This window comes from Nelumbo nucifera, chromosome 2 (genome assembly GCF_055504915.1).
Source record: "Nelumbo nucifera cultivar China Antique chromosome 2, China Antique-T2T, whole genome shotgun sequence".
In the NCBI taxonomy this organism is placed as follows: Eukaryota; Viridiplantae; Streptophyta; class Magnoliopsida; order Proteales; family Nelumbonaceae; genus Nelumbo; species Nelumbo nucifera.
Window position 1 is genome coordinate 113,388,995 of NC_142650.1, and position 65,706 is coordinate 113,454,700.

General features: G+C 39.9%; 2 protein-coding genes, 1 long non-coding RNA gene and 1 other non-coding gene across 10 annotated transcripts; 2 read left to right on the forward strand and 2 right to left on the reverse strand.

Annotated features, from left to right (window-relative positions):
* The first annotated feature begins 6,669 nt into the window (after positions 1-6,669).
* On the forward strand, positions 6,670-11,890 carry LOC104611149 (uncharacterized). 2 transcript variants are annotated; one of them, XR_016081917.1, is made up of 3 exons: positions 6,826-6,840; positions 7,113-9,057; positions 11,447-11,890. It is a non-coding gene; the product is annotated as an uncharacterized LOC104611149 (transcript). The 2 variants fall into 2 exon arrangements; XR_016081916.1 differs by having other exon boundaries at positions 6,670-9,057.
* A 6,337-nt stretch (positions 11,891-18,227) lies between these two features.
* Positions 18,228-30,785, forward strand: LOC104611150 (myosin-12-like). Of its 2 annotated transcripts, XM_010278083.3 has the most exons (40): positions 18,228-18,473; positions 18,627-18,755; positions 19,263-19,406; positions 19,500-19,645; positions 19,800-19,956; positions 20,040-20,098; positions 20,177-20,336; positions 20,464-20,613; positions 20,687-20,823; positions 20,928-21,074; positions 22,401-22,502; positions 22,618-22,675; positions 22,769-22,870; positions 22,974-23,011; positions 23,519-23,645; positions 23,739-23,909; positions 24,002-24,133; positions 24,239-24,345; positions 24,574-24,634; positions 24,763-24,940; positions 25,122-25,327; positions 25,472-25,591; positions 25,744-25,842; positions 26,448-26,663; positions 26,748-26,887; positions 26,975-27,076; positions 27,404-27,518; positions 27,591-27,635; positions 27,744-27,803; positions 27,908-28,078; positions 28,189-28,344; positions 28,443-28,649; positions 28,743-28,892; positions 28,988-29,058; positions 29,183-29,282; positions 29,385-29,441; positions 29,528-29,584; positions 29,715-29,795; positions 30,162-30,244; positions 30,340-30,785. In XM_010278083.3, the coding sequence occupies exons 1-40, from the start codon at positions 18,471-18,473 to the stop codon at positions 30,461-30,463; spliced, it is 4,668 nt and encodes a 1,555-aa protein (XP_010276385.1). In that variant the 5' UTR covers positions 18,228-18,470; the 3' UTR covers positions 30,464-30,785. The 2 variants fall into 2 exon arrangements, with proteins under 2 accessions (XP_010276385.1, XP_019055618.1); XM_019200073.2 differs by lacking the exons at positions 18,228-18,473; positions 18,627-18,755; positions 19,263-19,406; positions 19,500-19,645; positions 19,800-19,956 and having other exon boundaries at positions 20,046-20,098; positions 20,277-20,336.
* LOC148802829 (uncharacterized) lies at positions 23,784-30,485 on the reverse strand. 2 transcript variants are annotated; one of them, XR_016082639.1, is made up of 4 exons: positions 30,345-30,485; positions 28,868-29,078; positions 27,394-27,462; positions 23,784-23,920 (listed from the first exon to the last, which is right to left on the reverse strand). It is a non-coding gene; the product is annotated as an uncharacterized LOC148802829 (long non-coding RNA). The 2 variants fall into 2 exon arrangements; XR_016082640.1 differs by lacking the exon at positions 23,784-23,920 and adding an exon at positions 26,592-26,706.
* Positions 30,786-34,103: 3,318 nt separating the features above from the next.
* LOC104611151 (casein kinase 1-like protein HD16) lies at positions 34,104-45,060 on the reverse strand. Of its 4 annotated transcripts, none has more exons than XM_010278088.3 (18): positions 44,692-45,055; positions 44,463-44,557; positions 43,265-43,731; positions 40,377-40,502; positions 40,216-40,289; positions 40,042-40,111; positions 39,894-39,949; positions 39,704-39,775; positions 39,514-39,608; positions 39,220-39,286; positions 39,010-39,139; positions 38,696-38,914; positions 38,477-38,607; positions 37,092-37,266; positions 36,908-36,998; positions 34,614-34,771; positions 34,294-34,482; positions 34,104-34,216 (listed from the first exon to the last, which is right to left on the reverse strand). In XM_010278088.3, exons 3-18 carry the CDS (start codon positions 43,694-43,696, stop codon positions 34,157-34,159), a joined length of 2,145 nt encoding a protein of 714 aa, XP_010276390.1. In that variant the 5' UTR covers positions 43,697-43,731; positions 44,463-44,557; positions 44,692-45,055; the 3' UTR covers positions 34,104-34,156. The 4 variants fall into 4 exon arrangements, with proteins under 4 accessions (XP_010276390.1, XP_010276389.1, XP_010276391.1 ...); XM_010278087.3 differs by having other exon boundaries at positions 44,463-44,590; positions 44,692-44,961; XM_010278089.3 differs by lacking the exon at positions 44,463-44,557 and having other exon boundaries at positions 44,692-45,060.
* Between the last annotated feature and the right edge of the window lie 20,646 nt (positions 45,061-65,706).

A 65,706-nucleotide genomic window follows, 5' to 3' on the forward strand; every position in this document is an offset into this window, starting at 1 on the left:
GAGCCAAAAGTTAAACAAGTAGTAACAAGATTGTCGACCAGTGTCCGCATTTGTTGGCCTTGGGCCTTGACTGTCACTAAGAAGCAAGAATACCACCAAGACTAGTTTCTTCATGATCGTCAGTAACCGGTAATCTATCATTCCACAAGTCAGAAAATAAGATTGTTTGGAATTAAGGCAAAATGACAACATAGTTTACTAGAATCAAGGTTTAAACTGAAGAAATTTTGTTTAAATTGGTTTATGTGGATGTGGCAGATAAAGAAAAGTTGGTGAGATCTAATGGGTAGTTTTGACATTTCCAAAATTAACTGATGGACTGTCAATGGCAGGGACCTATTAGACACATTTTGACATCGGAGTTAGTCCAGCATCAAGCCTTAGGCCCAATTCTGACTTTCACTTGTTCCAAACTTCCAATCCATTGGCAACAAAACTTTAAAGTCTAAACCAAGGTTTTTAAAACCGACTTGGACAACAAACTGGTCAAGGGTTCGGTTCTCGGGTCGAACGGTCCCATCGTTCGAACCAAACGGATGGCCTGTTCTGACAAAAAATAAAAAAATTTAATAAAAATAAAAAAATAAAAGCTGACCAAACCGTTGAATGGTTCGAACGGTTCGACTGCCTGGGCCAGCGGTTTATTGACCAAATCAACGGTTTTGGGGGAAATAACGGTTCTGGGGTAAAACAGAACTGATCACCTGACCAGTTCCTGATTTTTCTGGTCCGGTCCGATTTTGAAAACCATGGTTTAAACCACACTAGGATTCTACTTTTTTTTTTATCTTTTTTCTCAATAAGAAATTTTGGAGCCAAAAGTTAAACAAGTAGTAACAAGATATTCGAGCAGCGTCCACATTTGTTGGCCTTGGGCCTCGACTGTCACTAAGAAGCAAGAATACCACCAAGACTGGTTTCTTCATGATCGTCTGTAACCGGTAATCTATCATTCCACAAGTCAGAAAATAAGATTGTTTGGAATTAAGGCAAAATGACAACATAGTTTACTAGAATCAAGATTTAAATGGAAGGAATTTTGTTTAAATTGGTTTATGTGGATGTGTCAGATAAAGAAAATTTGATGACATCTAATGGGTAGTTTTGACATTTCCAAAATTAACTGATGGACTGTCAATGACAGGGACCTATTAAACACATTTTGACATCGGAGTTAGTTCAACATCAAGCCTTAGGCCCAATTCTGACTTTCACTTGTTCCAAATTTCCAATCCATTGGCAACAAAACTTTAAAGTCTAAACCAATGTTTTTAAAACCGACCTGAACAAACAAACTGGTCAAGGGTTCGGTTCTCGAGTTGAACGGTCTTATCATTCGAACCAAATGGATGGCCTGTTCTGACAAAAAATAAAAAAAAAATTAATAAAAATAAAAAAATAAAAGCCGAACAAACCGTTGAATGGTTCGAACGGTTCGACTAATGGACTGTTAATGGCAGGGACCTATTAGACACATTTTGAAAGTTTAGGTACTGCATAGACACATTTTGAAGTTCGGAGACTGACTTGAGATAGCCCATAAAGTTCAAGTACTGGTGATCAAGAATTTTCCCTAATATTAAAGATGTGTCCAAATGTTTTTAAAAAAAGATATTTTTTATATTTTTATTATTTTATTACGACTTAATGGGTTAACCCATTTTTATCTTTTTTAAAATTTGTATTCTATTTCCATTATTAACAAATATAATTCTATTTATCACACTTATTTTTGTTTAACATAATGAATACATAATGCTAAAAATGTATCCAAATGTTTTCTATAATTTTTTGTATTTTTTAATAACTTTTTTGTTTTTATCTTTTTTTAAATTTTTTTATTGCATAACTATAAAATATTAGGTTCCATAAGCCATAGGGAAAAAACAACACCTTCTGCTCTCAGAAAATTAAAGAAGTAGAAATCATGTCAAATTAACATGACAATTTAAAAAACAAGTGAAATCCAATAAAGTGAGCTAAAAATATAAGAAAATAAAAAAAGTAATACTAAACATTAAGCATCGCAGCAACATTTTTTTTGGGGGACGTACCCAATATTAGAACTGTCAATTAAATTAACAAATCAAATAACCAATCAATTTTTTTTTGAATAAAATCAACTGCCTAATTTCTAAAATTAACCAAAGATAGTAAATCCTATATACATTTACCACTGCTTAGAAGCTCTTACATACATCTACTACTAGTTGAAGCAAATAAAGCAAATAAGAGGCACAACAAACACTGCTTGAGATGATGAAACTTCCAAAGCTGAAGTTATTGCCCGTACCATATGCAGGTTATCATCTCAAAAATTGGAGAAAAATGGGTTATTTTTGAGTAAATAATTTCTAAGCAACAAGAGAACAAAATAAAGATTATACCATTAAATAAAAATCTATGTAGGAGCCAAGTTGCATACCTAAACCATGGGACTCCATCAAGTAAATCCAATTCCAATTTCTGATCCATAGGCATGGATTTTATAGCCATGAATTCTTAGGGGCGTTCTTTTTTCGGATTTTGAGAGGAAGGAAAATTGGTCTATGAGATTTTAGTTCTTATTGACCAAGAATCATATGTTCTTTTTTCAAATTTATATGGGGACCAGGGAAAGTTTATTCCGGGTAAGTGATACCCATCTCCTAGGTGGGTAAATAACTTTCCCACCTAGGGGAAAAGTTGCAACACTTGAATGGGACAAAAATGTCCTTTTTAATAATGGATTTTTATGGCTAAAATAGTCATTGCCTTATTTACATGAGAAATAAAAGAACATGGGTAAATACACTTACCTGGGTAAGTATTTCCTAAGAAAAACTTACTCAAATAACTGCATTTACCCGAATAAGTAACTTACCGAAAAATGAACGAGGCCTTAAGAAAAAAACATTCAAAACCCTATGGATTAGGTTTTCAATGAAGTCATACCCAAAAATATTATAAGAACACAAAAGCCTACAACAATGAAAAACAAGCATTATAAATAAATCAAGAGAAAAAATATCATTTATGAATAAAAATACAAACGAAAATATTAAGCCTATATATCTAATGGTGAACTGGACAACTTTGCTAAGATAAAGGTTAATAAAACCAGACAAAGCACACCTAAAAAGAAGAAAATTATGCAATGCCTCCACTCAAATTCCCACTCTTCCTTTGGAGAATAAAATAAAAGCTTATTGGGGCCATTCATTTCTAGTAGGCATTTACTTCTACTTCAACCCAAAGGGATAAACATAATTTCTCTTTATGAAACTTCAAAAATAGGCTAACAAACTCATCATCATCATCATCACACACATAAAAAACAAATCTAATAGGGATAAACCATTTTCTGTTGATAATAATATGATCTTGACCATCTACTCTTATGAATTTAATGTCTTAATAACCATATATAATATTAAAGTGAAAATAATGGTAGAACAATTATCAAAAATTCTGGCCCATCACGATGCTGATCCAAACTTTTTACTAAGGCTAAATTCATTTATCAAAGAACCCTGGTCTATGGTTTTTAAAACCAGATCAGACCGGACGGTCAGACTGGAAAACCGGAAACCGGTCATCTGACCGGTTCTATTTTCCCCCAAAATCATTAATTTTGGTCAGCAAATTGCTGAATTGGCCAGTTAATCGGTTTTGACTGTTTTTTAATTTTTTTTTTTATCTTTTTATCAGAATAAGCCAACCATTTGAACCAGTAACCAAACGCCTGACCGGTTCAATTTTAAAAACCATGCCCTGGTCTGCCACACAGGAGAAGACACATGTAAGATGACTATAAACCCAACTCCAAAGCTACTTAAGGCACTAATATATCACGATGAGATTAGCACCAGCTAAGATTAATTAAGGAATGATATTACTTTTGAACCTTACAAGCTGGTCCTAACCTCAAATTGAGTTCACTTTTGCTACGACAGTGTCATAGTGCAGGGCTAAAACAAAAAATTAAGACCTTTGATTTATTGTTGTGGCCCCCACCAATATGTCAGTTTATTTAATTCCAGGTAGGGCCACATCTCTAAATCAATCGAAGGTTTTGATTTTGTTGTTTCAGCGCATCCTTACAACACTGCCGTAGTTAGGGGTGTCAATTGGATTAGTTTTGATCCAATCCAATTCAGTCCGATGTGAGTCCATTATAAATGGATCAGGTTCAATTCAATCCAATGAATGCTTTGTACTAATTTGATTTGATCTAATTCAATGTTTGGATCGTTCAATTTATTTAAATTCGTCTTGATTTAGATTGGTTTCAACACAAATTTGGTTCATTGGCACATATACTCTTATCTTATATCAATGAATCAGATATTGACTTAATCCAACCCAATCTAATATAAATTTGTTACGGATGGACCAGGTCCAATCCAATCTAATAAATATTTTGGATCAGATTGACCCAATCCAATAAGTCTTACTGTTCCATCCAATCCATTCAAATTGATTTTAGGCTGGGCGGGGTCCAATCCAAAACCAATCCATTGACACCATTAACCGTAGTAAATGTGGTTTGCGAACTTAATTGGTTTAGTTTGGCCTATCCTTTAGCGAAGTTGCATCTTTCCTCTGATTTTATTTACATAAGGTGGTCCTATCCTATCCAGTGAGTGAGAAAATTTTGGCTTAGAAAAGTTTGACAAATTTGGGCATGACTCAACCTCAGCTTAGGGCTGAAGTGGTTGAACTGAATCATTTACTACTTTCTCTTTTAGTTTTTAATAGTTAGTCAACTTCAGTTTTCAGCCATCAAGGAGCTCACAACCTCCTTAAACGATTCAGGCCATAGCCACTTCACCTATTACAAGAATATATGCGCATTGTGATCTTAACAGAGAGTGGGGAAACAAAGTCATTTCTTTACAAACCTATTATATTTAAGTCTTTCTCAAAATAAACATATTCATTTCTTTACAAAAATGTGGATATCCCTAATTTCACTGCCCAAATCAAATAGAAAACCGGGCTCAAAGATTTTTAGGGAGATGTCGGTACTTATTTTTTTATTTTTTTTCAAATCCGGTTTAGGGGCAGTTTAAGGTTCCTCCATCCCATGAACCGGTCAAACCCCGATACACCCTCTGTAGGGGTATATAAAAATGCTCCTGATACGGGCCAATACATATGAACCTTGAAAATGATTAGGAAATTGTTAGGAAGCTGAAGTTAGGTTGATTACTATACCCAAATATCTTATTATGTAATCGAAGGCAAAATACTTTGTATGTCCAACTGTCTATCCATGTGAGAGTTTTTGGAAGCTATGTCTGACCAAACAATCCACACAAATGGCCTAATTTTCATGTCAAATGTGTCATTACTTATTTAGCACTTGGGTGGAAAGAAATTCCATCCAAATTGTCAATGTCGTAGAGAATCTGATTTATTCACACATTAGAAGCTCCTGATCCACGTAAGTTTCATTTGAATCTGTTTTTGGCACATGGGATTCCATGCCCCCTATCTGGATTTAGGTTGCATTTGGCATTCCACACAAATGTCACTTTTTTGCTGTAAAAATGCCCTTTTAATTACAAAAAGGAGATAAATCTTAAAATATAGAATGCCAAATGCAGCCTTAGTCCCAGTTTGGAAGCACTTATTTTAAGGGTGGGATTGTACAAAAAAGCGCTTAATTCAAAAATAATTGTTTAAAATTCAAATAAAAAAAATGAACTTCTTTTAAGTGCTAATATTAGAATATGTGATTATTTTTTAAGTGGTGGGGTCACACAAAAAGCCCAAAATAAGTGCTTAATTGCGTGTGGGAATAAGTCAGAAAAAAGCAACAAAAAAAAAACAGAAAAAAGGGCAGTCAGGTCAAATGAAAAAATCACTTATTTCAAAAATAAGTGCTTAAAATTCAAGCCCAAAAATTGAATTCTTTTATTGGAGAAGTGCTCTTCCTTCGTTTTTCATTTCATCTCTGTCCCCCAACTTTTACCGTATTGCCCCCAATGAAACACAACTATGGGGGGAAACCTTTTTTTTTTCAACCGATCAAGTTCAATCTACCTAGATTTTCTCTTTTTGTTTTTGTTTTTTCTTCCTTTGATTTTCCATTTTCAATTTATTTGAAGTAAACATTCAGCATATGGTTTAATGTTACGGGAGTCATGAGGCCCTGTTTGATTGAATAAGCATTTATAAGATAAACAGCTCATTACACACTCAATATAAAAAAAGTGCTTATTTTGAAAATAAGAACATTAGGCCCTGTTTGATTTGTGGGAATAGGGGTCTGGAATCGGAATCGGAATTCATCTATTTGATTGGATGGAATTGGAATTCCATTTCTATTCCTGGTGGAATGGCATTCCCCATTTGAAGGAATGACCATTCTCTCCCCTTCCCTTGAGAATGAGATCCCATTCCTATTGATTCCAATTCTCATTCTCATTCCCATTTTTATCTGAACCAAACAGATTATGGAAATAGACCATTGGAAAACCAAATGGAAGTAATTGTCTAATAAGCACTACATAAGGTGTTCGGATCTTATCTCCTACCCACACCTACCCATGTTCTCAATGTATAGATGTAGTGTCCTGTAAGTATAAGTGGGTAGGATTCTTGTGGGTTTGTGGATAGGAAATCCCTATTGCTACATAAGCACTTATAAGCAAATAATTCCCAAACATTCCCTTATACACACACAATTCTCTCTCTCTCTCTCTCTGGATAGAAGCAGAAGTGGAGAGGAAGATATATCTGATCACATATTCACATTAAGTTGGCATACGGCTTTGCTGAATTGGGTTGAGTTCTTGGTAGCAGACAGGCCATGTTATTCGCTTTCTATTGGCTTCTTCTTCAACAACATTGGTTTGGTTTCATATTTCATATTGTCTCTTAGTTTAGGTTTACAAGATTAGTCTCTAAATCTAGGATCCCTGACTTTTTCCCACATCCCATATGGCCATATGCCATGTGTCGGTACCTGTGACAAGGTTCGACATACCACACCAGGAGGAAGGTTACCCTTTCCAAACTCTTTCATGGGATGATGGGTCTTCTTCTTCCTTTCCTTTTTGTTGTTTATGCAAGTTATAATTCAATTACAGATATTCATATGTGTTCTACATTTTCCATGATAGGGAGGTAAATGCAATGGTACGTGGCTGAGAGATATCTGGTGATTGGGCACCAAATCAACTTCTATTGACCTGCTTCCATAATTCTCACCAGGGAGCAGGTCCAGAGTGCAGCCACAGAGACCAAATCTTACTCCTGGATTTACTCATTGTAAAAATTCTCCAGCATTCTCCAGTTTCAGTGGAAGATACACACTGTCCTCACTGCATTCCTAGTAACTCTAAAAACACAACCACAAATCTTCCTTGAGGATTACAGAAGTTCTTGTAACAGGAGATTTAGTACTTGAGAGTTGAGATATCACCCTTTTAAGAGGCTATTAGTAACACAAAGACATCAAAATTATCAAGGACTCAACATGAGATAAATATAGTAGACTAACAGATACAGATTATACAAGGTATTAGCCATTCCATTTTACATTTGAGTTGTATCAAATCTGTATAACAAATTCTGTTTTTATCTGTGCCATCATATGGTCTGGTCTGTTATGAACATGCAATGAACTTGCCACCTTTCAACTGTTTGTTATTTTCTCTTGTTCCTTTGCTTTTTATATTTTACTCAGCAAAGCAGCATCATCTCCCACTCCAACTTTCTTCAAAAAATAAAAGATTTTTGTTGCAAATTCTGATAATTTTAACAAGGTAACAAGTCTTTCAGTTCAGTCACTTCAGCATTTCAGCGTTTATCAATAAAAGTTTTTTACCCTACAAAGGCTACAACATTGATGTTACAGTTATTTAAATGCAGTGACCAAAAAATTCATGTCAGTCAAACATCCTCTAAGAACATTGGTTCTGATGATTCATCGCCCATGACCATGAGAAGTTGTTAAATGTTATTAGTCTTTTTATGGGTTACGTTCTCAGAGTGGAATGAGAAAGGAAAAAACAAGGAAAATGATATTAATCGATTGTTTTTTGTTTCTCCATTTCTTTTCTCAGTGGAATTTTGAAGTTCTTGTTTTGTCTTCCTCTGGTTTGATCTTCATCTTCACAGTAAGCATGGTTGAGAAAATAGGAGGGTAGGATGGTCATTTGAGAAAATATCATATGAGCTGTTAATCATTCTCTAGGAGCTAGAGATTGCCTTCCATAAAAGATAAATCTGGACCATGTTTAACAGGTTTTCATTTTGACAAATTTACATGGGAGTTAGAATTCAGTCACAAGAGATCTTGAAGACCCAGGTTTCTTTCTTTTCTCTTTTTGGGTTTTCTTCTGCAGGGCCTTCGCTCTCTCTTCTTAATTTATTTCCTCTGTCTTCACAATCGGAACCAGTAGAAAAAGTGGGTTTTGAATAATCCTTTTTTAAGATATACGATCTGTCTTCTTCTTCCATCTTGTGGTAAGATTGGATTTTTTTTCCTGTTTGCAGTAGGCTCTGACTTCTTTTAATGACTGTTAGCTGCAACTAACCTTAATCAGGTGTTTTAGTTTTGTAATTCTGTGGGGCTTTCCCTGGAGGAAATTTTGTTTTAAGAAATGGAATTTGTCGCTTTTTATTGAATCAAGGAGTTGGTTTTTTACATTATTTTATTAATTGAGGTGTTCGGGGCATGAGATGGGTTGTTTGTGATAAATCCTTCTTGGAGAAAATTTTGATGAGGGTTTTGTTCTGCAAGTCCCACTGCCCTTCTTTCATTTGTTTCTGCAAGCCCCCTCCTCGTCTCCTCTGTCCTTCCCCATTAAAATTGGACGACTCCCCACATGTTCCTTCACCTGTATCTCCAGTTCCTGATGCTGTGGTTCAGCCATTTAATGGGTCGATTGAATTCAATGATGAGAGATTAGATGGAGAACAACAAGCTGAGAATTTCCCAAAAAGTAACCTCAAGAAGCCTTCTTCGGGGCCAGATGCACCAAAAGAGGTTGAAAAGGCGAGGGTGCAGTGGATGGATTTCTTAGGGAAGGAGCTGGTTGAGGTCAAGGAATTCGAACCTAGGTGGGTTTTTTCTCTGTATTGTTTTATTGATTGAATGCTCGTTTCAACTTGGACATTCTTTCACATGATTGATGCTTGAAGGGCAGTGTTTTTTTAGTGATGATTATAAGTTTATAGAGGAGTAAGACTGAGCATAATTGGATTCTTCATGTTTGAATCTTGCAAAATGTATCCTCTTATCCAGAAGTCTATTTAATGACATAGTATATCTGATCATTATGTGTTTACTGGTTAATAAATGTTTATGATTTTTTTTGTTTTTTTTATAAATGACCAGAAGCAGTTATATTTGAGCAAGAAAAATGAATTGACAAATTTATATTAGAGGAAAGACGTTAAGATCATGACGGACAAAGGGTTTAGGTAATGGTATCCTTGAGATAAAAATGCAGATTGTATTCTTCCATAGCTGCAGAAATTATAATGAGATTTGCACTTGGTTCTTCTTGGCATGTGGCTTGAATGTTACACTGTTCCTTGTGCCGATTTGAGCTGATATTCTTTTATTTGAACAGAAGTTCCACTGGTTAACTTGGAAGATCTGAGCTGAGTGCTCTGATAGGTCCAACCTCATCTGATGTTGCAAAAAGTAAAAAGATAAAAATGTGGAATGTACCAAATCGCAGCACAACTAAGTTGGGTTCGTTTTCTGCTTTTGGGTTCATAATGGAAATGTTGGTTTTACTGGGGGTTAGTTTGATTGCCAGAACTGGAATTAAGCAAATGTTTATTCATTAAGATAGGTTAAGGTCATTAGTGAAGTCATGATTCTATAAATCAACAATTAAATAGCATGAATTCCAGGTTTCTCTTTTAGTGTTATTTCATTTTCCTTTTTTTCTATCTTGAGGGTTCAAGGTTTATCAACAGGAATGACACAGTGATCTTAGGGCCCGTTTGGTTTGTGGGAATAGGGGTCTGGAATCAGAATCGGCCAACTGTTTAGTTGGGCAGAATCGGAATCCCATTCCCAGTCCTGGTGGAATGGCATTCCCCCATTTGAGGGAATGGCCATTCCCTCCTCCTCCCTTGGGAATGAAATTCCATTCCATCTGATTTCAATTCCCATTCCGGTTCTTCTGAACCAAACAGACTATGGGAATAGACCATTCGCTTCCGATTCCGGTTCCGACTGTGAACCAAATGGACCCTTATTCTTTTTGTTTCACAGTCTTATTAGTTATTATCCTGTAAGACGTTAAGTCAAACAGTTTTGATTGTCCTTAGGCTCAGTTTGGAAAGAGTACAAGTGTAAATATGTACAGTGCAAATACATACAAAATATATGGTTTTGCGCTCTACATATTTGTATTTGTACTCCTTCCAAATTGAGCCTTAGGAATAATGCCTAGCAACCTGGAAATGTTGAAGATCTTCCAACACTTCTGATAGGAAGAAAAACACTACCATAGAGCCATTCTCCATCCACAAATAAATTCTCCTGTTTGCAACTTTAAGGGCTATAGAAGTTGGAAAATGCTTTGCAGGAATAAGAAATTCTGCTAACTAATGCTGGTCATTGTCTTTTTCTGTCAACAGGCAACCACCTAACCACATACTTATAAAAAGGTCATTCATTACCCAATGTTGCTCCCTGTTATCTGGGGCCTTGGGAGGGGTGGATATTTTGCAGACACTATAATGTGTTTCTGGTTTCTGTTATCCCTGTCAAACCATTCTGCCCTCATGTAGCTGTGTTTTTTCCATTTTGTATCTTGTTTTCTGTTATGGATTTCTTCTCCTGCCATTCAACTCTTCTGTTGTGTTTTTGTCGCCCTTTTCCAAAGTAAATTATTTGATGTTCATTTGTGCAATCAAGTGACAAAAGAATATGTTGTTATGGATCCTAAATGAGATCTATGGCTGGTTATTGATTTTTTTTTCATTGATTGATAAAGGAGATTGTTATTTTCTATTTCTATTTCTTTCCTTTCATTTTTTTTAAGTTTGGAATTCTAAGCAAATGCAATTCATGATATTGATATTTTAGTTAAATACTAGCACATATATATGTTTTCATAATTGATTGAAAGGAAAGAGGAAAAAAAGATTCTGCTCCTTATTGTTCTATCAAGTGGTTCCTTGTTGCCTATTGTGAAAAATACAGTATTAGTATTATATATTTATAAAAAAAAAACTATTATGACCAGTTGAAGGATGAAATTTTGATCTTCATACATATATTGAATGTGTATTTTTAAATTGGTCAGCTCGTATATGGATTATTAATAAAGTTTTTTTTTTCTGTAGTTAGACCATATAAGGAATTTATTATTATGGGCACCGCCTGTTCTTCCACCAAAATTAGCAATTCAATCAATTTATCATTATCATGCTGGCAAGTACTAGCATCTGATTTCTTTTTATTGTTCCCTCTATTTTTGCACAGTGAATCAGGAAATTCAGATGACGAAGGTGAAGCTAGTCAAGGCTGTGTTTGTGTTATTCAGTGAACCCTGTCCTCCCATCTCCCCTTGTTTTTATGTCCTGCACCAGCTACAGCATCAACAGGGAATTGGGACCTACTAGCCCAAATGGTTGTTTTTCCTGGTCTTCTGTCTATTTTTTGATCTCAACTTGGTTTCTTTCATCTACAAGGATTGGATTTATAGTTCTGCACTGAGGTCATATGATTTCATGAGTTCTCTCTTTCTAACTGGTTTGCCATTATCTGCATTAGGAATCTTGAAGTTCTGGGGAAAATGCCTTTATAAGGAAAATATCATTTTTTTTTGTTTTAAATCTCTGTAATTGACTCCTGACTGACTGAAAAACTTGTGTAATTTCACACCAACTCAAATCAAAATCAATGAACAATTGTTTGTCTATTACCTGTTAGGCTGCCTTCTGTCCTGTGAAAGTAGCAGATTAAATTCTGGTTGAAGCTTTTGAGTCCATTCCTAACTGCACCTGAGCATACTGCACTCGCCAAAACACAATAAGATTTATCTTAAATTTTTGTTTTTCAGTGGATTAGGAAAAAAAGAGCAGAAGGATTCAAGTTGGAGTCAAATTGCAGGAGTGGTCTTCATGAAACAATGTGCAAAGTTCTCCATTAAGTTTCTTAATAGTGCACCATAAACCATGCTTCTAAGAGAATCTGATGCAGGTTTTAATGCTGCATCGCACCTCAAGACCTTCCCATGTGGCATTTATCCATGAGAAATCATGGATAAGTTTATCTATCAAGTTTCTTATTTTTAACATTGCTTATTATTATTATTACCATTGCCAAAAATCCAAATAAACTCCCATCAAATGTTTAACTATTTTGTGTTTTCTTTTTTAAATTGTTAAAAGATAAAAGAAAGGATATTTGCCAATTTTTCTCATAATTATGTATTTGTAAGTGATATGATGCTATAGATTAAACCAGTATATAATTTAAAGATATATAAAATAATAAAATGTGGGTTTATCTTATATCTATACAATTTTATTGCTTTTAATTACTATTATACTTATGAAATTACATGATATCATAAGTCGACCTTTTAAGAGATTGGAATCTTTCTCACTGTTTGGTTGGTGCATTACCCAATTCTTATGAGAACATTGGAATTGCAGAAGTACCCATTGGGTGGAAAAGTTGTAATTCCAGTAAAATGGATGAACTGAAATTCAATGTGTATTCGAATTCAGATGAATTGAACATATCCAAGCTCAACATTAGAATTCCAATTCACTTTCAATTTCCATGATCTGATGATCCAAATGTACCCTTGTAGAAAATGGAATGCTAACAGGCCGGGCCTCTTTGTTTTTCTAATAACTTTTCCTGTTTAAACTTTAATGGGTCGGGTTACAGACCCGGACCTCTTTCATTATTCCTCACATTCTTGAATGTTTCCATTAAGACCTCAAAAAGCAAACAAAGATCCACAAACTTCAAAGCTTAATTAAGAACAGAGTTGTTATTCTGTTACCAACCAATTGCAAACTTTGAAAGATGTCAATCGAGAATGATGGGGCAAGTCATCCAATTGTTATTAGTGGGCCACTAATTCCTCAATGGAGGGAGGAATGAGGAAATTCAGAGAGTACTAATTTGGCCATATGAGATGCGACATTTAGAGGATAAGTTAGATTCTCATAGGTGGTTGAATGTTAATATGATAATATCCCAAATGATGTTTCTCAGATGAAGGAAACAAACATACCAGATTTGCATTTGAAGCGTTTGATCAGGGATTCAATTCAAGTAGGAATTGTTTTAGATGAAAATCTTTTATTGGGGTTGGTGGATCATAAGAAGCAGATTTATCTTTTTGTGAAATTTGAGAAAATATTGTATCCAAATACTTTATATCAAGGTTGGATTGGACAGGGAAAACTGTTCTGGGTCTGGTTCTTGGGTCAAACGGTTCGACTGTCCGGTCCGAATGAATGGCCCACTCTGACAGAAAAAAAATTAAAAAACAGTCAAAATTATTATCTGGATCGACGGTTTGACCACCTGGATTAATGGTTCGTTAACCAAATCAATAGATTTTGACTAAAAAGCGGTGTGGGGTAAAATGGAACTGACCCAACCATTTGATGCGCAGTCCGATTTTGAAAACCAAACTTTATATTTGCAGAATGAGCAAGGATTCAAAAACTGAGGCCCACAGAATGAACCAAACTTGGCCTAAGATAGCTTCACTAGTATATTACTGTCTAGGAGAATACTTCCCCTTAAATGCGAGTTTGGCCTTTGAAAACATGGTGTTTCTGAAGATGAGAACCATTTGGTTCTTAACAAATATTAATGCTGACTCTCCAATTACTTCGAAGTGCTAAATGGGTCATTCATCATTACTTGCAATTGTGTCAAATGTTCTTGGTGCGGATTCATTGGAGAGGAAATCACTCAAAGAAAGTGGAAGTAACATACACATAAGAGAGAGAGAGATGCCGGAACGAAGTTGTCTGTAATTCAAAAATCAAATCCATGAATGATGAATCCACTCCTTCCGAGGCCCCAGATGGGGAGGCAGAGGACCGGCATTGGGGTTATTCACTCACCTTTTTGACAGGATCCGATGCTGTCTTCACCTGCCAAAACACCCCAAACAAAGGGTGTGTCGGTGGATCGGCTCAGAATGTCATTCCATATTATCAGTCTGTTTTAACTGACAAATGCTACAGAGAACCATGACATGGGTGCCTTCATGGACCATCCGACCAAAACAAATACAAAATTATTCCTCCAAATAAAATATGACTATGTATCATCTTTAACGTGATTGGTTATTTTTGAGATTTTTAATATATTTCAAAAATTCATTTTTATACTGAAAACTCATATTTTTAGTATATATCGATGACCCAATAATCGAGATGGTCAGTTGGTATCCCCTCCAATTTAGAACTACGGGATCAAACCCCATGAAACTGTAAACTTTCTATGGTTTGGCCAGTGGGCATTACATGCACCCTGCTCTGCCCCACCCTCAGATTTCCTTGTAATGTGTAGTATATAATATCAAAAAAAGAATAATGCATATCTTTATATTACCCAAAATACCCCTAAATGGTAATGGTTTCATAAATGACCAAAATGTCACCATCTTGTAGGCGAGGGGCCCACTTGAACTTATAATGTATGAACATGGGGGCAGATTAAAGTTAGGCTTTGGTGTATTAAATTCATGGTGTTGATCAACATTTAGAGCTTTGGAAACTACATAGACATTGGACAACCCAATTCAATATTTAGAATTTGGCATGACAACGAATAGCCAGATCGATCATCAATGCACTTTTAATTGAAGTGGGGATGAGAAATAGAGAGCTAATAGATTGATTAACATGTGTTAAGGGTATTCTGTCACATTAAAATTAAATAAGATGATCTCAAATTCAAATGTATTAGGGTCATTCTTATCATTTAGAAACTATTTCTAGGTCGAGTGCCCTACTCCTGTCATGAACAGATGGAGACTTGGAAAGAAGTGCAAGATTATTAAAGCCTTTTGACATAAGGTATTTAAAAGTTGGGGGGACTTCAGACACTGCCAATAAAAGTCAAGGGAGGTAAGGTTATGGATGGTTTCCTGTGAAGAAAAGATAGGTCAAAGAGGTTTTGAAAAACCAGCATGGATGAATTAACATTTCATGTCTAGTAAAGGGGGTAGTCATCATGTGTTGTAGTCCTCATCATCAGATGAACGATCTACAACCATTGATTAAGAGAGAGAGAGAATATGTGTAGGTCCCATTACACAATTCTTCTTGGTGGTTAAATTTGATTTCCATTAAATAAGGATTTGCGGGAATTTGGTATAACTAGTGAAGCCCTCCACATGCAAGTGAAGGGCCTCATAAACCTACTTTATTTATTGATTGATGTTTTCTCCCTTTATGATTTGGTAATAAAGGAACATTTTATTAATATCTATTGGATATATACCAAAAAAGGTGAAGCATAAAAATAACAAAATCTAAGAGTTTTTACTCACACTTACCCACATGAAATAGCAGCCACACACATGGAGAACATTTTATGTTCTTTCATCTTATTATGCATGGGGAGTAGATCTGTTCATGGGCCGAGTTTTTACTCTTCATAAACATGATTTTATTAGGCCTGAGCTTGAACCTGGCCCAACCAACGGGCCTATAACATGGGCCTGAGCCCGACCCTAATAAAAAGACTGAAGCTCGGGCCTGAGCCCAAAGCCCGACCTAACAGAATAAAGAACTCACTGCCAATGATTGTGTTCGTCAGTGTTGAGTTCGTGTCTGTGTGTGTGAGAGAAAGAGAGAGAGAGAGAGAGAGAGAGAGGATTCACCAGCCGGTGCTCAGTTTGCGGTGAGATGCAATTTTGATAGTGAAAAGAGGAGTCACTTTGCATCTGAGAGAGAGAGAGAGAGAGAGAGAGAGAGAGGACTTGCCGCTGCCGGTGCCTGTGTTCGCCGCATCGCCGGTGTCTGAGATTTGAAAGAGAAGAAGTGAAAAGAGGAACAAGAGAGAGAGAGAGAGAGAGAGAGAGAGAGAAGACTCACCGCCGATCTTCCGAAGTTGTTGCGCCGATGAATGTTTGCCGGTTCTACGGCTGCTTGAGAGTGTGAGGAGGATGTGAAGAGAAGAGAGGTTCGGCATTGGGCAATTTGGTTAACAGGAAATGTGGAAAGAGATGAATGAGAAGGGTTAGGATATTAGAGTTTTGGGGTTTAGTCTATAGGTCGGACCGGGCTATTTTGGCAAATCCCGAACCCAACTCGAATTTATTGTGGGCCAGGCTTTTTGGCCTGAGGTCAAGCCCACGGGCTCATTTGCATGTTCAAGCCTATCCGGGGGCCGGGCCGACCCCCCAGGCCACCCGACCCATGAACAGGTCTAATGGGGAGATGTCTTCCATGAACGGAGGTGGTGTTTTGTGGATAGGAGATCCGGAGTCCTTTTTGCCTAAGTATTATATTAATTACATAATACTATTAAATGGTACAATACTTATTTAAATAAACAAACACAGAGATCAAAGCGGATCAGCTACCAACACACGATGCCACTGCCAACAACATCCAAACCAGCCACTGCAGCCTGTTGGGACAGGGTTGGTGACGTTTTATTGATAATAGATCCCTATCCCAAACTGGATATATCAACCAACTGGTGACCTAACTGGTAGCAGATCTCGATTTCATTGTAGCGAAAACCTAAGATCAAATCCCGTTGCCACCAGGGTTACACAATGATACTAACCAAATTAGGTTAGACCAAGCACAAAGTTGCTGTGACCCATTTTACCCAAACAGAAAAATCAATAAAAAAGAGTTGTTGTGAGCAAGGGATCATGGAAATAGATGCCAAAATTAGGATGAAAAAGATCAAACATATGTATATAATCAAACTATAAGATGGCAAAATAATGAATAAATGAATCCTCTTAGAATCAGAAAACTTAAACTTTGGCATTAAGAAGGAGAAGGGAGATGGTCCCACTCCCATGAGAGCTATTATTAATTATTAATCAAGTAGAAGTAGTACTACTACTACCTACCAGCCGGCCTTTATTAAACAAAATTTGAAGATTGGTTTAATATCTATTAATCCCTAATAGTAATAGTAAAAGCTTGGTCGGCAGGCCTTCAGCCTTGTAAAGAAGGCTTTTTAAATTGTAGGACCCACCATACCAGAGACTTTTGGCATGCGATGGTGAGTGGCCGGAACAAGGCCGGCGGCCGTCGGGATCTCCAGGCCCAGAAGAAGGAAGAAAGATTGTCTGCGTCTGCGTGTGCCAACCAACTCCTCCACCGCCCAAAAAGATTCAATTCAAAGAACAGCTAAAAAGCAGCACTATGTGGGCCCCCACTACGGAGTGATGGTGCCCTGGTGTCCTTGTGGGCCCCCAGATATCACCATCCACGAGATGCGTCCGCTGTTGTCATCGACTCATCCCAGGCCCAGCCCCTTTTTTTTTTTTATTATTTTATTGGGGATTACCAAAATGGCCTCACGGATCAATCTGGCATCTGGGAGGTTCATGTATATGTAAGGAGTGTTCAATGGGGAATTTTGGCCCTTGATTAGAACCTAAGCAATTTATCAGTTGAAAGGTTTCCAGTCATTTTCCATGCTTGTAGCCAGTGATACCCTTTTTTTATCCCAACTGGCTGAAACACCCTTGCAAGAAAGAAACAAAAGTGGGATGCCTGAGATGGGTGTTGCAGTCCTACAGAGGGTGTTTTAGTAAATTCAGATGAAACAAGGCTATAATTGAGCATCGGCCATTGTCTTAGGAAAAGAAACAAAAGACCACAAATAAGAGCACAAGTGTTGAAGCTAAACAACTAGAAAAAGAAGCAACTTTTTCATTTTTTAAACTTCCCCATTTGCTGCTTTAACTATGTCCAGTTGCAAAACCATGATTGAGACCATACAAACTGACACACACACACACACACACTCCTCGAAGCATCACACCGTTAGGGAGCCATGGGCGACCCATTGATCAGATGGATGAAACAAGTATACAAACACAGGACTACTACTCTATGTACGACCAGACCACACACAGATCCTCCCCATGATTTAAAGAAACTATTGCACAACCAAGGAAAAATGGTCAGTTTTCTTGGGTTTTTTTATTCTTTTTTTACTTTTTTTGGGGGAATGCCAAGTCATCATCCTATGTGGAATTAACAAAAAGTTGGCGGGGAGGGGAGGGAGAGGTTGTGGGGGAGAGGGGGGTGGCTGCTCTGTCTTTTGCTTTTGAGTTACCACCACCTGCATTACTTCTCCTTTCCCATTCTTCTGAACATCCCTCTTTAGCATTCTTTTTTGTTTTCCTTCTCTACAATTCACTTCCCTTCATTCCTTCAAAACACATCTCGTCTCATCCCAACACCTATTCTCCATTTACAGTCCTCTGTCTTGTCTGAATTCTGAATCCAATGATCATAATATAGATCATAGAATTTCAATTATGGTAAGATTCCTACTGACCATAGAAGGATCCTACTTTCTGAATTCTTATTACTCAATTTTGATTCATCAACTTCTCTGTCTGAATTTTGAATTAAATGGTTATAATAGGTTTCTATTTCTTTTTCTGTTCCCCTTGATATTCGATTTATTCCAGGGAACTCCGGTAAACATCGTAGTTGGATCACATGTGTGGGCAGAAGATCCAGATATTGCATGGATTGATGGAGAAGTAACAGAGATCAAAGGGAATAATGCTACCATAGTTACTACAAATGGAAAAACAGTAAGCTGAACTGCTCATCAGTTAATCTCTATTGCTCCCACTGAATATGAATGTATAAGCAATCTGCAATAGACCTTTCATAGAAAAAACACAGAAACACACACTCACACAGACAGATGTGTCTGTTTGTATGTAAGCCCAGGATGAGCAATTTGAATCTGGAATAGTATAGAGCAATACAAGCTGTCAAAAGGGAATTCTACCATGCTAAACCAACGATGATCAAATGTCAGTTATATGCAAATTATGTTTCCATTAATGACAAAAGTCTATAGTTGTTAGATATCTGACCAGAGACAGAAATTATAAGAACAGAAGAATAGAAATATTTAACTAATGAACTAATGGTTAATGTGCAAATAACAATTAATCAAATAGTGAAGTTACTTTGCATATCCATTGTATCCTTGGGAAAGATGTCTCAGAAATGATAACCTCCAGAACTTTGGATCCTCCATTATCACATATATCTTGTATACACTAAATCTGAACTTTTACCAATTTCAGATTGTGGCCAATCTCTCCAGTATTTACCCAAAAGACATGGAAGCACCACCAGCTGGTGTTGATGACATGACCAAACTAGCCTATCTCCATGAGCCAGGAGTCCTACAGAATCTTGCTTCTCGGTTTGCTCTCAATGAGATATATGTAAGTCTACCAATTCTTACTTTAGTATTAAAAACTAATCAGTATATGCCATAGACAGAAATTTAGAAAACTAACAGTGAGTGCAACTAATAGACTTACACAGGGAACATCCTAATAGCAGTGAACCCTTTTCGAAGGATACCACATTTGTATGACGTCCATATGATGGAACAGTACAAGGGAGCTGCTTTTGGAGAGCTCAGTCCCCATCTTTTTGCTGTTGCAGATGCTTGTTACAGGTAGATTTGCAGATATTTGGGCAAGATCATACCAGGCCAATCCCAATTAGTTTGAATTAAGGCTTTTTAAGCTTAAGTTCATTTGTGGGTGGGACTGGACTAATATTTGTAGTTTGAATGATCTAATACATGGTATATTTATTCCATATATCAGGGCAATGATCAACGACCAAGGAAGTCAATCCATCCTAGTAAGCGGAGAGAGTGGGGCTGGTAAAACAGAGACAACAAAGATGCTTATGAGATATCTTGCTTTCATGGGGGGCAGATCAGGTACTGAGGGGAGGACAGTTGAACAACAAGTTTTGGAGGTGAGCATTAGTGTGCTTAATTTATACCATGAGAATTACATGAAGAAATATAGATTGAGTTATCTTTGAACAATGTATTACAGTCCAATCCTGTCTTGGAAGCATTTGGCAATGCCAAAACTGTGAAGAACAACAACTCCAGGTAAGAAATTCAGATGCTCTTCCACTTTATATTTCAATTTTCAAGAAATCTTCATGACAAAGGGATTATATGTATCAGTCGTTTTGGTAAATTTGTTGAGATCCAATTTAATAAATATGGAAAGATCTCTGGAGCTGCTGTCCGTACATATCTTCTTGAACGGTCACGTGTTTGCCAGGTCTCTGATCCTGAGAGGAACTATCATTGCTTTTACATGCTTTGTGCAGCACCACCAGAGGTATTCCTTGTCCTGAATTAATCCTTCTACCTGCTGAATAATGTATAACGTAGTCACACAATAAACATGACAATGCTATTACCTGATTTGAGCCAATTGACCAGCTAACAGTCATAGTTCCTCACAGGATGTAAAGAAATTCAAGCTGGGGGATCCAAGGGCATTCCACTATCTAAATCAAACAAACTGTTATGAAGTAGAAAATGTGAATGATGCCAGGGAATATCTAGAAACCAGAAATGCCATGGATATTGTCGGGATCAGCCAGGAAGAACAGGTGCTGTATTGGAAAAGGAAAAAAAAGGAAAAGATCAAAACCTATTTGAATTAACACAGTTTTCCTTGTGCAGGAAGCAATATTCCAGGTAGTAGCTGCAATCCTTCATCTTGGGAACATTGAGTTCATCAAAGGAAAGGAAGTAGATTCTTCCAAATTGAAGGATGAGAAATCACTCTTCCATCTTCAGACTGCTGCTGAGCTGCTCATGTGAACTCCTTCAGCCACCTAAATGAAATCTTGCTTTCCAGTTCACTAATGCGTGCTTCCCCCCCTAATCTGTTCCTCATATAGAACTTAATGTTTCTAACCAGGTGTGATGAGAAAGCCCTAGAAGATTCACTTTGCCAGCGTGTCATAGTTACACCTGATGGTAACATTACGAAACCTCTTGATCCGGCTTCAGCTGTATTAAATCGCGATGCCCTCGCAAAGACTGTGTACTCTAGGCTATTTGACTGGTAATTACGTTCATGGGAACCAATACTAAATTAATTTTTGCAAGTTATATATCATCCTCCAGGATAGCAGTTCATGGGAACCAATACATATGCGAAATTGAGCATGCACAAACATGCTAATTTTGTCAATAATACTTTGCTGGATCAACATGTCACAAAAGGCTAGACTGGACCAAAAGTTTAGGTGTGCTCAGAAGCATGTTCGCTCATGAAAATTGCTTGATTCAACTAGGTTCAATATAATTTTTTGGTCAATTTTTGAATCAATTCACTTCAATGAGTTCAACACTAGTGTCTTATTTTAGTAATTAACTTTTATAACAAATTCAAGGGATTTTTATGCTATCTACTTTTCTTTTTTGTTCATCTATTAGAATTTCGTTTTCTATGCTCCAAGTTTCTTCTGATCTTATCAGGAAATAATGTTCTAATTGAGGTTCTAAATTTTTCCCACTTTGAGTTCTTCAATGATTTTATCTATGAATCAACTAAAACAACTTCCTGTTTCCAAACTGAGTCAAGTTCTCTAATTTCTTCTTCTTTCTAATTTTTGTTAGAGGGAATCAGTAATGCTGATCATTAGTCATAATGCCACTATTAGACCTTCTATAGATATTTTTTGTAGGTTTTTTATTCTGTAGTTTTGGTCTCCCCCAAGTGAAGGCTGGATGAAACTTAACTTCAATAGAAGTAGTTTTGGTAATCTGGGTCCCTCTGGAATTGGAGAAGTAATTAGGAATGGGAGTGGGATCATTTGTCTTGTTTTCGGGCCTATTGGACAGGGTCATTCTGTGAGAGCTGAGCTCTTGGTGGCTATTGTTGGGGTGCAAAAAACCAAGGAAATGGGGATTACAAGATTAATAGTAGAAGGAGATTCTAAAATAGTCATTGGCTTGCTGAAAAAAAGAGAAGGGGTACTATGGAAATTCAGAGATGATCTCAGGCAGTTCAAGCTGCTGTCAAGACATATGCAAATCCAGTTAAGATGGGTGAGGAGGTCTGCTAATGGTTTGGCAGATGGCTTAGCTAAACAAGGGGTGAAGTTAATAAACATATTTGTTTTGGTCTCAATGTTAGTTGGGTAGTGGGGCTTTCTGCTGTATTGGGTGTTATCTCTAACAACTTCTTGTTGTACTATTCTCTTTTTAAGTTCTAATAAACCTCTTTAAGTTGCTGATTAAAAAAAAAAGATATGTTTTGAAGTTAGAACAATTTGGTGTTCATGATTTCCTTTTACTAACCCTAATCTATTATAGTAGAGTTGACTTGGTAAAAGAATGAATGCAACAAATACAGCATGATGCTCATTTTTATGATCCCTTGCAGGATTGTGGATAAAATCAACAGTTCTATTGGTCAGGATCCTAGTGCAGAGAACATAATTGGAGTTCTTGACATCTATGGATTTGAGAGCTTCAAAGTTAACAGGTAAAACATACTGTTTCTTGAGGCTTCTCAAAAGATTGGCATTTTAAGCTTTCACCCAAGTATCAGTCGGATTTCATAATATGCATGAAGTTTCATACTGTGCATGGTGTGGCAGTTTTGAGCAGCTCTGCATCAACCTCACAAATGAAAAGTTGCAACAACATTTTAATCAAGTAAGCATAGAAAAAATCTCAAGACTGGTACGCATATCCAAATAAAAGGTATTATGCAGTTATTGAGAACTGATGAACCTATGTGTCTCACAGCACGTATTTAAAATGGAGCAAGAAGAGTACACAAGGGAAGAGATCAACTGGAGTTACGTAGAGTTCGTAGATAACCAAGATGTGCTGGATCTTATAGAGAAGGTATCTGATCCAAGTCAATTTTGTATCATTGTGGTGATATTGCTACATATCTAGATTAGGAAAAAGGGAACAAAACATACTGATAATTTATGCATGTATGCAGAAACCAGGAGGGATAATCGCTCTTCTTGATGAAGCATGGTACACACCTCTAACTTTTGATGATATTAACATTTCCACATGTTTTCAAAAGATAACGACAATGGGACAAAAATCTACTTCAATTTTAGCGAATGTTTTAATTCAAATTTTACAATTAGGTAAACATTCCAATTTAGTAGTTGATGACTTGGTGTTTCATTCCATTATGTATCTACTTCAATACCCCTTCTTGCTGCACCCAGCAACCCTATCTATCTCTCTTCACTATCTCCTTTCTCCTGCTTTGAATTAAAAGTGTAAGCCACAAAGACAATTTAATTCTTGTTGACTATTAGATTTGCTTAAATTCTAGTGCAGTATGTAATTCAATACTTGATTTTATGTTTCACTCCATGAAGTATCTTACTCAATATATCTTGTTGCCACCTAGCAATCCATGAAGTATCTCCCTCCCTCCCTCCCTCTCTCTGGATTATAAAGTAGTCAAGGCTATAAAGGCATTATAAACTCTTATTGACTATTACATTGGTTTAATCTTTGGTGCAGTATGTTTCCCAAGTCCACCCATGAGACATTTGCACAAAAGATGTATCAGACATATAAAGGACATAAGCGCTTCAGCAAACCAAAGCTTGCTCGGACAGACTTCACCATCAACCATTATGCTGGTGATGTAAGCAAATTCTGAAATTGTGACTAAACCTTCAAATTATTTATCTTTATAATAATTAGTCGGTTACTTGTTCTAAGAGTTTACATTCAACAGGTTACCTACCAAGCAGATCAATTCCTAGACAAAAATAAGGATTATGTTGTAGCAGAACATCAAGCTCTATTGAATGCCTCCAAGTGCTCTTTTGTTGCAAATCTCTTCCCTCCATTGCCTGAGGAAACGTCAAAGCAATCCAAGTTTTCATCAATCGGCACCCGTTTCAAGGTAAGCTGGGACTTCACAAAGTAGAAACTTAAAAGTCAATACTTAAACATCTTGATTCTGACTCACTAGTACTATTCTCAAAATCACACCAGCAACAATTGCAATCTTTAATGGAAACTTTAAGCACAACGGAGCCGCACTACATCAGATGTGTAAAGCCAAACACTGTTTTAAAGCCTGGAATCTTCGAAAGTTTCAACGTATTAAACCAGTTAAGATGTGGGGTGAGTTCCATCCACTACTATAATCCAATTCAATGATTTTCACTTTGTTCTCTCTCTCTCTCTAATTTTATAACTAATATTTTTTTCTGGTGGGCACTGTGGCAGGGTGTCCTAGAGGCAATTAGAATAAGTTGTGCTGGGTATCCCACAAAGAGAACATTTGATGAATTCCTTGATCGTTTTGGAATGCTTGCTCCGGATGTTCTAGATGGGTACAAGTTTCTGGCTCCCCCCCCCCCCCCACCTCCAAAAAGGATAAGAATAGTAAAATAAACTTTAAGATTTGGTTTGTAAGATAGGATCCAAAAGATATAGCCTCTTAATTGGTACAATAATGCAACTTGACCTACCTACTCAATGTAAAATGAGCAACTATTTGCATCAGTAATCTCATCTTCAATAAAAAGTCATAACAGATTAAGTTCTTTATTCCATGGCAGCTCTGATGAAAAATCAGCCTGTATAGCCATCTGTGACAGAATGGGTTTGAAGGGCTACCAGGTATGTCCAAGAGAGGAAACTCAAGAGAAAAATAATAATAAATTTAATAAAAATTATTATCCATATCCATGACTTTTCAAAGGAAACTAATTAATTGAAATTTTTCATATATTAATTTGCTATTTCAGATTGGGAAAACAAAGGTGTTTCTCAGAGCTGGGCAGATGGCTGAATTAGATGCAAGACGAATTGAAGTCTTAGCTAATGCTGCAAGACGCATCCAGAGGCAAATCCGCACTTACCTCACTAGGAAGGAGTTCATTGCCCTACGGCAGGCCACCATTCATTTACAGAAACGATGGAGAGGTTTCTTATTTCTAAAGCAATTTTATATTACACATGAAAAATAAGAAGGAATCATTAAAATCATAAAAGCTGAGTTCATACAAAGCTAAGAGATCCAGCTCACAAAAAATTAAAATAAAGCTAAGGAATCCATTATCTGGACAGTGAACTGATCTTCTTTTCTTGCTTTTGCATTATACAGGGCGGCTTGCACGCAAGTTATATGAACATATGAGAAGAGAAGATGCCTCAATTCGAGTGCAAAAACATGCACGTGCTCATACAGCTAGAAAAGCATATAAAGAGTTGCGGGCATCGGCAATAGTTATTCAAACTGGTTTGCGTGCAATGGCAGCTTACAAGGAATACAGTTACAGAAAGAGAACCAAGGCTGCAATCATTGTTCAGGTAGTAACATGATTCCTCTACCTTGGACTTCTATAGTTTTATCCTTGGAAACCTCAAATCTGGATAGAAGAACAGAAATAATTGGAAAGAGATCAAACAATCTAAGTCATGAAAACCTAATCTATTAATTCTTCCTTTTTACAGACTCGGTGCCGTAGATTCCAAGCTCTTTCTGCTTACAAACAGAAGAAAAAGGCTGCTATTACACTTCAGTGTCTCTGGAGGGCTAGGGTAGCAAGGAAGGAACTTAGAAAGCTAAGAATGGTAATCTCTTTCTTCTTTCTACAGCCAAACTTTCTATTCTGTTTAAAGAAATCTTCTCAGCTATTTTTTAGATCCAGTTTTTCTGTGATGACTATGTGGAAAGAAAGACAGTTTGAAAAGATAAAGGTTGACTGGTGCAATTTCCAATGTAGGCTGCTAGAGAAACAGGAGCACTTAAAGAAGCGAAGGATAAACTGGAGAAGCGTGTTGAAGAGCTGACATGGCGACTAGAATTCGAAAAGCACATGAGGGTACCATTCTCTCCTTCCCTCTCTATTTCTTGCCCAACATGAGAATTGAAAGATTCATCAAGAACAATGCAACAGCTCTTCCTTCTATATTGATACATTTTTCAAACTGGTACCTGCCACCAACAAATTGTTTGGTTATGGTGGGCAGCCGGCAGCCAGGCAACCAAGTCAAACAGAACCTTATAGTATTGGTTAGTCAATTTGAGTTGTCCATAGCACTGTTGAAAGTACTAAATCAATGAGTTTTTAATTCATAATGATATTAAGGGCCATTACTCAATGTTGGTCCCAGATGTCGAGGGTCTTAGGAGGGGTGGACTGGATATAGACAAAACATCTAGCATTTTCTTGCATTGAAGTGGCTGCCCCAAGACTCAAACCCACATTCTCACACTTGTCACTTGTCAGCCTCAGATTTTACAACATCACCTAACTCAGAATGATGTGGATAGATAATATCAGAATCCCTTGAGTCATTACTAACAGTGTTGGATTGTGCAAGTATGCAAGAAAGTCTTTTACAATAAAGATCCTAAACATTGACACTAAGTGCAAGTGAACATGGTCCTCTTGTGCTTATTCTATTATTCATTTTCTTCTTGTAGGTTGACCTTGAAGAAGCAAAAGGTCAAGAGATTGCAAAATTACAATCTGCTTTGCATGAAATGCAAGAGCAATTGGATGAAGCTCAAGCTGCAATCATCAGGGAGAAAGAAGCAGCAAAAATAGCCATTGAACAAGCACCTCCAGTCATCATAGAAGTACCTGTTGTTGACAACACCAAGCTAGAGTTCCTGACAAACCGCAATGAGGAACTTGAGGTAAAATCTTAAGGCTCCCCATCTTCTACTTTTGGAAGAATATCTACATTATATAATGACCAAGTATGAATTATGACTGACCAGGATGAGTTAAGTGAGTTAAAGAAGAGGGTTGAAGAATTTGAAAGAAGATATTCTGAGGTCCAAAGAGAAAGTGAATCAAGGCTTAAAGAGGCAGAAGAATCACAATCAAGAGTATCTCAGTTGCAAGAGACTATTGAAAGGTAATAAAACTAAATGCTACTAAATTTCTAGTCAATTGACATTTTAACAATCACAAATGAATTTTGACTCCTTATCTTTGCCTTCAGACTAGAATTGAACTTGTCCAACTTGGAATCTGAGAACCAGGTTTTGCGTCAGCAAGCTTTGGTTGCATCAACAAATGATGAGCTCTCTGAAGCAGTGAAGATGTAAGAATCTAAAATATGAAACTTGTTTTTATCTGCATTCTTGAAAACAAGGCTGAAGAAAGGAAAACTTTTGAAACTGGAGTTGACAAGAAAGCTGAACAGTTTAACTAAATTCAAAATTAGGTTGACTGTAACTCCAACATAACTTTTTATTGACATGCTGGTTTAATTGAGTTGACTTGGTTAAGTGTAATCCTCTATCGGTTCATCTTTTTTTTGCACATATTAACTTATAGAATCATAGCACTATAATGTTCCCAATTTGGTTATCTTTGGTTTCAAAAGACAGAAGTTATTGCATTCTGAAAGAGACTCACTTCTATACAGCCTTGAGAGCAAAATTGCAAAGTTGGAGTCTGAGAATGAAATCCTTCGCAATCAGGCACCTGTCATAGTAGAGAAATTGGTTACAACTGACCAGATGCAGCCAGAAGTTACCAAGGTACACTAGTGGCAAAACTTCCCTTAATATTTCTACAGTCTTTTCATTCACATAACCTTGTTAATGGTGCAGAGTTTTGAAAATGGACATCAAACAGAAGAAGTTAAGACAACAAAAGTATGTTCAGCATTATTTGGTGAAATTTTGTCACAGAAAAGGCTACTGATAAGCAACGAAAGTTATTTAAATTTTGTTAATAATCTAACAAGTATTCTGTTTTGGCAGGAGTCAACACCTCTTGTAATTCCCCTCAGTAAACAAAAATCCCTAACAGACAGGCAACAAGTATGTATCCAAAACCTAACAGTACTACATGAAGAAGGCAACAGTTATTGCTTGTTTGACCTCAATTACTGACTGACCATTATTATTGTTCTTCTTGTAACAAGGAAAACCATGACACACTTATAAAGTGTCTAGTGGAAGATAAGCGATTTGACAAGAACAGGCCCGCTGCTGCTTGTATTGTCTATAAATCACTTCTTCAGTGGAGGTCCTTTGAAGCAGAAAAGACAAACATATTTGATCGAATTATTCACACAATCCGTTCATCTGTTGAGGTGGTGGCATTCAGTAACCCCAACATATGACATTTTGTGGATATCTTCTTGTTAGATTAATCAAAATGGATTTGGTATGTGACATTGATTTCCTTCATTATTCATTACAGAATCAGGAGAACATAAGTGAACTTGCATACTGGCTCTCTACAACATCTACCCTTTTGTTTCTTCTACAAAATACACTCAAGGCAGGCAATTCATCAAGCACACTTTCCCACCGTAGCAGAACCTCACCAACCACCTTGTTTGGTAGAATGGCTCAAGTAAAATCTCTTTCTATTAAAATTCTTTTAACTTCATTTCTTCTGTTTCACAAGAATGTGGAGGAGAAAAAGTTATAATGGTTGAACCATGTTGTCAGGGCCTTCGCTCATCACCATCAAGCATGGGGATTTCAAGTGGCTACAGTGGAATGGTAGGAAAGCCAGACATCCAATCAAGAGTTGAAGCCAAATATCCTGCTCTACTATTTAAGCAACATCTAACTGCATATGTTGAGAAAATATATGGGATGATCCGGGACAGTTTGAAGAAAGAGATTACTCCATTCCTGAATCTGTGTATACAGGTAAGTAGTTAACACAAGCATGAAGTTTGCAATTCAAGAAAAGGAATAAAGCATGCCTTGCACCTTTCAACACCTAGATACTTGTATTAACAGGCACCAAGATCTGCGAGGGCTAGATCAGTAAGAGGGTCATCTAAAAATATCCATTCAAATATGGTTGCAAAGCAACAAGCATCAAGCATACATTGGCAAAGCATTGTTGGGTGCCTAGATCGTACCTTGGGTATAATGTGTAATAATTATGTAAGTAGGAACCTTCAATCTGCTACTTTTTCCAAGTAAGATGGATCAGAATGAAGATTGCTTAGTGTTTGATGATCAATGTCTGAGATGTGCAGGTCCCTTCCATGATCATAAGGAAAACCTTCTGTCAGGTGTTCTCCTTCATAAATGTGCAGCTTTTCAACAGGTGTGCAACTTCTACCAATTCTGAAATACAGAATACCAGAAAATTCTTTAGCAATTTGGTATCCATATAATCAATTAGAACTTGACCATCTAAGCAACACTATTCTCATGGATTCCTTCTGCAGTTTATTGCTTCGCCGTGAATGTTGCTCATTTAGCAATGGAGAATATGTAAAAGCTGGCTTACAAGAACTAGAGCAGTGGTGCTCCAAAGCAACAGACCAGGTAAGTTCTCCTATCCAAGCCATTTTATTCCATGATAAATGGGGCCAAAAGGCCCAAAACAAAGAAAAGCAAAGATGCTTACAGAAGTCCTCTGTGTTGCAGTTTGCCGGACCATCATGGGATGAACTCCAGCATGTGAGGCAGGCAATTGGATTTTTGGTATGTAAATTTGATTTTTGCTCATCAATTTACTGCCTGATTGCAAGAATATGAATTCCCTAAAAATTTTTCTTTCCTGTGTGCAGGTTTCACATCAAAAGCCTCAGAAGTCCTTGGATGAGATCACTAATGAAATTTGCCCGGTAAATTGCACAAAATTGCATCTTTATAGTAACTGATCAAGCATATTATAGAAATTCAATTTTCTCTAGGAGTACAGCTGAACGTAATTTTCTATGAACAAAATCCATTAAACTAAGCAAATTTTCCCAGGTTTTAAGCATTCCACAGATATATCGCATTGGAACAATGTTCTGGGATGACAAATATGGGACCCAAGGATTATCTCAAGATGTAAGTATCCGTTAAAATAAACTTATCAATTTCTTAGAGCATTACCACCTATTCTTTTCCATTTTCCCCATAATGGTTGGGAGTCATTAGAAGGAAGATTAAGAAGAATGTGTTTCTACTTCTGAGTTCTGACAACACACTTTCATGCTCACAATGTCCGAAAATGTACCCAACAAAAGGTTGAGCCCTGGTCATGCATTTAATGCCTTTTGTTATTCTTCTAGCATGCCTAACAGGAGATCCCAATAAAGTAGAATTCCTAATTCACTGGTTCTTGGAATCTTAAACCACTTTTATACATCTCAGGCACATGAAAGAATTAAAATAGAACCCTAATCATGCATTTTTACACAATTGTGTGCTCAGGTTATTGGCAAGATGAGGACTCTGATGACAGAAGATTCAATTAGCATGCCAAATAATTCTTTCTTGCTCGATGTCGATTCAAGGTAATCAACCATAGAACCCTACTAAAACATAACAACTCACAGGAGTTTCAAGTATAACACCACTAAATTTCGGTTACTTATTTTGAAAATTGCAGCATACCTTTCTCTCTGGAAGAGATATCAAGAGCCTTTCTTGACATAAACCTATCCGACGTCGACCCACCTCCTCTTCTCCGTCAGAACTCCGAGTTCCATTTCCTGTTGCAGCGAACAGATTGAGAAACCCATTTCTGTGGCACCGCCACCACCAACATACAAAAAAGAATACAGATGAAGGAAAGAAAGATTGTTAATTTTTATATATTGTTTTCTTTTCATTCTTTTTTAACAAGTGAACGAGTGTTCGGAATGTAAATTTTCTTTTTTTTTTTTGTTTACATCAACAATTTTTCCATTCAGAGTTGTGCCACTGGATTGAGGCATTCAGAGTGATTCTTTTATAGTGAAGAGTGAAGACAAGAATGTTTTTTTCCTCTTTTTTTTAATTTTTGGAATGCAATTAAAAAAGGAAACAAGAAAGAGAGAGTATTTGTTGATTCTCCATGTCTCTTCTGCATACTTTAAAGAGGTTGTTGATAATTAACCAAGCTTTATTAATTGTTATCAATTGCAGGCCAAACCCTAACAAAGCTTCCGAAACCTCTAAAAAAACCAAAACTCCATCATTCATTTGTTGGGGTTCACAATTACAGATGAATTTGAGGAGAAAAATCCCTAGAATTTGTAGTTTAGATTTGCGTTTCGGAAAACCAGGCTAGAAGCGCCAAACCGTTTGTTCGTCGAAGTTTTCCGTTTACCTTCACTTTGTCAAAATTGCCCTTGTTTTTTAGGAGATTTACAGATAGCTCGCTAACCGCTACGCGAGTTTCCCACGTTTAACGGTTTAAACCGTTCGACGTTGGAACTCATCATTACAGTTGCGCGGGAAATTGATTCGAACATGTCCTAACGGCTTCACGCCGAGAGTTGTGATCCCCTGCCAAAAATAAAGTTTCAATGCCCTACCAACGGATCTGACACCGTACATCTCGTTATAATACCGGGGCCGACCCGCCATATATATATATATGAGATGCGCGGTGTCAGATGTTATTGGTAGGGTGTTAGAACGATATTGTTTGCAGGTGATTCGGACTTACAATCTCCCAAGACTGTTTTTGATTGCAATGCAAATAAATTTTGTATTGATGCAAAACTATGGCAGTGCAAATGATTTGAGTATAAATTCCAACTTATTTTTACTTTCAATTTTAACTTATTTTGTTTGATGGTAGTACAAATGAAATATAATCATGTTAATGCAAATGATTTGAATTAAGACATGAAGTAGAATAAAAACAAAATTAAACAATAATTAGCATTTTTTTCATTTGTACTCCCATGTATTGGTATTAGTGCAAATAAAATTGCACTGCAACCAAACACAAACCAAAGAACATCTCCCATGAATAATAAATACTAACACCAGAGATGTTCCAGTAGGGGTGATCATTTCAGCTCGGCCCGCATAAGTCTGGCCTGAAAATTCCAAGTTTGGGCTTGGGTTTTGTGTTCAGGCCTAACCCAAGCCCACATCAGGCCCGCAAATTTTAGGGTTGGGCATGGGCTTAATACTTCAAGCCCGGCCCGGGCCTGGCCCAGTCCGCATATATTTAAACTTACACATTTTGTGTATAATATAAACATATGTACACATGTTATTTTACATTATATTATATATTATATATAAATATTATAACATAGCATGCATAATTCATATTATATGTAACATTTTATATTATATAATATATAAAATAAAAGTTTATATGCATGTTATATCATTTAATATAAAATATTGTAAATATGTAATGTTTTATATATGAAAGACATTGGCTCAAAATCAGGCCCGACCCGGCCCGGGCCCATATAGATCTGGGCTAGGGCTTATGTTATGGGTCTGGAACCCCAGGCCCAGGCCTAAGCTATAGCCCTTATCATAAGTGCAAAGCCCAATCCAGGCCGGGCCCGGCCCATGATCACCCCTATGTTCCATATATGCGATAAGGACATGCTGTGAGATCAGTGTGAGGAGCCCTTTGTGAGGAGCAGATCCGAATTTGCATTTTCTCCATACAAGAAGCTCACAAATACTTTCTTCGAACAACCAAAATATTTCTGAATTTCAAAGTATCTTTTTTTATTTGTTACAAATAAAAATCAATAAACCTCCAAATTTCCTAAAATCATTCTTTCATCTTTGAATTAATATCTGAATTTTGAACAAACAAACAAACAATGGTACAATGAACACAATTTAGAGGGCATGAATATTCTCACCCCAATCATACAATGAACACAATGATTTGAGTAATCCAAGGTTCATGCATTTGCCACGTAGCAAGCTATTTATAAAATTATTGGCCGCCCATCATACTTCCCACATGGTATCTTAATAGCATTCCGAAAAGGCGTTATATATTTGCCACATAATCAGCCATTTTGGGCCTACTTTCAATCCAACACATTTGCCAAATGGCAAAATCAAGTATTATTGGGTATTTGAATAATAAAAGGATAATTTCAAAATCCAAGGACAAACACTGATACGAGGTCCAATGCGCAGTAAGATAAATATAGATTGATGTAGATCATGGTACTGAAATTGGAGATGTTGAGTCGAGGCAATGCATGAAGAAGTTTTGTCCCCAATTATATGCAGTCGGCTACACGAATCCTGTTTCACCATTCCATTTTATTGAGTGCCATATTCACTGTTAAATTATGGGTGTTAACTTATTACGAAGCTCAAACTCAACTCCACTCTATCTCGACGCAAACACAGACTTATATACCATGTGAGATTTTCTGACTAAATAACAAGAGACTGATATGCACCGTTCTATGGATTATACCTTGGAAGACATAAGATTCCAGCGGTGAAAAACTAGTACTGGAAACGGCACCAGAATTTGGATTCTAATCCACTGTTGGTGGCGAAGGAATTTGAATCATGTTTCCTGTGCCCATTTGACCACCGTCGAGAATAGAATCCACTAATTCGTTGTTGCTACTTGCTCGGGTCCAAAAGTGTTAAGTTACTGGAAATCCGCTAATGGAGGAAGTTCACCAGAAAGCTTGTGTGACAAGTCCAATGTCTATAGGCTCTCCCCCTCCCGTCGGGATCTTGCCTGAGACTGAATTTGTTATAAGAGGAGCTGAGTGACTTCATCGTTTATACCTTTAGGAGAACCTAAAGAAGCCGAATATCAACAGGCTGACAGATTGATAATTAAAGTTTTAAACCATCTCATATGGTGTGATCCTCGAATCAATGGAACCACCTGACAGGACCAGAACACTAACACCTTACTAGGCAATTTCTCTGAAGCAAAAAAATAAACCATTATCCCTTTCAACAGATGATGCATAGCAAAGTGAAACCTGAATTTTTTTTCAAAGTAATTTTATGGCATATTTTTCTTACCAGACTAGCAACAAACTCTCGATTTAATTACAGATTTCCTTTAAATATAATAACTTACGACTTTGGCAATTAACAGGAACCATTTAAATTCCCGAGTCCCTACCACTGAGTTACTATATTATATATAGGTTTTTGAACAAACAACTGCCTTTACTGTCTCTGGTTGGTTCAGAGAACATGCCACAGCTTTTTCCTCTTTCTTTTTTTTTTTTCTTTTATCTCTTTTTTTTTTTTTTTTTTTTTGGGGGGGGGGGGGGGGGTCTCTCTCTCTTCCCTCCTCTTCTGCTTTCATTTGCATGAATATGAATCCAGTATGGGAAGTCTGGATCTTACGCTCACATGGCGAAAAGCTAACTTGATGAATCATAAACATGTCCAAGCACAAGCCCCCTAAACTTTCAAAAATTGATATTTCTTTGGCAAAATACTGATATACACCGAAATGTGCATCAACTAACGGTCCGACCATAACAAATGGATGCAATATAAAGGTTCTTGGACCATTTTTCCTGCAGAAACTAATTGTTAGTGTAAAGACAGGCAGATAAAGGTCCAACAATCAAAAAGGAAACAAGTACGTGCCTACCTTTACATGGGTGCTTGGGAAAGCAGATGTACGAAGAGTTTCTTGTGTTTCATCCATCAGTTTACGTTTTGGAATGCTCAGTATGAATGCTGCTTGGTCATGGGTGGCAGCAGTTGAGGTTATCCTGTAGCCACTCTCCCATCGCCTATGTATTCCCTCACTTGGATACAGAAAATCAAGTTCCACAACCTATGATGAGTCGCAAAGCAGAAAAAATAAAAACGTATTAGGTAACAGAGAAATGTGGAGAAAAGAATTATTATGAAGACAAGTGGGTCAATTTAATGGATGAAGTAGACAAAAAAATGATAAGAACATACCTGTTCTGAATAACCAGAGTTCCTCGACATTACCACACCCCAGCGACTTCCGGCAGTGGTCATCGATGTGACATGAAAACCTTCTTTCCATTTTTTATTAATCCACTTAAACGGAAAAGATTCACTCACTTTATAGGACTGCTGGGTGTAAGGGGTTCCTACAGCATTATAACATAAGGTATGGAAATAAGATTTTGACCATAAAATCAGATAGAAGAATGAGAAGATTAAGCTACGGAGTTTATTAGAATGAATTGACCTCATATAGCTAAATGAGAACTTGTATATTAGATCCATGCAATAATAGTGTGCAGAAGAGCACGCTTGATCAAGGTTACTTCATCAAAACACGGCAACAAGACAGGTGAGGTGCACCCAACAAAATGTATTGCACCTTTGAGCCTAGGTGTGCCTTTTAAAACATTATCTAGTACAACACATCATCCCCATACCCTACCAAGCATTGATGGTTCCCCTAACAAATATGTCATTCAAATAAGTAATTTTTAATATAATAAAAAAGATAAAACTTTACCAAAAAGAAGGGCCTATTGTTCACATGGCAACTGTTATGTTGCTGAAATTTGCCCCATGAACAGAGGCCAGCAAGACACATGTGGGGCACTTTTTTGCTCCAACTAAGCTGTCATGTTGAAGAACGATGGGTTGTTTAAAGAAGCTCCCCAAGGACAATCAACTAAACTGCTCCCAAAACCTATTAACAGTATTCTTCCCCAAGTATGCTCTCAAAAATGCCCAATAGAATAAGGCAAGAAGCATAGACCTATCAAATATGGTTTTCCAGACCTCAAACCCAGTAAATCATCATCATCATCATCTATAAGCCTTATCCCAACTATATGGGGTTCGCTAAATGAATCCTGTTTCACCATTCCATTGTGCTTAATGCCACATCCATTGTTAAAATTTTATTTTTTAGCATCTTACTGCTTCAACCCATGTCCTTTTTGTCTACCCCTACCCCTTCTAAGGCCATCATCAACTCACTAAATGAATCCTGTTTCACCAAACCAACTTAGTCTACTTTCTCTCATTTTATCACCTATTCGAGCTTACCTCTAATCCAGTAAATCATTATCTTGATTTGGGTTTCAAGATCACCAATCTAAATGACTCGTAGTACCTAAATTAAGGCATCACAAATCCATCTACTGACCACTACGCTACCTAACTAGGGCTGTGTCTTCCATTAAAGCACAACTCAGAAATTCACTTCTTGATATTTGGATTGAATGTTAGACATCACATAATCAGCATCAGATATGACCTTCAGACAAGAAGCAAAAAGTATGCTTTCTTCATAAAGATGTGGAGTATTGGCAATTTTTCTGCAACTTGAATACTCTCAATTCAACTCACCAAAACCTTTGTTTTAACCATCCAGGATTCTGGATTTGGATACACAAATCCTCTCCCACAGTCCCACCTTGCGTTCTATCAAGAACAATGTCTGCTGTCAAATGGTAAACCCTTGGATCATTAATTGCTACTAGAGCCCACATCTTCTTTCATCTTCCCCTTGCGCTCCTAGAACCTAATGTTATAAAAGCCTTGCCTAAAGTAACTGTTCTCCACAGAAGGGACTTTAGCACTATGGTGGTCTAGGTAGGCACTGCCCATAGTGCAGACTGTCATTAAAACTAAGGGGTGCCTAGGTATTATAGGATGGTTTTTTCCAAGTAGAGTGTTAATAACATCAAGAATTTTGGACCTTGGTTGCATTGACTCATTTTGTAATCTGTTTACAAGAAACCACATTTGAGATTTGGCACCAAGTAATAATGAGACAATTTTAAAAGAAAAGAAAATTAATGAGTGTTATATGTAACTCAACATTAATGAAATAACATTTACAGAAGGTGTATCTGTCAAAAGGACTAGTCTCTTATGCTCTGTTTGGAAGGAGTCTGAATACAAATATGTGCAGTGCAAATACATATAAAATAATGACAAGGTTTTGCACTCTACATATTTGTATTTGTACTCCTTCCAAACGGAGCCTTAATCTCAATTCTCAAGACCCCCAAAATTGGGGTTGAAGATGACCTAGACCACATCTCCTTTCCTGGTCATGATAACTGTCCTAAGCCCCATTTTGTTGTACTTCTTCCTAATAGTGGATTCATTTTCAGAAACAAACTACTTGAAAATTTTCAAAGTATCAAAAGTCTCCAAAATGAATCAAAACCATAATTGAGAAAGTAATTGTTCAAGTTTATTTCCATAAACAAGAAAGAGAGAAGATAAAGATTGAAATGGTGTCCTTAACAAACCTTTCGACATGACTACCAACGAACTTCCATTTGCTGCACCAGCTATGGAACTAATGTAGTAATTCTTCTCCCACTGTTCCATTATCCAATCCTGATGATAACCAAGTGAAAGCCAGTGACGAGTGGCTATGTTTGTAAATACAGCACTCGTAAAGAAAAATTGCAAGTACCATTGGGAGCAAACCTTGTGCAGGAAGACAGCTGACAGGTCATAAACCTGAGAACAGAAACCCGTGCCCGCATCCATGATAAGTGCCCAAAGGTTTACTGCAGAAGCCACACAACTGATATATAGACCATCCTCATTGCCTTTCTTTATGTGCTGGGAAAGCCTCGAATCTGCTACATTGTAGTGATATCTACATAAACCAATAGAAAATTTTTACTTGAACAGTCAGAATAGAAAAGTAAAAGAATAACTTAATGCTTATTTACCAGCTTACATTATGTCAAGAAGTGTTCTCTTTCAGTAAGGTTGGTCCAGTACCACCTCCCCTTTTTTTACATTACATGGTACCCTGAAACAGATCTTCGCTAGGGGTGCAACTCAGGTTGGCCCAAGTTCACATTTTACACTGCTTCAGGCCCAGGCCTTCAGGCCGGGCCCATTTAATTTTTGGTAAAAGCCCTATTCCCTATTTACCCCTTGTCTGGCCATGGCATTTGCTGATCTATAAGTCCACTGAAAGCTTGCTTCCAGCTCTGCTGCTAAAGCTCTTAATTCTTTCAACTGATTCCAATAGTGCCATGAGCCTTTTTTGTTGTGGTTCAACCATGTAACAGTATTTCCCAAAGTTTAGGTCTTATTTGTTAGGAGTTCTTTGTTTTGAAATAAATGTGTACATAGTTTAGGTCATATTTATTAGGAATACGTTGGGGGGCAATGGGCATTTAAATCTTTTACAATATATGGTTAATTAAACCTCAGATTTTTTTTCCAAATTTACAGAAATTGATTTGTAACCCATTACAAAACAAACCGGTCCACAAATCATAGTGAATACGAATAAATTAGGTAACCATGGGATTAGACACACTAAATGGTCATATTTTCTACAAACTGGATATAGAAAATTTTATGTAAAGTGGAATATTGATTATGAGATACTTCATGGAACACCTAGCCATGTATATAGGATCCCTAGAAGCAAAAGTTTTGGTTCTTTAAAGCTGAAAGGCCTGCATATTGTATAATATTTCCTACCCTACATTTGGTACCAGTAAATCAAAGCCATGAAATAAACAAAACCCATAGTAAATTAACAAGAAAAAAACATTGCAATCACAACATCTAATGATAATTTAACTTGATGAGCAACAACTACTTGCGTGGAAAGATATGCCATTCTTTTACACATTCAAAAGAAAGAACTAGTAAGCACGATGTACATTAAGAAATTGATATCATATGATGGGTTCACTGACTGTGAAAAGACAGAACAGCTTCTAAATTATGATTTTTGAAAATTTAATTTGGGATTAACCAAAAAAAAATCTTTAGAAACTTAAACATAAAAGTAGCTTGATGAGAGCCAGCTGTTATGTTGTGGAAAAAATGAATTTATTTACCTCTGCTTCATGGGTCTACGGGCATTGTAAACGGAGATCCACTGAGTAGCTGGACTCCCTAAACGTACCTTCTTCCTGGGTTGCCCATCTTCTTCCACATTTACAGGCAATCTTGCTCGCTTCTGTCCAACCTACTTATGCAAAACAACATTAAGATAATGTTAAAGCAGGGGAAGAGAATATGGCATTAAGATAATGCTTCTGGAATCAAACAATTACCTTTAGAGCTCCATCAATTCTAATGGGTCTCAAGGGTGCACATGGCTCGATCAAGCTATCAAAAAGGGAAATAAGTTTAGGGTAGTTTGGTTCTTCATCAAATTTCATATTTGTCACAACCTCAAGAAACTGTTTAAATGGTGTCGGGCAAAAACAACATAACAACTCCGGAGAGGTAGCCATCTTTTTCTTACAAACAAGAAAACTTTTGTTGTCTCCCTGCAATAATTGATATGTGTGAAAAAAGGTTATCAAATGGGTGGAGAGAGAGAGAGAGAGAGAAATGTTTTATTTTCTGTTCTAAATAAAGTTACCTGATAGCCCTGCCATGGTAACCTTCCTTTGATGAGAAATATCAATGTATATGCTAGTGACTCAAGATCATCCCTTCTACTACCTGTCCGACCTAAATGTGCATGTACACTTGCATATCTTATTGTTCCCCTACCAAAATAACACAAAGCAGATTAGAATATAAATACAAATCATGGAAGATAACTATTGAAATTCAGAAATCCACAAACCTGAAGATGTCAGGCCTCTGGTCATAGTCAACATGTTGTCCAGATGATCCATCCTTCCATCTAGATGCTGAATCGCACACATATTAATGGCACTACCAAAACTAATCAGGGAATTGGAATTTACTCAAAAAATAAACTTAAAATCATTGAATACAGGGAAAAACCCATGTCAAAACTCCCAAATAGAAAGTACTGCTTATACAGCTTTAACTCTGTTTGCCACTAGTAGAATTGAGCACTCAATATGAAGGAGATGGACATAAGAAAGAAACCAAAATTTTAGAGACAACATACCCAAACCAAGATCAATGAGAAATAACTTCTTTTCATCAGAAGTTCCAGGTTGGCCAAGTAGAAAGTTTTCTGGCTTCACGTCTCCATGTACAAACCTAATGAAGAAAAAGAAAATATAAAAAGGGTAAAAACTTCCTGAGAAGAGATTAATCATCATCCAAAAAGACTAGAACTTAGAACTAAGTAGTACCCTTTCAAGTGAAGTTTCTCAAGGATTGATATTGCCTCCACAGCAATACAAGCCACCATATTAGGTGACATCCTGTTGCAAGTATTAAAAGGCACAAAACCCATAGTTAGGAATAAATAGGCAAATAGATATCTACAAAGGGGAAAGGGGAAAGGGGAAGGGAGGAGAGAGATGGAGTTCTCTTTCTTACGATTGGCCTACAGAATTCCAAACATCCCAAAGGCTGGGCCCTAGCATGTCCATGACCTGAAGCATTTATTCGATTCTCATTAAAAAACAATGGATTAATTCAGAAGTCGCTAGAAATTACAATAAAGAGGCTATTAAACAAATCGCACCAGAATGTAATAATCTCCTTGGCGTCCTCTGTAGTGAACCGAAGGAATTCCATAACAACCATTCAAGGTGCTTGTTTACCAGAAAACAATCAATCAGATTTGGAATTTCACATAGTCCAACAAAAGATCAGCTGATGCTGCACACATTTTGGACAGCAGCGATAAGATGCTTACTTGTAGACTTGCCATTCATAGGGAGGACCATAATTGCAACCTTTACTATTACGGTGCTCAAACTTCAAGGCCACCTATAAAGGCACACTATAAGGTATGGTGTTTGCAGAGATATGACATCAGAAAGCATCCGAAGTTGGATAAAAGCTGTTGAATAATACCTCCAGGGCGTCTGCCCCTGTGCGCTCGGCACCTCCAGATACCCTTCTGCCAACGTAGACTTGACCAAAACCACCCTTACCCAACTTCCTTTCTATCTTATATACAGGGGAGTTTCCTACTTGAACCTACAAAATAGAGTTTTCTTCTTTGAGTGAAATCCCTCATAAGCTAACAAAATGATCAGAATATATTAGTGGAAATTATAAATACATTGCTGCAGCAAAATAAAGTACAATTGAATGAAATATTAATACAGTGGTATTTCCAAAACAGCTATAAAGTGTAGATCATTTTTTTACTTCTATCACCAGAGCAACAAACAAAGTTAATGTCAGGTGAGAATGGGAAAAACCATCAGGAATAATCTCAATACTCAGGTAGGAAAAAACAAAACTGCATTGCTCTTTTGTGACGATACAAAGCAATCATAATTTGAAAACCAAACAAAAAAAAAAAAAGAGTTAGATATACAAGAGAGTGAGACCTTTTTTATAGATATCTGCCAATCACAGTAGCCAATAATCCAACAGCCCACTAAATAAACCAAAACAATTCAAATCCAAAAATTCTCCCTTTTTTATGACCAAGGTTCTTCCTCAACTTTTAACTCTCATGCGTGATCCAGTCAAAGAAAGATATTCCTCTCAGATAATCAGATCTCATCTCATAATGGATGTATCCATGGTCAATGGATCAACCACAATGAATCCCTAATTGATACTCCTTGATCATACGGCTAATTATAAGCACACAAAGAGCAGTCTATCAGACTCATTGGAACCTCCTTTGATAAGTTAAATTAGGCCAGCTTCCCATCATAGTACTTCAAAGTTCAAAAATTCATATTGAGACCTTGTCCTGCAATGGGCAAGGGTGATGATCTCCATGTAAAGGAATATAAAATTTGTTGTTCCACAAGCCAACTACGTCATCAGAGTTGCAACTTGGGTGGGCCAACTCCAACCTAATTCCAGCCTGGTTAAGCTTTTATGGGTCAAAGCAGAACCAAGCTGCCCCAAACAATAAATTTCATTAAGAAAGCATATTTTAAAATAATTTCAGCACTTTTCCCAAATAATTAAGTTACAGATAAAGTATATACAAAAATGCATGGTGTAGCAGATTTGTTATTCAGGTCATCTAGTGGAGTTTCCTAAATGATCGCAGTGGGATTCTACCTAGCAATTTAAGTTGGGGCTTAAAAGGAGTCCCCAAATTCTTCTACTCATCATAGATTTCTGGAAAAAAATAATCCAGTCCAAAAGGCCTTGCATCGTACTCTAGATAAGCTCCCTTTTATGGGCAACTTTTGAATTAAAAAATTAGAAGGCTATTATTAATTAAACAAAATTCCAGTCCAACAGAAGAAAGGACCGGCATGGACTGCAAGATTCAACACATGGCCAATCCAGAGGGTCCCTTATCTATGAACGATCTGGATTGACCACAAGATTCCTCAACATGGCTAAAATAGAAAATATCATGTTATATTCATAGTAAATGCATGAATTAATACCAGTGTAAGCACATATTTTGACTTCAGGCAGGGCTGTGGGCCTTCAAGGAAACCAGGGTGTCAGGGCCCATTATAGGCAAAATTGCAGGCCAAATTCATTTTGGGCACTAAAATGGATACCAAGCCTTCCCTTACTCCTTGAACTTTCAGGCCTTTCTACAGGCTAGGGCAGGTTGAGTTTGGGCTAGTAAGATCAGAACTGCACCCATGGTAGCAAGATAGTACAGATGGGCCAACATGAGCCATGAGGTGAATTTTGAATGAGTGATCGATCAATAACCAAATCAGAGTAGAAGGTGTTTGAGAAGACCCCTGAAGATCTTTTAAAGAACCAAAATGTTTCTCCAAGGAAGTGAAGTTACCTTTACTAAGTATTTCCTAAAAAGTTTCTCAGAACTCTTGGAAGTTCTTGATAAATAAGAACCACCAGATTGGTAGTTTTCGATGTGAATTGCTACCATCTTAAACGATTGTAACAAGAATAAATATCTACTATTTATGTCCCAATCATAATTTTTTGTTTGATAAATGGTATATTGTGTTGAATTACCATAACACGGGTGAGAGGCCTTCACATATCCAGATATCCTAAACGATTGTATTGCATGGCCAATCACAATTGTGTCAGCTAATAAATTCATCCTGGGGCTGTGAATGAGTCCAGAAGAACAGAAAGTGAAAATAGTATCCTTCCCTCCCCAAGATGACAGAGTTTTGAATTACTAGCTCACCCAAACAAAAATATCTTGCAATAAGGCGGAGGAATAAACAGATTAAAAGACTGCTAACTTTGGGATTTCATTCAACCCTATCATGCAACCAAAATGGTGGAATTCGGAAAAGTAGCTGAAAGTGGGATACCTCTTCCACCCCATGTTTCTGCTTCCTTCCCAAACCATCCACAGCTTTAAGTTTCCTAGTTTATCATAATAAATATATTTACTAATTTATTCAGAATTACTGTATGGGATCTACTAAACAAAGCCACATCTTTCTAGACATTTTTTTGGTAACTAATAAAGCCACTTCTTTCTATACATTTTTTGGTAACTAAAAAGGCCACTTCTTTCTAGACATTTTTGGTAACTAATAAAGCCACTTGGACCCACTTCTTCCTAGATATTTTTTGGTAACTAATAAAGCCACTTCTTCCAAGATATTTATGGTAACTAAAACCATTATAGAAGGAGAACAGTGACGGATTATATTATTTGAATCTAGCAAACAGCTATGCAGATAATAAAGGAAAACCAAAATAGGGATACCATAGCAATATCATAATACCTGAAAATGAACAAAGCAACATGTCAACTTGAATCCTTACAGTAGATCAGGGAATACTAAAAGCAATCAAGGACAAAAGATGTATACCCTCTCAGGGACTGGAGCCGCATTTGCTTCTTCCTCGACTCCCATCAATTTCTCTGCACTCCCACCCTCCATCACAAAATCTTTGTCTCCTACTCCCTCTACTTGATTGAAAGCTGGTTCACCAGCTCCTACAGAAGGAGCTACTTCTGGAAGAACCTCGTGAGGAAGCTCTGGGTCTAAATCTATCAGCCTAACGCCCCTGCCTCTACCAGCACCAACTGGCCTGGATGGTGTTGCCCCCAAAGGCTCTTTTGCTACTGCAGTGGCATTGCAACCCCTTCCTCTTCCAGCACCAACTCTTCTTCCGGTTCTATTGGGAGCAGGAAGAACACAATTTTCTGCTTGATCAAGAGGTTGTGGAGAAGGCTGAAGTTCATCAAGCCGTTTAGATCTTAACCGAGCCTGTCGAGCTCCACTTCGCAGCTCTGGCATCCTCTCCCCATGCAAATTACATCCACATTGATTTCCTACAAACCCAGTGGAATCTTATTTAAGATAAAAGCAAAAAATAGGGGACAGAAATCACATTCTCTGACAGGAATAAATGATAACATAAGCATTAAGCAAACCATCTCCAACCGCGTTGGAGAAAGGGTAAATCATGGAAAATTGCTTACGCGATAGAAATCGAGACTTATCATGCTGAACAATAAGGTTCGTTATGTATGAACCGATAAAACAAGACTGAGAGAAAGAAATCAAAAGGTTCTCACTGTTGACAATTGCAGAATAATGAAAAGGAAGAAATACGCTTACTGAACAAGCAACGAGACCAGAGACCCACCATATGGCACAAAACAGGATTTCTATTGTACAAGACTTCAAAATCTACTTTTTTCCAGCAAGAAGTAATGAAAAGAATCGAATGTAGATCATAAAGAGATGTATCTATCGAAGGGCATTCTGGTATTGCATGAATAAAATCCTTCCTTTTTTTCTCTAACATGATTATCCTCGAAGAACGAACTTCACTAATAGAACCCCATAAATCGATTAAAGACTCAATCAATTCAAACTTGCTCATTCATTAATACCATAGAAAACGATAATTCTTTTTTTTCACTTATCGATTACACAATGGAAAACGAGATTAAAAGAGAGTGTCAACAGAAAGAAAAGAAATTCCACGAAAGAAGAGACCAAGTTACACTAACAAGTCCGAACAAAACCGATTCCAATATCTTCGTCTCGATCCTACCTTTCCACCTTTTCAAAACAACCGAATCGAATCTCAACAACGACTTCCTTTTCAACTCAGAATCCCGTCAGACGGAACCGATCACCATAAAACCGCTTTCGCATCACGAACGAATGCAAAAATCGAAACTTTACTAAACGATCGTTGTCATCACTACCACCACCGATCATCAACAAGAAAAACAAGAAACCTCAGTACAATAACGAGAAAAAGCACTTGCGGATCGTACCGGAAAAGCTGCAAAAGCAATAGGATCGGGCAGATGATCGTAGTTAATCGAGTCGTGCACGCTTCGACGTCCGTTTCTGTACGATCGAGCGGTTTCAGAAGTTCGACATTTGCAGGTCAAGCCGATTGGATTCTCGAAGCTGAAACGTCCGATAAAAATAGAGAAAGCTACGCTAGATTTGGCGGAGATCGGAGGAAGAAAATTAGGTTTTCTTGGGAGGAGAGATGGGAAACTTAGGTGGAGATTTGGAGAGTGGAAATGGCGATGTCCTCTTCTCTCTCTCTCTCTCTCTCTTTATCTGGTGCCCGAAATCCTCTGTTTTACTATACAATGAAAAAGAAAAAACAGAAATAATTTAAAAATTGAGGCATGCAAATGTGGCCTCGTAAATACCTGCAGATATATGGTTTAGTCTCACGCGCTTGGTCCTCACGGAGTACTTAATTTACAAAACAACATGATTTAAACACCCTTGATCCCAGATATTTGCTCAAAAACCATGTTTAGATTTTGTTGTCTTGTGCTTAAGAGGAACCGTGCCGGACATGATCCGTGAAGATAGCATTGCTCATGTTAGTTGACGGTTCTACCCTTTGTGACGCGCCGAAATACCCGAGTTTACCCACTACGGGTCTACTGTAGTTGTGTTTGTTGTGCTCTACGTCTACGTCATTGCCTCTTATCAGTTTGGAGTTGGGACATGAGAGAAAGGATAATACCTCATAGCATGCAAGAACTCATCTCTACCGTTCATTTGGCATTTACTGATGAAACTATCTTCCATCAGTTACACGAATTTTTGTCATGCGGCCTGGGACCCACATGACCTGGTGCTGTGTGGATGGCATAAATACAAGGTGGTTCATTGGTGAAGATCAATTTGAAGTATTGATGGTTAGTGTAAAATCCTGACTATTCAACGGTGACTTGGGATTGAAAAGCCAACTGGCTACTTCCGCATTGTTAATGGGTCTTTTCGATTTTTAATCTATTGTCTCAATTATTATTGGTTCAGAACTGGCTAACCAGTCCTGAACCAATTCGAGCCAACCCGAATCAGACGTAATTGTTCGGAAAACCAATCAATTCAGCTTTGAATCTAAAATTACAGACCTTATAAGGTCTAGGCTGGTTCCAGTTCCTTGATTATTTTTACCAAACCGTTCCATTCCACCCTGTCCCAACCCGTTGACAGTCCCAGGGGTGCAACTTGGGAGGGCTAATCCGGTCTTAAAAGACTTAAACCCCGAGGCTACTGGCTAGTCCCATCTGACCAGACTAAGCCCAGCTTGAGTTAAAAATTGAACGAAAAAGTACAGACAGGCCCAATGCAGATTTTTTATTTCCACTACAGAGTTATAGACATTTAAAAGATCTACAACCAACATTTTGACACTAATTCCAAACTAATACCTACCCCAACTGTATTTTGAACCTATAAATTCTGACCCTGTGCTGAACTATCATTCTCCCAAAACTGAAACATTCAGATTGTTCTCAAATTGACTGATTGTTGGGCTTAGTGTATAAAAAATGGCCTCAAAACTTAACCTTATCCTGTAAATATAGGTAGGATTATTGTATGTATAAGGTCGACCCGAGTTCAGCCCAGAGAAAGACACTGAGTTAAGGCCCAAGCCCAGCCTAATGAACAAAAATCCAAATCCAGCTCTGTGTAAATAATTTTAGGTTGGATTGGCAATTTGGCACAAGTTGCATCTTACCAAAAGTAGCAGCCTAGCAGGCTTGTCGAGAAGTTTGTAATGATGAATTGGACGAAAATGAGAGGGAAGAAAAGTCCAGATCAGGATTCTAAAATATGATATTATTTGAAGAGTATATAAATAATATCATCTCGACTCAGGAACAGTGTCTTCAAACCGTCAGTCATCTCGATGGTTGAATCATTACCCAGTTACAATTATGAGTCCGGTTTTTTTCCTCAAATCTGAGATTTTGATAAAAAAGACTGCAATTGAACCGTTGTCCGTTAAATCCGATTACCAAGTCACGGGTTATGAATTCATTTATCTCATCACGTCGATTCGTACTCATAGGTATTAGTAAAAGTATGTGTACATTCATTGGAGTCCCCAACAGTTAAGCATTTATTCACTATTTTGTTGATGTAGTGCCTAAGTGTCAATAAATGATTTATAATGAAATAATTTTTTTTAGTTTTGAAAATAAATCAAATACAAATGTTTATTTAATAAACGGGAACTATACCAAGCTCATACTATATATATATATATGCAAATTTCTAGGGTTCTTAATTTTGCACTCGATTGTATGATTAAGGTGATCTTTTTGTTGATTTTGGATAAATTTTCGAGATTTATATGTTCGGAGGTGCTAAACGCAGTCTTCTTAATGTTTTCTTGCATTTCTCGGATTTATTTTCCAATTGATACATATGTACATATATACTTACATATATGTGCACACATATTTGCATCAATGCATATATAAACATGTAATTTTAAAGTGGATTTATTGACCAACCCGAATGCATCAAATTATAATGCAGAAAGGACTCAACTCTTAGACCCAAATCTTAGAGTTAAGTTTGAATTGACCATAAACACAGCCCAACCCGCCCGAGCCAGATGATTTTACATTCAAACCAAGTCTGAGGATACTCCTCGAATGACTGATCTTCAACCTAATTATCCACTTGGATTATAATCCAATCTACCTCCCATGGTTTACATGATAGTAAGCTCGCAGTTTTCTCCTCCCGGGTTACAGACCATTTTTGTGATGTAATGGAAGATTTTGCCTGCGCACGTTTTGGTTATTTCCACCTCAGAGTTATTTTTTTTTTTCCATTTGTTTATTCTTTCTATTTGAGCCCGTCTCCTCTAAGTTACCTTAGTCAAAAAGTTTAATTTATAGATTTTGTGTTTATTTTGTTATTTATAGAATTGGTTTGATAGAAAATGAGTGAAATAGAAATTTGAGGAAAATTTCTTAACAATTGTTTTGTTAAAGTTTGAAGTTTTTCAAGAACTTTACCTAACTTTCTGTTGCTCTCTAATTTTTTATCAAACCAACGCAACCTTAAGGTTTAACTAACATAAGAACTTGCCACAGATTAAGGGGTGCTCAACAACCAAAAACAAAACCAACCATGTTGTTGAATACCCCCTAAGTGTAGAGTCTAGACAAGCATAGATTTAGGATAATGGAAGGGTGGCATGTAGAATTTGGTTAGGGATTTAACCAATTAATTAGGTCTAATGTATAGCAAGGTTCAAAGTATCGATACATATTGTGCCGGTAACTTTTTGATGCATTCCGATACAAGGGGTGTATCGGGGTTCTGACCAATTCAGAAGGTGGAGGAGCCTTAAACCGGCCCCCCTGAACCGGTTTTGAAAAAAATATATATATATAAAAAGGGATAAAAACACTATCGATATCGCCCTATATGACCCTACCGGCATTATCGATAGTATCAATTTTTTGAACCTAGATGTATAGTATTTTGCACTTACGCCCAGCCCCATAGGAGCCAAATAAGAATAAAAGAAAAACTTAAAAATATCAAAAACCTACCAAAGTTGCTTATGACTTTATGAGTCATGACCCATAGTTGAAACAGCCATGCAGCATCATTCTAAAATCATACAATCAGCAAAGACCTTACCAACTAAGCCATTTGGCACCATCTAAAAATGCTGGATCAATCCCTTAACTGTAGAGTTTCCATAATATACCCATTGAGCCTCACGCTATGCTGTCCTCACCACAAAATCCCTGCTAACCTAACCCACTGCACGTCTGCACCTTACCCATATGGGAATTCAAGCTGCATTATAATTTGCAAAACAACATCAAAGCTACGTACTAAAGTTGTTCAATGTGGAAGCTCTAGTTGGGTATCACCGTATCAGCAATCAGGCTTTGCCATGGAAAGTTCTGACTTCTGAGATGATTAGCATACCCTTCTTATAAGAAGATAGGAACAGATGAAAACAAAAAAAAAGATAGGAATAGTTGTTCATCATTATACTATGGAACCAATACTAACACTCCTCACCAGTCGGGGCTCACAATCATTCAATCTCTCATTGTGGACCCATCTATTTTTTTCATTGGGTGTGGGGCATTGCCATTGGTTCCACAACCTAATATACAGTTAAAGCGTTCAGCTAATCAAAACTTCATATAAGGAGTAGAGGTATAAATTGGGTCGTGCCGCTCATGGCCCGGTATAGCACGACGGTAAGCAGGTTGTGCCAGGTTTGGCACGATGGTTCGGGCCATGTTGGGCTTGGGGTTTTAGGTCCACAAGTCGGCATGGCACGACCCAGCCCACGGGCCTGTAGCAGGCCAAGCTCAACCTGTCCGATGAACTAGCCGTTGGGGACCTTTTGGGGGGTTCTTTTATAGAAATACCCCCCAACAGCTATATATGGGGTATTTATGTATTTTGGTTTTAGGGGGAGAAAGAATGACACAAATGCCCCCAACAGCTATATAATAGCTAGTTTGGGAGAAATTTTGGGTAAAGTAATAAATAACTTTATAATGACCAAAATACCCTTCCCAGCAACTAAAAAATGACTAGTTTTTAGGGTATTTTGGGCAATTGAATTATTTTCAATTCCTATAAATAGCCCTATCATCGACCATTCTCATCACACCAATTCAACAATTCTCTTAATCTCTTATCTAGTTCTCATACTCTCTCAAGTCTCAATCTCCCATACATTCCCTGATTCTCCAATTCTCAACTTTATTGAAATTTCAACAAGAAGAAGGCTTGCTCAATAGCTTAAGTATCTCAAGTTAGCAATTAGGGAGGCTTGAACTCTTAGAGTTGAAAAGCTTCAACCATTGAAATCAAGTTGGGATTCCGAATCGGCAATCCAGGTAAGTGCAATTAAATTAATTTTTTTTTGAATTAAAAAAATGGCTAACTCCCTGAAACCAATTCCCCAACATGTTCAATGCCAACGATATTCAGTCGTAGGATGATAGTGTTAGCACAGATATGGATGCTATTGATATTGACAGAACTTCCACCCCTAGTACTGATCCTAAGGGAAAGATAAAAAATGTCAATAAGTTGATTAGTCTGGTTTGGAAAAGATTTAAAATAGAGGAGGTTCAAGGGAAGGGAAAAAGAGTTGTTTGCCAAAAATGTAAGAGAGACTTTAGCTATTTAGCAAGGGTGGTACTGGCCATTGGGCAGACATTTGCTCACCCATGAGAAAGAAGAAGAAATGAGAGAAACAACACAAACACAAAATTGGACAAGGGTTTTGGTACTTTTAAATATTCTCAAGAAAAAGTGAGGCAAGAATTAGCAAAATGCATTGTACATGCCGAACAACAATTTTTGTTAGCTGAAGATACTAAACTTGAAAAATGGTTACATAATTCTATAAATCGACAATTTAAAAAAGTTTTTAGGAATACTATTAGATCAGATGCTTAAAAATTTTTTATTCATATTAACAAAATTTAATTTATATGTTATCAAAGATTAATTCTAAAGTTTTAATTACTTCTGATATTTGGACTTCTAAGTTTAACATAAGTTATATTTGTGTTATCGATCATTTTATTGATAAAAATTGGCTTTTAAATAAAAGAATTTTAAGTTTTACTAGGCTAGGCTTGAATGGCCACATATTGGCCCATCTATTGCTGCAAGTATTTTAAATACTTTACATGCTTATGGAATTGGCAATATATTATTTTCTATTAGTTTTGATAATTCTAATAATAATGATTCAACAATAAATATTTTAAAATCTCAATTAAAACCATGTTTAAATGATAAATTATTTCATATGCATGTCACATCTTAAATTTATGTATTCAGGATGCTTTAAATATTATTTCTACTCATATTTATAAAATTAGAAATTGTATTATATATATTAAAAGTTTTGGAGCAAGAAAACAAGAATTTAAATATTTATGTCAAAATTATGGTTTAAAATATAAATATTTTATATTAGATGTTAAGCATAGATGGAATTCTACCTATGCTATGTTATAAAGTTATATTTCTCACAAACAAATTCTTAGTGATTTTATAATGCAAAAATGGCTACTGATATTATATTTAAGGAAGATTAGGAAATGACAATTCGTATAAGAGATTTTCTAAAACTTTTTTATGATACAACTAATGAATTATCGGATATATATTGTCCAAATAGTTGTAATTTAGCTTATCAATTAATGATGATTAGTGATTGTTTTGCAAAATATAGAAATAATCCATAATTTAAAAGTATTATTGAAATAATGGAAAGATGGTTTGGATATTTTACTTGAAACATATTGTGAAAATATGAATATTGAAATTGGAAATAAAAAAGAAGAAATTAATAGTTTATTATTTGAAATGTATAGTTTATATGAATTTGAAGTAATAGGGAATAATAAAAATTTTACACCTTGTACAACTGCATCTTCCACTTCTGAACTTGAGTCCAGTAGTGAAAGAGAAAAACTTTTTTATTTAATAAGTAAGAGGCAAAAATCCACTTCTTCGACAACAAGTTCATTTACCAAACTTAATTTTTATTTACATGTAAATTTTTCTACTTTAGGTGATTCTTCCTTCACCTCAGAGGGAACAAATAATTTTGATATTGTAGCCTCGTGGAGTGAACACGCAAAAAATTATCTAGTTTTCACCGCCATGGTATGTGATCTACTAAGCCCTCTAGTGTCTAAAATTTCATCGGAGTCTTGTTTTAATGCAGATACTAGGATGTTGGATGACAAGTGATGAAGGGAAATTTGGCCCGACCTCGCGATCGCCCGACACGTGGCAAAGGCAAGCAGCTCGGGACAGTAGAGCACCCAAAGCGAACATCGGAAGCAAGTCCAAACTCACTACCGAGCCCGAACTCCAGACCGCTGTACTTAGTCCGAACTCCTTATTAAGAGTGAGCTCCGTGTCAAAAGTCCGAGCTCCCTAAAACCCGAGCTCCCTAAGTCTGAGCTCGGTACTAGGAGCCCGAGCTCCCTAAGAACCCGAGCTCCCTAAATCCGAGCTCCCTACTGAGAACCCGAGCTCCCTGCAAGGAGCACGAACTATACTGGGCCCCAAGCCTCACAAAGCTGACCCGAGCTGACCCGTGACAGCTCGGAACACTCCAAACCGAACTCAAGGCACCTCGCTCGCCACTCCAACACTTCACTTCCAAAGCACCAGGCCAGCCAAACGTACCCGACACCAAGGACGTCTTTATCCAAGGGCGACGTACCTGACTGATTTGGGATCTGACGCCTGACAGCTGACAGCCGCATTTCAAACGGCTTCCTGCCACCGCCACCTGCAACCGTCGTCACTAGCCACAGAGACGGCTCCGACAAAAGGAACAGTGGCGGTTTTGTCCGACCAGAGGAAATGACACCCGAACTGGCAGGAGTTCAGAAGTAATCATGCCCGACCTGACGGAGGCCTGGAAGTGAGTGCGCGAGGTGGTTATAAAAGGCTTCTACCCCCCAGGGACGAGGTATGCTAACTTCCGCGCTATCTGGTTATTCTTGCCTTTGAAGGATTCTAACTTGAGCTTCGGAGCCCTTACGCCGGGTTTTCCCCGGAGCTTCTCTTCTCCTCCCGTTTCAGGTCCCTGTTACTCATTTCGGAGGCAAGATCATCAACAGCTAAGACCGGCCAGATCGTGCATCATCAATTGGCGCCATCTGTGGGAATACGCTTCAAAAAGCCTCCCTCCAAAATTTTCATACCCTTTCCTTCTTCTCTAAAGAACTCATTACTTATGGCCTCATCCAACAACGCCGGACGCGGCACAGAGACAAACACCACCGGGGAACAGCCCCAAGTCCCCGTAGTGTGTGTGGGGCAGTTCACCATCCCCCTCACGGTGGATGGAATCCCCAACCTGACTACGCCACAAACAGTGGCACCTATAAGCCTGCCCTTCGCAAACGTCTCCTTCCCTCCTCCCATCGAGACTACCTTCTCCGAACCGACCGCCGTCCCCCTGGCAGCTAGCCAGAATCGGTTGGACGACTTAATGCAATGCATGCGGGCAATGCAAGCCCAGATGCAGCAGTTCCAGCAACACCAGCTTCACCAACACCAAGTGTTGCACAACCTCTCCCAATACCACTATCAGCAGCAGTTTCCCCAACTGACACCGAACCAACCACCGCTTCCACCTTGCCACCCCGCCCCGAAGCCAATAAAGGCCTCTCCGCAGGACGGGCGCCTTCACCAAGGAAAGGCCTCCAGGCCCCAGAATCCCCCAAACAGCCAGGCCTCGTCCCCAGGCCGGAGAGAAAGAAAAGTCATCCCCGCCTCGCGGCGCGCAGGCGGATCAGGAACCTCGCCCGTGAGGTCAGCACCTCGGGTCTCAAAACCAGAGTCCCCACTGGTGGGAAACCGATTCGGCGCACTGACGGCAGCGGACTACCAGAACTCCGAGCCCATCGAGCTCGGCAACACGGAGGCCAGCAGCGCCAGCACGAGGCCCACTCAGCAGCGGAGACGCCGTCAAAGTCGACGAACCGCCACCCGCGTCTTATCCGAGCTCAGAGGCAAAGGCGAGGCGAGCTCGGACGAGGTAGGAATCGCCCCAATTCTCTCAGTTCCTTCCCCCCTCGCCTCAGAACTCCTGGCAGTCCCCTTTCCTAAAGATTTCAAGCTCCCGCCCCTAGACAAGTACGACGGATCCTTCGACCCCAACGACCACGTGGACGCTTTCCAGTCCCAAATGCACCTCGCCAGGGCCAGTGAATCATGCATGTGCGTGGCCTTCACCACCACCCTCAAGGGGGTAGCCCGCACTTGGTACAGGAACCTGGCCCCCGGATCGATAAAGTGTTGGGCTCAGTTCGTGCAGGTCTTCACTGCACACTTTGTTACCAGTAAACGGTGCCCCAAAGCAGAGGAGAGCATCTTCGGAGTAGTCCAAAGGGAAGGAGAACCCATACGGGGCTACATCAAACGATTCAACGAGGCATGCTTACAGATACCTCGGTTAGACCCCGCGGTATAGCTTGCCGCAGCAAAAAGAGGGGTGACGCACAAGGAATTCAAGTGGCACATGGTAGCTAACCAGCCCACGACCGTGGCCGAGTTCCTCAAGCTCGCGGACAAGTTTATGAGGACGGAGGAGGAAATCAACCAAAGAACCGAGGGCGGAAACGAGAAAAGAAAGAGGGACGGCGAGCCCTCTAGCTCGGCCGACCGGAAAAACCCGTCCCGAGACCCGAAACCAAACCAGTCATTCCGAGCTCCCCTCCCAGCTCGGACGGATTACACGCCACTGAACACAAGGCGGACCGAGATCCTAATGACAATCAAGGACGCCCCCTTCGTGAAGTGGCCACCTCGCCTAAAGGGAAATCCGAACGAAAGAAACAAGAATTTGTATTGTAGTTTCCATAGGGACCACGGTCACAGTACCGAGCTATGTAATAACCTCCGAGACGAGATAGAGGGGCTCATCCGTCGCGGATACTTAAGAAACTTTGTACAGCACAACGATAATAGCAATAAAGCGGACCAGCCGGGCGAACACTTAAAAGACACCCCGGAGACTAACAGCAGGCTTGCCGAACCGGTGCAGCGACAGCCTCCGGCAGAAAGGCCCGTTCGGGGAACCATCCATGTAATTGTGGGAGGTTCAGTGGTAGCGGGGTGCACATCAGCGGTAGCTCGGACCTCAGTTCGCGAAGCGGTCCTCGAAGAGCGGAACCCCCCGAAGAGGCCGAAGACCGAGGAGCCGATCCTCTTCACAGAAGACGATGTGCAGGGAGTTCGCTACCCTCACGACGACGCACTCGTCATTAAACTCAGGATCAGCGACTTCGAAGTTAGGCGTGTGCTCGTAGATTCAGGCAGCTCAGCGGACATCCTATTCAAGTCAGCATTTGATCAGCTACAGCTGCCAAGGAGCGAACTAAAACCTGCAAGCACTCCCCTGGTGGGCTTCAGCGGGGAGGAAGTCAGGCCCCTTGGAAAGGTAACGGTGCCCGTGGAAGTCGGCACCTGGCCTTGTGCGGTCAGACTCAACCACGATTTTCTGGTGGTCGCGACCCCCTCCCCATACAACGCCATAATAGGACGGCCAATCACGCATATCCTGCGGGCGGTGGTCTCTACCTATTATTTAGCAATGAAGTTCCCTACGGATTTCGGTGTGGGGGTAGTGCGGGGCGACCAGCTCGAGTCCCGCAAGTGCTACGTCGCCGCCCTAAAGGGCAAGTCCAAGCCGGCCGGCGACCTCGACCTGGAGCGGCCTACGGAGCAAGGCGAAGAACGAGCCTCACCGACAGAAGAGACAGTCGCGATCCCGACCTCACCTACGGACCCATCTCGCGCACTCCAGATTGGTGCTTCTGTCAAGGGACCCCTACGGACCGAACTGGTAAGTTTTTTACTCCAAAATTTAGATATTTTTGCATGGTCCGCGGCCGATATGCCCGGTATTGACCCTAGCCTTATAACTCACAAACTTAACACTGACCATTTAGTCAGACCCGTTAGACAGAAGAAATGGAACTTAGCCCCGGAGCGCTGGAAAGCGGTCGACGAGGAAGTTGAAAAGCTCCTCACGGCAGACTTCATAAGGGAAGTCCATTACCCGAACTGGGTGGCCAACCCTGTGCTGGTGAAAAAGGCGAACGGCAAGTGGCGCATGTGCGTCGACTACACCGACCTGAACCGAGCTTGCCCGAAAGACTGCTTCCCCCTTCCCAGGATCGACCGCCTAGTGGACGCAACCTCGGGACACGAATTGCTAAGTTTCCGGGATGCCTACTCAGGCTACAACCAAATCCGGATGGACCAGTCCGACGAGGAAAAAACCAGCTTCATAACCGAATTCGGTATATACTGTTACAAGGTCATGCCCTTCGGGTTAAAAAACGCCGGGGCGACCTTCCAAAGACTTGTAAATAGGCTGTTTCGGCCCCTGATCGGGACAAAGATAGAGTGCTATGTAGACGACATGGTCGTCAAAACACAGTTTTTGCGAGAATTAGTACAAGACTTAGACTCTGTCTTCCAAATCCTGCGTCAGTATAACATGAAATTAAACCCCAACAAATGTGTCTTTGGCGTCACCTCGGGCAAGTTCTGGGCTACGTTGTCAATCGACGTGGCATCGAGGCCAACCCAGACAAAATACAAGCCATCCTAGATATGAGACCACCTCGGAAAATAAAAGAAGTCCAAAGGCTAAACGGCCGCATAGCCGCCCTAAGCCGCTTCATGTCCAAATCGGCAGACCGCTGCCTACCCTTCTTCAAAGCGATCAAAGGCAAAGGGTTCGAATGGACCCAAGACTGTCAGCTCGCGTTTGACGAGCTAAAAGGCTACCTCGCCAAAGTACCAACCTTAGCTCGGCCTGAGGAAGGCGAAGTCTTAGAGCTATACCTCTCAGCCAGCAACGAGGTAGTCAGTTCGGTACTAGTAAAGGAGGCAGACCGGGTCCAGCGACCCATATATTATGTCAGTAAAATCTTGCAGGGAGCAGAAACAAGGTACCCGCAGATAGAAAAGCTAGTGTATGCCCTGGTGATAGCAGCACAGAAACTCCGCCCGTACTTCCAGGCCCACACCATCATCGTCCTGACCGACAAACCTCTGAGGCAAGTCTTACTCAAACCCGAGGTTTCCGGCCGGCTGACGAAGTGGTCCATCGAGCTCAGCGAGTACGATCTCCAGTACAAGCCAAGAACTGCCATCAAGGCCCAAGCCTTGGCAGATTTTATCACGGAGTGCACATTCAACCCCGGAGCCCCTGAACTAGTCGAGCCCGAGGTCCCCAGTTCGGGCGAACTTGGAGCTCTCAAGCCAAACGAGTCCGAGCCCCGTGAAGTAGCAGCCAGCGTGGCTTCCCTCCTGGTTGGACCAAGCGCAAACTGGGATGAGGAGCCCTGGATCCTTCACGTGGATGGCTCCTCGAACCAACAAGGTAGCGGGGCTGGAATAGTGCTACGCGGCCCGGGCGGAACAAAACTGGAATACGCACTACGCTTCGAGTTCGCGGCATCCAACAACGAGGCAGAGTACGAGGCACTAATAGCCGGGCTAAACCTAGCGCGCAAGGTCGGGGCAAAGCACGTGGTTATCTGCAGTGATTCCCAGCTCGTGGTCAACCAAATTACAGGCGAGTACGAAGCACGCGAACTCACTATGATTGCGTACTTGGCAAAAGTAAAGGAAGCTTTGCTCAACTTCCGATCACACTTCATCAAGCAAATCCCGAGGTCAGAGAACGCTGAGGCCGAAGCCCTGTCCCGATTGGCTAGCACGAGCCACAACGCCAGGAGAACCGTGTACGTGGAGGACTTGCCTCGGCCCAGCATTCTCGGTGGGGCAGAAGAGGTCGCTCCCGTCACCGAAGCAGAGCCGAGCTGGATCGACCCACTCGCAAGTTTCTTGTTAGACGGAACCCTCCCCGCGAACCGCAACACAGCCAAGAGGGTGCAGCGCCAGGCAGCCAAATACGTCATGATAGACGAACGGTTGTACCGACGATCCTACACGCTCCCCTATCTGCGATGCTTGCGCCCAGCCGAAGCCGAGCTGGTACTCCGCGACATCCATGAAGGCTTGTGCGGCGGACACCTGGGGGGCAGAGCCCTCGTCCAAAAGGCACTTCGACAAGGATACTACTGGCCAACGATGAAGACAGAGGCAATTGAGCTCGTCAGAAAATGCGGCAAGTGTCAGAAGCGCGCCAGCATCCACCATCAGCCCGCGGCCGACCTCAAGTACCTTACCAGTCCATGGCCCTTCGCCCAATGGGGCATCGACCTCCTGGGGCCATTCCCACCAGCGACAGGCGGGAGAAAATTCTTAGTTGTGGCAGTAGATTATTTCACAAAGTGGATAGAAGCCGAACCCCTGGCAATAGTCACGGCCCGAAACATACAAAACTTCTTTTGGAAGAACATCGTATGTCGCTTCGGGCTACCTCGGGTACTGATCTCCGACAATGGCAAACAGTTCGAAGACATCAAGTTCCAAGAATGGTGCCAAAGTATGGGAATTAGTCAAAACTTCACATCGGTCGCACACCCACAAGCAAATGGCCAAACAGAAGTAATGAACAGAGCCATCCTCCGCGGACTAAAAGCGCGATTGGACCGAGCCAAAGGTTTGTGGGCAGACAAACTACCAAGTGTTTTATGGGCACATCAAACCACGGAAAAGACCGCCATGGGTGAGACCCCCTTTAACCTCACCTATGGCACTGAAGCAGTGATCCCGGCGGAAATCGAAGTGCCTACGTTACGACTAGAAGCGTACGACAAACGGACAAACGAGGGCGAGTTGCGCACCAACCTCGACCTACTGGACGAAGTGAGAGACCTCGCGCACATCCGAACTGCGGCTTACCAACAAAAGGTAGCTCGGTACTACAACGCGCGAGTAAAAAAGAGGGACTTCCGCGTCGGCGACCTGGTTCTCCGTAAGGTCATGGTGCCCGAACCCGGCGTAGGGAAACTTGGGCCGAACTGGGAAGGACCCTACAGAGTAATGAAAACACTCGGGGGGGGAGCGTACGAGCTCAGAACCCTAGAAGGTAAACAAGTACCCCGAGCATGGAACGTTGTCAACTTGAGAAGGTACTATCTGTAGGCCGAAGTCATTTCATAAAACAAATTGAGGGACCGAAATGGTCAGTTCGGCAAAAAAAAAAAAAAAAACATAGCTCGAAGACACCAGTACATGAACAAAAAGACTTTTTCATTTCAAAACAGATATGTACATTTCTTTTCATTTCATTTCATTTCACAAGCCCGGGGCTACTTCATCGTTATCAGAAGCCTCTCCGACAATGCCCGAAGGACCTGCCTCCCCCTCGGAGTCTGGTTCGGCATCCGCAGCACTTGCCATCTCGGGAGTGATGCGCAAAGTGGATATGGCGCTGGTATCAAGATCGGGGCACGTATTCTGGATCATCCACCGACTTAGCTTGAAACCCCTCCTGTAGGAGTCTACCATCAGGTCATCGAAATCCGGCGAAGCGATGTAATCGCTGACAGCCTTCTTCCTCGCGTCTTCGATGCCTTGAGAGAAGATCTGAGTCCTCTCCCTGATATCCTCCTGAAGATATTCGACCTGGTGCTCCAGGTCCAGCTTCATTTCCGCCATACGCTGCACCACCACCCCCATGGCCTCGGCGTCCCTCTGAGACCTCGCTTGCCTAGATCGCGCACAACGAGCAGCAGCATCAGCAACACGAGCATTCTCCTCGGCAGTCCGAGCGGCCTCCTCGGCGGCTCGCGCCTGCCGCGAGCATTTCTCCACCTGGTTCGCCAAGGCATGAATGGAGGAGTTCACCTATCAAAGGAAAACGAGGTCAGAAAAACGAATGAAAAAATAGAAGCCAAGCACTGAAGAAGGGATCACTTACTACCATGGCATGAGTAACGGCACGGCAGGCCACTTGGTGCAGAGGAAGTTCAGTCCACGCCGCAACTTCCTCAGGAAACATCGCCTCCTTACTCCGTTGAAGAGCATGCACGGGCGACAGCACGCTCCTGAAGTCCCCCGGGGCCTCCGAGCCCGACGGCCCATCTCGCATATGAGCGGACTCGGAATAGGCGGGAGCCCCCGTATGTGTGGTTTCTACATAAGGAGCCCCCGTGTGTGTGGTTTCAGCGTAAGGAGCCCCCGCCAGCCCCTGCATGGGAGGAACCATCTCGGGCTCCTCTGCCGGACAGTCCGGCACCTCAGGCTCCGCAGCTCGGGATGGCTCGGCGCGAGCTCGCTTGGCCACCCGCTTTCTCCTCTTCATCCCCTCGAACAAGTGCGCACCTCGTGACCCTCGAGAATCCATTGTACCTGTGAAAAGGAGTTCGGCATCAGTAAGTTGTAAGCAAAGAACAAGACAAGATCACTAGGGAAAGAACCTACCCGAACTCAGGCCCGCAGCAATAAGCTTGGCCTCCGTCAGATACCATTGGCAATCCAGCCCAAGCCGCGCCCATTGTCGGAGGCCCTCCGCCGTCTCCTCATCAAGTGTGATGCCGGAATCAGGAGCGGCCACTCCCCAGCCGGTTTGAAACGGCCACCCCATCGCACTTCGCACCCCGAAATAGTCTCGCTTCCACGCCGGGACCTTATTGGGGAGTCCGTGTAAGAGCTTGAAGCCCGGGCGAGGGGACAGGTAGTATGCCCGCCTACGCCCAGGAAGGGGACCCACTTGCTTTTTCAACATTAAGATAGAAGAAAAAATCTCCAGGTCCAGAGGGAAGTTCTCGTCGCAAAATAAAGAGATCGTTCCCACTAAGTTCCTAATAGAGTTCGGGTGTAGTTGGCCAACCGTCACACCGAAGTGGTTTAGGACCTCGACAAGAAGAGGGTGGAAGGGCAGTCGCAGCCCCGCGGTGAGTTGTTCCCGGAAAATCACCATCTCATCAGGACCATGTTCCCAAGGAAAGCTCCCCGTAGGGATAAAATAACCGTACTCACTGGGCAAATTATAGTAGTCTACGAGGGTTTGAAGTTCCTCAAGCGTCATGGTCGAAGGGTCGAACTGATCTACAACCCGGCCACGGCAGGAGGTGGATGCCGACCTACCCGAAGCACCTCGGGTGGTAGGCCCGACCCCTCCCTCAGGACCTACATCGAGCTCACTTGAACTACCATGGGACGCAAACTGGTTCGTGGAACCCACATCAGACCCGCTTGAACAGTCGGAACCCTCCAAACCAGACATCGCGAAACGGAACGGGATTCCAAAAAATACTCACCCGGGAAGAAGACTGAAGCAGACCGCGAGAACTCGAACAAGCAAGACCTGGGACGCGAGCTGAAACTTAAGGCGCGAGCTCAAGATGTACAACAGTAGCAAGGACGCCCCCCCCCCCCCCCCCCCCGCGCACTATTTATATCCACAGTGTACGGAAAGCGACGGCCCAGATCGAAGCCAATCCAACGGCCCACAGCCGCGCTAAGCCGCACGTCTTCCAAGACCAATCGGCGCACGTCTTTCTGAAACTGACGGAACGTTGCACACGTCTTATCAGAGGACAGGTGTCGGCACGCGTCTTCCCGAAACTGATGGGGTAACGGCGCACGTCAGAGGAAGCGTCTGCAGCGCAACTCCCGAACAACTGTCGTCACGACTCCCAAACGCACGCCCTTTTTTGAAAATCAAATTAGAGCAAGCACGCTCAGCACGGACCAAAACCCTCCTGCTACCTTGCAAACTCCCCGCGCCAAGACGGAACCGTTGTCGCAGGGAGTGGGGGGCAATTGATGAAGGGAAATTTGGCCCGACCTCGCGATCGCCCGACACGTGGCAAAGGCAAGCAGCTCGGGACAGTAGAGCACCCAAAGCGAACATCGGAAGCAAGTCCAAACTCACTACCGAGCCCGAACTCCAGACCGCTGTACTTAGTCCGAACTCCTTATTAAGAGCGAGCTCCGTGTCAAAAGTCCGAGCTCCCTAAAACCCGAGCTCCCTAAGTCCGAGCTCGGTACTAGGAGCCCGAGCTCCCTAAGAACCCGAGCTCCCTACTGAGAACCCGAGCTCCCTGCAAGGAGCACGAACTATACTGGGCCCCAAGCCTCACAAAGCTGACCCGAGCTGACCCGTGACAGCTCGGAACACTCCAAACCGAACTCAAGGCACCTCGCTCGCCACTCCAACACTTCACTTCCAAAGCACCAGGCCAGCCAAACGTACCCGACACCAAGGACGTCTTTATCCAAGGGCGACGTACCTGACTGATTTGGGATCTGACGCCTGACAGCCGCATTTCAAACGGCTTCCTGCCACCGCCACCTGCAACCGTCGTCACTAGCCGCAGAGACGGCTCCGACAAAAGGAACAGTGGCGGTTCTGTCCGACCAGAGGAAATGACACCCGAACTGGCAGGAGTTCAGAAGTAATCATGCCCGACCTGACGGAGGCCTGGAAGTGAGTGCGCGAGGTGGTTATAAAAGGCTTCTACCCCCCAGGGACGAGGTATGCTAACTTCCGCGCTATCTGGTTATTCTTGCCTTTGAAGGATTCTAACTTGAGCTTCGGAGCCCTTACGCCGGGTTTTCCCCGGAGCTTCTCTTCTCCTCCCGTTTCAGGTCCCTGTTACTCATTTCGGAGGCAAGATCATCAACAGCTAAGATCGGCCAGATCGTGCATCATCAACAAGAGAAGCTATATGAATGATGAAAGTCTAGAGATGTGCATCTGCTTTAAAAATTGGTTTAATGCTAAAGATAGATTATAAGACAAAGGAGGGCATGACACTACACCTGATGTTTCACCTAAAACAGATGATCAGAGTCAAGAATAATGGGAGAAAATGGTGAAGTCAATATTTTTTGTATACTCAATAAGTCAATAGTTTTATAGCATTTTTTCAAATTGTTATAAATTTTGTTTTAATTTTATTTAATTTGTTTGATATTTTTTAGTAACGTAATTTTTTATTTTCAATTTGTAACTATATTGTATTTTTTATATTTTATTAATTTATTCCATTTTCCAAATTTGATATTTCATTCATCCAACCATTGTATGTTTTGTGTAGGTACATAGTACTCACTCAGACCCTCAGAGAACATCAAACATCAAGATTAACACCGCAAAGTTGCGTACGGACAACCCACAGTCAATCCCCATGATGCGATGAACCTGCAACACACCATCAACCCTGCGATGAACTCACAACGCCTATCGCAAAACTGCGATAAACCCGCAGTTCACTGAACCTACTTGTGACCCAAACTGAGAGAAGCTCGGGCCGAGCCCATGGCGAGACACCACGTAGGGTTAATAAGACACTGCCCGCCAAGCGGTGACATCATTAAACGCCACCACGTCAATTAAAATAAAGTGCATGAGAGGTAATAGCACACGTGAGTAATGAAGGATCTTGAGGACAATGAAAGCCGATCTTCGAGAAAATCCTCATGAGACATGTGGCAAAACCCTAATAGCGCACTTAATAATTAACAGTGAATCCAGTATTCCCTTTCCCGATACGTTACAAATACCCTTATCTCCTGCCTTTTAGGATCTTGGGATCTCCCCCATAAATAGTCATCCTCGTATTGAAATTCATTCAATTCTTAGCATTTAGCACACACTCAAGCACACTCTCTCGGCTCCCTCGCCTCAGTATCCTTAACCCTAGAAGCCTATTTCCCTATTCACCGGTCATTCTCTATCTTTCAAAGAGACCACTCCCCAACCAAGCCTTACCCCTCCTACACTTTGTATCATTCAAATTTAAATGAAATAAAATTCCTATTTTTCTTCCAATTTGTTATTCAATTTAAGTCTTTATCTCTTTGACTTCTTATTTGGTTAAATGATTTTTTTATTTCTTTATTATATTTCTTAACTTTTTAAATAGTTCTCAAAGGAAAGTCAAATATTTTAGTTTTACTTAGAAAAAAAACAATAAAATATATCAAAAAAACAAAAAATAATAATAATTTAACCTGGTTCGATCCACATCCAAGGCCTGGCCTGTGGCCCAACCCGACACGGCCTACAACCCACTTGGCCTAGGCCCGCGGCACGGCCCAAGATGACCCATGGCCATAGGCGGGCCATGCCATACCGTCCCAGGCCGTTTTACACCTCTAATAAGGAATTTGCATGTCAGCATGGATTAGTTGCACTTAACCAACCAAGTGCATGCCCCACAACCACTCCAATGGAATAGCCTTTAATACATCCATCAAGTGCAGATAATTCAAATTCAGATGTAATGCAGTAAGACTCACCTTGGCACAAGTATTAAGCCAAACGCAATCATGAATACTTGTATCGTACCTAAAAATGGTTTATGTAATCCTTTTGGCACTAAGTGGGGACCAGTGGGAGATTGGAGTAATTGTGGAACATGTACACCTGCGGTCGTCGGCTGTCGTGGAGCATTATTATTGTATAAGCAGTCACTAACACAGCCATAAAGTGTAGCTAGTGCAACTAATCCAAGCGATACAACACTGGGGTTAGTGAGAAATCTTTAGCTGTCCAAGATTGACAGTCTGTTTCTATAGTTTTTCCCTTTCTATAAGTTCTCTCTTAGGCCTCGTTCATTTTTTGGTATTCGGATAGCGCACTTATTCGGGCAAATGATTCTCAAGTAAGAATTATTTGGGCAAAGTGTGGTGTTAGTGTTTGGTTGCACTGGCACTTACGCGAATGGATAAACAGAGATCGGATCTGCTCCTCACACCTGGTGCTCACACACAATCTTTCCATGGGACCATTAATACCAACATTCGAATATGAGAATATTAGCCAATTATTCGATTGACCAACTTATCCCGTGAGATCCTGATAAATGAATGAGGCCCTATTGACACATGTGTCCAAACAGCCATGCAAGTATGTTTGGAATAATGTGTCACAAAACGAGAATCCTGTGGATAGCACCAGCTGTTGAACATAAAACAGCCTTTTTTTTTTTTTTTTAAATGATGGGGTGGAGATTGACCTTAGAATTTGGATTGGATGGACAACTTTTAACCTGATAAGAATCTATCTTTGGCTTGGGCTGAGGGGCATCAAAATATTCAATTTAGGCCTCATTCACTTTTTAGTAAGTTATTTATTCACGTAGTGCATTTACCCATGTTCTTTCATTTTTCAGGTAAATAAGACGATGACTATTTTAGTCATAAAAATTCAATATTAAAAGGAGCATTTGTCACATTTATATTCCATTCAAATGTTGACAACTTTCTCCCAAGTGGAAAAATTATTTATTCACCTAGGAAATGGTTATCACTTACCTAAATTTTCCCTGATCCCTACATAAATCTGAAAAATGAACATAGGTTTCTTGGTCAATGGGGTTTGACCAACTTTTCCCCTCTCAAAGTCCCAAAAACGAATGGCCCCCTTAGAGATAATATTCTCAACCACAGTGACCCTCCATTCTCATGTTGCACTCTTAACTCACAAATCAACACAAGTGAAAGCTAGGATTTACAGTGCATTAGATCACAAGAATTCTACATCCATTCTGTAGATGGTGAATTCACTAATCCTTCTACTTTCTAGTGCTTTATATATGCAGTAGTTATTGTTATCTTGTTTTGGATGCGGCTGTTTCCTGAAGTTGTTCAGTCTCATTTGACAACAGTTCTAGTGGCTGAACTGAAAAACTTATTGGTTTGTCTTTTACCGAATAACTCTTTAAGGAGGTTGTGGGTTAGGTTACTACACCTTTGCATAAATATTATGTCATTATTTTATTCATTAAAAGACCAAACAATAAGTTGTTCAGGCGGGGTCTTAAAAGACCAAACAATTACTGGCTTTAATGCCTTTAATATGTATGTGTGGCTGCTTTACATTTCATGGCATCCAGACATCCTCCACATCAGCTCCAAACTTAGAGGGTGTTTAATTGGTAGTGTGATCTCTATAAGGAGTGTGTGTGTGTGTTTGATTCTACTGGGTCCAACTGTGGCATGGTTGAAATCATTTATTAGGTTCTAAATACCGACACAGGAGATCAGTTTAAAACCCATCTACCCCCTGAAACAGGTCAAACCCTGAAATACTTGCAGAAATGTAAATACGTATCGGCCAATATGCCTCAATATGTTGTGGAACTTAATAATGATAATCCCAAGCCATGAAATTTTTGTGTAAAAGAGAAATTGTCATATCCATGGTTTTTAAAAATGAACCGGTGGTCGAACCGGCCAAAGGGTCCGGTTACTGGTTCGAACGGTCCGATCATTTGACCTGAACAGCCGGCCCATTTTAACAAAAAAATAAAAAAAATTGAAAAACGGTCAAAACCGTTCGAACGATTAACCGACTGTTTCAACGGTTTACTGACCAAAATCAACGGTTTTGGGGGAAAACAAAACCGGTTAAATGACCGGTTCCCGATTTTTCCAATCCGGTCCGGTTTTGAAAACCGCGGTGATATTTTGTATTTCAAAACCATCCACATGTCATTTCAAAACACGTCGCACCCTAAAGAATGCCTAATACATGTGGCATGTTTCAGAACAAAGCAAATGACATGATATCCACAGTTCAGAGCACCCCCTTAAAGACCCTA

Bases quoted from the DNA above. Each gene is read 5' to 3' on its own strand.
- LOC104611150 (XM_010278083.3), top strand. The intron at 24,346-24,573 runs GTACAAGTTTCT...ATTCCATGGCAG, and splicing joins GCTCCGGATGTTCTAGATGG to CTCTGATGAAAAATCAGCCT. The intron at 24,635-24,762 runs GTATGTCCAAGA...TTGCTATTTCAG, and splicing joins TGGGTTTGAAGGGCTACCAG to ATTGGGAAAACAAAGGTGTT.
- LOC104611151 (XM_010278089.3), bottom strand. From the start codon at position 43,696: ATGCCAGAGCTGCGAAGTGGAGCTCGACAGGCTCGGTTAAGATCTAAA. The intron at 40,290-40,376 runs GTATTATTCAAC...GTGCCTTTATAG, and splicing joins CAGGGGCAGACGCCCTGGAG to GTGGCCTTGAAGTTTGAGCA. The intron at 39,950-40,041 runs GTGCGATTTGTT...TAAATGCTTCAG, and splicing joins AAGGAGATTATTACATTCTG to GTCATGGACATGCTAGGGCC.